General features: G+C 43.5%; 3 protein-coding genes across 3 annotated transcripts in view; 2 read left to right on the plus strand and 1 right to left on the minus strand.

Annotated features, from left to right (window-relative positions):
- Positions 1-2471, plus strand: part of marchf4b (membrane associated ring-CH-type finger 4b) — a 49715-nt gene extending 47244 nt beyond the window's left edge. Inside the window, exon 4 of the mRNA XM_063214735.1 lies at positions 1604-2471. Within this exon, the coding sequence (XP_063070805.1) occupies positions 1604-2256 (653 nt within the window). The 3' untranslated portion in view covers positions 2257-2471. The remainder of the gene's footprint in view (positions 1-1603) is intronic.
- An 11132-nt stretch (positions 2472-13603) lies between these two features.
- LOC134461415 (collagen alpha-2(VI) chain-like) lies at positions 13604-50729 on the plus strand. The gene is made up of 30 exons (XM_063214341.1): positions 13604-13803; positions 17477-17622; positions 19375-19577; positions 22210-22617; positions 26066-26086; positions 27556-27621; positions 28288-28341; positions 28732-28776; positions 28877-28903; positions 29209-29235; positions 29363-29407; positions 30955-31008; positions 31398-31460; positions 32776-32838; positions 33376-33429; positions 33900-33935; positions 34223-34285; positions 34475-34537; positions 36997-37059; positions 40179-40241; positions 43316-43366; positions 43758-43856; positions 44387-44449; positions 45756-45791; positions 46012-46057; positions 46184-46336; positions 46964-47208; positions 47497-47710; positions 48615-48653; positions 49019-50729. The coding sequence occupies exons 2-30, from the start codon at positions 17493-17495 to the stop codon at positions 49627-49629; spliced, it is 3105 nt and encodes a 1034-aa protein (XP_063070411.1). The 5' UTR covers positions 13604-13803; positions 17477-17492; the 3' UTR covers positions 49630-50729.
- A 2090-nt stretch (positions 50730-52819) lies between these two features.
- The window catches only part of xrcc5 (X-ray repair complementing defective repair in Chinese hamster cells 5), a 39343-nt gene continuing 20073 nt past the window's right edge, over positions 52820-72089 (minus strand). Inside the window, exons 15-21 of the mRNA XM_063214342.1 lie at positions 70695-70782; positions 70148-70217; positions 67960-68069; positions 64185-64281; positions 63116-63183; positions 58126-58200; positions 52820-53244 (exon numbers count right to left, since the gene is read on the minus strand). Coding sequence (XP_063070412.1) covers positions 53230-53244; positions 58126-58200; positions 63116-63183; positions 64185-64281; positions 67960-68069; positions 70148-70217; positions 70695-70782 — 523 coding nt within the window. The 3' untranslated portion in view covers positions 52820-53229. The remainder of the gene's footprint in view (positions 53245-58125; positions 58201-63115; positions 63184-64184; positions 64282-67959; positions 68070-70147; positions 70218-70694; positions 70783-72089) is intronic.

Raw genomic sequence — 72089 nt, forward strand, 5'->3', positions numbered from 1 at the left:
ACATGTAGTGTGAGATATACAGCTCCAGGCCTTTTTATTAGAATACCATGAAAAAGTTGATTTATTTCCATAATTCCATCAATAATGTTAATCTGTCATGGATTGTAGATGCATGGCCCAGTTTTTTAACTATTCCAATCATTATTTTTTTTCTTTTTATATACGTTGGCCTTCCAGCTCAAAAAACCCATGAATTGGGGAATTCGCATTATTAGAATATTGTTATAAAATCACATTTTTCTTCATCAAAATTCGGGTCACATTAAATCAGTTGAAATTTGGTACTTTCTACATAACATGCAATGGTCAATACTTGGTTAGGACATTCTCTGTCTGCATAATGGCCATGATGCATTTAACATTGAAGTCAATGGCAAAAACAGTGCATGGGAGTTATGGAAGCCCAGATATCCTTGATGCTTTGCTGTCAGCTGTTCTTGTTTGTTGACCTGGTACCCCACACTTCCCTCTTCAATATACCCGAAGATTTCCATGCCACGTTTTGGTGTTAACTCACCAGTTTAATTCTAACTCAACAGAAATTAAACCCCATTCATTTTCAATGGGGTTTCATTTCTGGTTATTTAGAATTAAACTGGTGAGTTAGCGCCAAAACGTGGCATGGAAATCTACAGGGTATATTGAAGAGGGAAGTGTGGGGTACCAGGTCAACAAACAAGAACAGCTGACAGCAAAGCATCAAGGATATCTGGGCTTCCATAACTCCCATGCACTGTTTTTGCCATTGACTTCAATGTTAAACGCATCATGGCCATTATGAAGACAGAGAATGTCCTAACCAAGTATTGACCATTGCATGTTATGTAGAAAGTACCAAATTTCAACTGATTTAATGTGACCCGAATTTTGATGAAGAAAAATGTGATTTTATAACAATATTCTAATAATGCGAATTCCCCAATTCATGGGTTTTTTTAGCTGGAAGGCCAACGTATATAAAAAGAAAAAAAATAATGATTGGAATAGTTAAAAAACTGGGCCATGAATCTACAATCCATGACAATTTAACATTATTGATGGAATTATGGAAATAAATCAACTTTTTCATGGTATTCTAATAAAAAGGCCTGGAGCTGTATACTATATACTGTATGTATATATGTAAGTAGGCGCACACTAGCCTATGCGGTCGCTAGGGGCGTCTAGATTTCTAGGCTAGGCGCACACATGAATATACATAGAAACATAATTTACAATAAAACTTCTATAAAACTATAAAACTACTGACTACTATAAATGAACTATCCATAAACAAAACTAAATCCAACTGGAGGTACAACTTCATATAAAGCAACATAATTATTTGTGTGTGATGTGGAGAGTATACCAAGACAAATTCCTCCCAACAGTTCCATGTTGAATCTCTTGAATTTTACGTGTATGTCTCCCTGTTCCCTCTCCTCATCCACCCCCTCTCCACTCCTCAGCTCTGATTGTACACAAAAGGCCTTCATTATCACTACTGTGTAAAATTAGCTCAGGCCTTCTCTACTCATCACTTTTTACATGTTTTTTCTCTCCAACCCCTCCCCTTCCTCCTCTCCCCCGACCCCCTCTCCCCGCTCCCTGCTCCCTTCCTCAGCCCTGATCGTGCACGAGGGGCCCTCGGTGTTCCGGATATTCCACCGGTGGCAGGCGGTCAACCAGCAGTGGAAGGTTCTGAACTATGACAAGAGCAAGGACAGCGAGAAAATCGCAGCCGCCAACGCTGCCGCTGCCGCAGCAACCGCAGCCGCAGCAGCCGCGGAGCGCGAGTGGACGCTCTCTCTCCTGCACCAGTGCGTGGAGGCCGGCCCAGACGCCTCCCCCACCTCCTCATTGGTGGCCGCCGTCGCCATGGACGCAGTGGTCACGCCCAGAACCGCCGAGGCGGTTGCTATGGTGGCCATGATGGGGACAGAGGATAACGGTGATGATGATGATGATGACGATGATGATGATGGTGATGGGACAGGTGTGAGGGTGGGTGAAGGGGCGGTGACAGCAGCAGGGACAGGGACAGGTACAGGTGCTGGAGTGGACTCACACAATTCCCAGGTTAACCAGCAGGCCAATGGGATTGGCATAGCTGGGCCCAATAACAACAACCAGCAGCAGCAGCAACAGCAGCAGCACTATGCGTACAACTTCCTGCAGCTGTTCACCACCCACCTGAGAGCCCCCCAGGAGCCCCGGGGGCAGCCTCCCCCCAGCAGCAGCAGCCGAGAGCTGGTCATGAGGGTCACTACGGTCTGAGGCTCGGACTGAAGCCTACCTGGGGGAGGACTGGAGGGCTGGGTGTACTGAGGACTGCGGCTAGCTGAACTGAGTGGAGGATTAATGGGGCTCAGTCGAGCTCTTATGTTCATCAAAAGCAGCAATTTTCTAAAAACAAAACAAAAAAATAATGTGACTTCTTGTATGTATCTGTGTGTATGTATAGGCTCATTTGTGTGTGTGTGTGTGTGTGTGTGTGTGTGTGTGTGTGTGTGTGTGTGTGTGTGTGTGTGTGTGTGTGTCTGTGTCTCTGTGTGTGTCTGTGTGTGTCTGTGTCTGTGTGTGTCTGTGTGTGTCTGTGTGTTTGTGTGTGTGTGATGTTTTTATGCCTGCCTGTGTGTGTTTATCTGTCTGTCTGTCTACATGTCTTTAAAAGGCACTGTGCATCTGTCTTTCTGATTAAAAGCAACAATCAATGTGTTCGATTGGTTTTGAATAGCAAAAGGTGCCACTATTGATTGTCAGACATATAAAAAAAACACACCAAGGCAAGAAGGTCCCTGGACAGCCTCTCAGGCCCATGTAATGCATTTATTCATCAGTGTTGAGACCCCTGTTCTATTGCTAATGTGGAGTCATCACACACACACACACACACGCACACACACACACGCACACACACACAAGCACCAAATGCACGCACACACAAACACCCACACACGCGCGTGCACACACACACGCACGCACACACACACACACACACATACACACACGCCCTCACAAACACCAAACACACACACAGAAACACCTAACGTACACACACACACACACACACACACACACACACACACACACACACACACACACACACACACAGTGTAAGCCCTGCAGAGATGTCCCTCACCGGCTCCAGATAATGGCCTTCAGAACTTTTCAGTCTTGTCTTCAAAAAGTGGAAGACTACAGCATCAGGCACTCCCTCTACTTTTACTTGACCACTTAAAGCAACACCAAGTAGTTTTTAGTTCTGTGTCATGCACATCCCTACACAACCTTTTAGACAATATTGCAGCAGATGTATGGGTCAGAAACTAGTTGGCTTTTGCAACTTTGGTAATATGTCTTTGGTGAATCATCATTTGAGTCAGAGTAGCCACTCTACAGATCTACAGAAAGATCTGCAAACATACTGTGTGCAGTTATGAGGAAGAGCGCAGAGGGGTTTGTGAAACATGTTAGAACAGAGGTAGAATGAGGCGATGTTTGTGTGTGTTGGGGAGGTGAGGGAGTTGCTGATGGTGAGTGTGTTTACACCAATGGAGCTCGGAGCAGAGTGAGGAGGATTATGAGTTGGTGTCGTGGGGAGGTGGAAGGTGTGTAGTCCCTTACCAGACACCGTCCTGCCACTGGGTCATTGTAATAGTCACTGGAAAAACTTAACTACCATAGTACTACACCACTATAACAGTGCACTGGGCCTTTAGTAATACATTACTAGTTGGCCATTTCCATTCTGGTAACAGCTAATTTATAAAATGGGTAGTGTCGTAAGGGGTTAAGTTCTAACAGTTTGCGTAGCAAGGAGATGGAGGGGGATGAGCGTGAGGTGTTTAAGTTCTATGGACAAAGGCATAGAGAGGGGTTGAAAGGAGAGAGGGAGGGGGAGATGGTGTTTACACCCCAAGGGGCCGAGGCAGATGTTGAAGGGGATTGAAGTGGGTTCCTGGCGCTGCTGTTTACCCATCAGCCACCACAGCCAGATGCTGAGATATAGTGGAGTGGAGTTTCTGATCGTGATGTTTACACACACGGAGGCAGAGCGAGGAGATGGGAGAGAGAGGGTGTGGGATGGTGATGGCAGAGGGGGTGTGTGATGGTGATGGTAATTGAGTTTATACCTATGGGGGGCAGAGAGGCAGATGCTGGAGGGGTTGGTGGGTGGTGATGGTATGTACGTATCAACCATGAGATGAAAGCAGATTCTATTGGGTGGAATGGGGGTGCTGAAGGTATTTAGGCAGAGCCAGGAGAAAAGAAAAGAGGGTGTGGAGATGTTGGTGTGGAATGTGTGTTTCATCCATGAGGAATGGAGAAATGGATGCTGGGGTAGTTTGGACGTGCAGGTTACGTGCACTTGAGCAGGGCACCTATTCCCCACACTGCTCCAGGGACTGTAACCAATGCCCTGTAATACCTGGGCACTTTGGATAACAGCGAATGTCAGCTAAGTGTAAGGGCTTCCGCACACCGGCTCCGACAAAGTGCTGAGCACTGCTCAGCTAAAATTCGATTCCATTGTTTTCAATAGAACAGCGCACACTGGCGGCGATGTCCGTGGACATTGGCCGATGTCGGATAGCAATTAGAGACGAGTTCTATTTTGTCGGCGCCGCCCATTGACTATCAATGCAATGTTCGTGTGAAATTTGGTTTGGGGGTCCGAATTCTGTTGGAAGCAAAAGTGTGCCGCACTTTGCAGGAGCCGGTGTACGGAAGCCCTAATGTGCACGTAATAACATGGGAGTAGTGGGGGGGGTTTTACCCATGGGGGGCATATTGAGCACAGTTATAGCAAATGGATTGAGGGGAAGGGGGATGGAGTAGGGCATGTAGAGGGGAGATGGTGGAGGATGACTGATGGTATTTATACACTACATCAACCATGGGATGAAAGCAGGTATTGTACAGGGTGGAGTACCTGTAGGCTGCTGAAGGTGTTTACACCAATTATAAGCCAGGAGAAAAGAAAGAGGGGTTGGAAATGTTGATGTGGAATGTGTTTCAGCCATGAGGAATGGAGGTTGATGCTGGGGCAGTGTGTATTTACACTCGTGTAGTTTATGTAGGCAAAGTAAGGAAATTGGATGGGGGACTTGTGGGCTGGTGGTTCTACATCCATGCTGGGGAGGTTGTTGGAGGCAGACTCGTACGAAATCCTGAATTGAATGAATTGAAATTCACAGTAATGCCATAATGTGAACACTAGGTGGTGGTGTTCTATGTACTCTCAATGGGTGGTGTAGATTAAATTCAAAGAAATTCAAGGTAATGACACCACCTAGTGTTCGTATTATGGCATTACTTTGAATTTCAATTCATTCAATTCAGAATTTCGTACAAGCCTGGTTGGAGATAAAGAAAAGAAGATGAATCTGCACACTGTTGCTGCTCACCGATTTACTAACACAACATGTTGACCTTACGTAGGTGAGCAGCAACACTGTGTAGAATTTTCCTCCTTTCTTTATGCTTTTACTCTTTTTTTTTATCCGTCACCTGTTAAATGGGATCTAAGCGCATTTTTTAAACACTACTTTTTGAATGTAGGAGGTGGTATGGAGGAGGGAGATGATTGGGGATGGAGTAGATGGAGTTGGGATGGTGACACCGTGATGGTGTTCTCACCCATGGGGGACATGTTGAGCACAGTTAGCACAATTGAGGGAATGACGACTGATAGAGCAATTGTATTGAGGGGAAGGGGGGACTAATGGCGTTTTCAGCCATTATGGCATGTGGCGGGCGACGGTGGGCAGAAACAGAGGGGGAGGGGTGGCGGTGCTAATAGCGATGTTGTTTACAGCAGGCAAGGGGCATGGGCAGGGAACATGCTCATCGAGTCATGATAGAGCAGTATGACTACAGCGGAACAACAGACAACCAAAGAGCCAAAACACACACGTACACACGCGCACACACACACACATATGCACGCACGCACGCACGCACACACACACGCACACACATATGCACGCACGCACGCACGCACACACACACGCACACACAAACACACACACGAATGCTCGCGCACACACACACATGTATGCACACATACACACACGTACGCACACACACACACACACACACACACACACACACACACACACACACACACACACACACACACACACACACACACACACACACACACACACACACACACACACACACACACACACACACAAGCACTTACATCAATGGGAGAGGATAGGGGGGTAGTCATGATGGGGCACAATGACTCCTCTACTCCTCTAACACCGCATGCTACCCAAGAGCTCCCCGGCAACAGTTGATGACTCATGTTGCTCCACACTCATCCGCTTGCTAGGGCATGTGCAATCGCACGCACGTACACACGTACACACATGCACACACACACGCTCACGCCATAGACATGCACGCGCACACATAGACATACACACAAACATACAGCAATAATCAGCAGGCCCGACAAACACACACACACACACACACACACACACACACACACACACACACACACACACACACACACACACACACACACACACACACAATCAGAACATTAGCCTTTTATTCCTCTCCCATGGCAGCTGATGCTGCAGTTAGTGTAGCATCATGATTGTTATTCAGAATGATGTCCATTACAAGGGGCCACATCACACAACAGTAGCAGGATATCTCACCACCAGGCCCACTCAGCGTGTGTCCCCACACACACGGACGCACACACACACATGGACACACACATGGACACATGCACATGCTCATGTACACACACACACACACACACACACACACACACACACACACACACACACACACACACACACACACACACACACACACACACACACACACACACACATTAACACAAAAACCATCAGAACAATATCCCTACATTGCCCAGACTCAACACTAGGGCCTCCTGAAATACAGTAGGCCTACGTATATGTCTTTTTGTGAATAAATAAATCTGTCCAGAGATGCAGACTAATGTAGATACGTATATATATTTTGGATTGTTAACTTTATTATTTATTATTATGTCTAACTTGCAGTATAAGCTTTTCTTACTGTGTCAGACAGTCATCTTTAAAATTGTCTCTCGTTTTTCCCGCTCAAATATCCAAGAACGTGTGTCTGTTGGAGTGTGTGTTTATCCCCGTCAGCTCAGCTTCGTGACGAAACGTAGCCTCTGGTTATATTCAAACTCGCATAGCTGGGAGATAAACTCATCCTTGACTGTAATACCCCTTTCATAACACACTTGTCTAATGGAACAGAGTGAGTACAGTACACAGTGTATTGACCATTACTGTAATCCCTTTACTAAACAACAGCTCTCAGACGGAGATAGATAATGTACTGTTGGTTACAGTAACCCAGACGTCCATGTGACCATATGACTGTTCTCGAAATGACTCTCATGGTTTGACTTGGGGCCGAGTACTTACAATATTTTTTGCAGTGTGCAGTCAACACTTCAGGTGTTGAATTAACACCAAATGATTCTACCATATGTATTGAACTGTACAAAGACAAACCAATGTAACTCGACCACAACGATGTAGTGAATTATGCAGTGAACAAACGCTTTGGACACAAATGGCTTCAGATTAAAGGCACATTCCATACTAAAGATTCTAGAATGCCCCACTCTAGAATTTCAGGGTGTTCTATTGGTCCCAATAGAGGTTCCATCTGTTTTGGTTTATTAAAACAGGCACACACTGCACACACCATACACGCCATTTTGTCCAAGTGGGTTCAGAAAAAGCCTGGTATGAGATGGATATTTTGAATAGCAACATTGACAACTGTGACAAAATACAGCATTTATTTACTTTAAATAAATGTCTTTTTGTAATTATTTCAGTCTGAGTTTATTTATTTTTTGGATGATGTGTGCATTCTTCTGAATGTATTCAATATTTTATGGTCAATGTGTCTGACTGTCTTCTGTCTGAAAAGGAGATGCAAGAACAATGAACATGGACACATGCACACACCTGAATATCTAGGCTACCTGCCGTTCATGTGCACCTGTGTCTCTCTTGCCAAGACAAATTGCAGCAAAACTCTTTCATACCTGACCACCAGACACAGCTGCGTGCATGCGTGCATGTGTGCGTGTGTGCGTGTGTGCGTGTGTGTGCGTGTGTGTGTGTGTGTGTGTGTGTGTGTGTGTGTGTGTGTGTGCGTGTGTGTGTGTGTGTGTGTGTGCGTGTGTGTGTGTGTGTGTGTGTGTGTGTGTGTGTGTGTGTGTGTGTGTGTGTGTGTGTGTGTGTGTGTGTGTGCCCAATCAGGCTAAGCAGGTAAGTATACCCAGAGCCATGAAATTGAGTTGTGACAACTGGGGAACAGGAAGTCGTTTGGTGACATGATTCACGTTCAGTAGATTCAAATAATTCTCATAGAACTACTACTTAACAAGCATGTATTACAATTAATATATGTATTTTTACTGCACTTTCTGTTTTCGGCGGTCACTTCCTGGAACTATTTTGGAACTATGTCAATGGCGATCTCAGTGTTAAACGCTCCATGAGCCTCCATCTTTGTGTACAAATGGGACACGGAGGTCAATGGGATTGGCCTTACTCTATCTGTCATGGCTCTACGTATACCTGGCCCACCTGACTGCTTAAGAATTGGTTCAGAATCGGTTGGCCACGGCAGGGCCTGCAGGCTTCTCTCTATAGAGAGGCATAGTAGCAGGCTTTCCTATAGAGGAGCAGGTTGCTGAGAGTTCACTTCCCATAATGTGCCCCGAGTCCTCCCTTGGTATGTTCTTGTACTCTTCCATTTATTTTTTTACTGTGCCTCTCTTTCTCTTTTCTGTAGTCTTTGTCTTTCTCGCTCCCCCTTTTCCTGTCTTGCTCTCACTCTTTTGCTCTCATTCTCACTGTGTCCCATCCTCCACTTTTTCTATGGGATACTGGAAGAGATGGAGCGTAAAAGTGAGAACACTGGCCTGACTGTCCAGTCTCTGTCATCCAGCAGTGAATATAAGAGAGAGAGGGGGGGGGGGGATACAGAGAGAGAGAGAAAGAGAGAGAGAGAAAGAGAGAGAGGGAGAGAGAGAGAGAGAGAGAGAGAGAGAGAGAGAGAGAGAGAGATTGCCATCCTGCAGTACAGTGAATATAAGGGAGACTCCCAGACCCCCTGAGTCTTAGGAAAGAGAGAGAGCAGGGAGAGAGAGAGAGAGAGAGAGAGAGAGAGAGACTGTCATCCTGCAGTTCAGTGAATATAAGGGAGACTCCCAGACCCCCTGAGTCCTGTCAAGCAGCTCAACCCAGACAGCAGACGTGTGATGTATGTAGGCTGGGCAGCAGCAGGAAAACACTCAGCAGCCTTATTTTGACTATACTCCTCCATGCTGTATGGATCTACTGTAACCTGCCTTCACGGCTCGCCAGGAGGGGGGGTGTTCAGATGATTTCAACCTTGGCCTGCTCAAATCCCTCAGTGGCCCTGACTTCAGGATCGTTATTAAAGAACATGTGCCGCATGGTGACAGCTGACACTTTCTGTGTTTGTTAAAATGTTATGGCCCTACCAGGAGTCCGTTTCTCGATTCTTGCCTTTGCTAACCGTCTTAAGTCGGTCTTGAGTTGGTCGTAAGTTGCTCTTGAGTTGGTCTTAAGTTGGTCTTAAGTTGGTCTTCAGTCGGTCTTTAGACGCAAGACCAACTTAAGAATAACTTAAGAACAACTTAAGAACAACTTAAGACCAACTCAAGACCTTGGTTACAACGTTGGTCTTAAGAACGAACAAAATGGCTAAAGTCGTTAGCAAAGGCACTGTCGAGAAACGACCCCCAGGACTAACTGCTCTCCAGGTCCCCACCCTACTGACTGTACTCTCGTCCTCTGCTGTCTCTGCCTCTGTCTGTCTGTTTCTCTCGCTTTCCCGCTTTTCCCCCCACAGGTTAAATGGGTCTTTGTTCACACTGGCTCCGTCTTCTGGCAGATGAAGTTAGGTGTGTCTTATGCATGGAAGAGTTCATTTTTAATATATTAGTTACACATAGTTAGTTATGTAGGCAAACACATGGTTTGATTGACAGATCGATCTTTTGTAGATTATTCCATGATCTTAGTCTAATGGTTTGTAGGCTTCTTGGGTTTGGGTGCTCTTTGAGTCCAAGGTATTGTACATCCAGTGACCATAATATTTACATTGTTTTTGTGGGATCAAATGTTGGAATGAAATTAATCTCAGCTTTGACTGGGATTTATTGTATAATATTGAGCTTCTGTTAAGGGTTTTTTTTCTGACAGTACTTGGAAATCCCCTGTAACTGAGTTGAGCCAAACTTTTGCTCAGGTTTTCCTTCCATTATACAACCTACCTTTATAATCTGCATTATTTATTTTCGTTGAAGACACGCTTATTGTTATTTATAACTCTGTATGGACTGTCTCTTTCTCAAGCCAGAAGAATACTGAGGAGACTCGCTCATCAAACAAAAATCTGTTCTCTGAGACATTATTGCTTGGTGATTTCAGTACCTTACTTCCCAGTACCCCTCTGTGATTTGAACTATGGCTGAGTTTCAACTCCAACCACAAGTCATCTTACTTTCCCTCTTCTTCCACCTGGTGCCAAACGCTACGCTACTCTCAGTGGGGTGGTGACATTTATCACTGTCAAAGTTGAACACCAGGTTAGTGAGTGCATGGTTAAAGCCTGCATATCCTGATTCTCACCATGGGAGTAGGACCAAACAAAGTAGTGATAAATGAAAGTAAAAAGCCGCCAGCCAGCCAAACAACAGACAGAGATGGATGAACTTCTAGCGGAATTTCAAGTTCAGGGATATCCTGGGGATGGATTATTGTTGATAACATGGTTTTATTTCAATGGAATGGAAAACCCACACCAAAAAATGAATGGAATGGAAAACAGTAAATGAGGCGATGTGTTTATAGGTCTTTGAACATGGCAGGGTCATGATTGAAAACAGGCAAACTGCATCAATGGGTTTTATGTCAATACTTGTTAGAACAAGATGTTTACAGGCACAGTCAGTCCCATACTGTAGTGGTCTCTGCCATTCATCTCTCACACCCTCCTCCCACCTCTCTTTCTCTCATACAGCAATTATTTACGCACAGACACATGGACATTACTCTGCCCAGAAGCAGAGAGGACATCTGATTTTAAATCCTGTCTGCGCAATGTGCCAATTCCACATCCTGGGTGCACATATGTGCCAGCAGAGAGAATAGTCTCTAGCTGTGGGAATAGTCTGTTTTATATGTACAAAATACTATAAAAATGGTTTCAAGTGTCTGGGATCACATACTGCATAATTTTCAAAGATAATTCTAGATCCATAGATCATGCAATCATGACAGTAGAACAAAAACAAATCACATGAATATAAATAAATACATTAAAAAATTGTCTGTCAGCCTTTTATTTATTTTTTCTTTCCTTTTTCATCCAGTTGTTTTGTTGCTTTCTTGCTTTTTCCGTTTTGTTTTGTTTTGTTTTGTTTTGTTTTAAGACTAGTCTGGGTGGAACACAATAAATGACTGCCAAGACCTACTGTTGGGAAAGTGGAAAAATGACAGTCATTTCAGGTTAGGAGTCTTCAGTGCTGACATCAAAAAAGGTAGCTGAACCAGCAGTGGACAGCCACGCCAGAGGGGATGAGTCATCCACCGTTCTCTCTCTCTCTCTCTCTCTCTCTCTCTCTCTCTCTCTCTCTCTCTCTCTCTCTCTCTCTCTCTCCCTCAACGAAACTACACTCGGCTGCCACAGGGGTATGACAAATAGGAGCAGAATCCCACTGTTCAAAGGAGACATCCATTTACACATACCTTTGTGTTTTTAAATCATCCCGACCCTATCTGATTGCTTTTCAGTTTTTTTTTTTTTTTTACTGTGGCCTAACAAATGACAAACCACACAATCATCACACAATACTGTAGAAGAAATGAACAGGAATATGCCTCTGAATGTGCACCAAAGCCAATAACAAACCACTACGGCGTGCGTGTGTGTGCGTGCGTGCGTGCGTGCATGCGTGCGAGCGTGTGTGTATGCATGCTGGCATGCAGGCGTGTTTGTGTTTATGTGTACACGCGCATGTATGAATGTATGAGCTGTGTTTGAATTTCTGCTTTCATGTCTCTGCCTCTTTACTTTTATTTTGGCCAAAACAGACTCCCACGACACAAAGGCTCTGGAGCATTAAACCATTCCTTCCTATCAATGTCTTTTATCAGCACTAGCCAATGAAGGGGGCCATTTGTCCCGGGCCCAGGGTGAGAATTGGGTCCTCATTACATTGTATGCACTAGGTGGGGGGGTCTTTCAGATAATTTTGTCATGGGCCCAGCCGAAGCTGCCGGCGACCCTGATGTCTTGCTTTATTTAGGCTACCGCAAGAGTCAAGCATTAATGCTTTGCCTTATTTACCCAAAGAGTCTAAGACAGTAATTTACAAACACACTCACATAGTTCTCTAGCTGCTGCTGTTTCAAGTAGACCCAACCACAAGGAGGGGGAACGTCTATATACATGTAAAGGTTATTTACACGGCTTACAAAAATGTAAGCATTCAAGCCTTTTTATAACAACATGTTTTGATTGTGAATAACATGTACCAATACAACATACCATAGACATGGATTCAGATCAGACTAAGACCATCTAAGAGTTAGATTCACAGGACTATGTCACCTTCACTAAGCATGAATACAATTGATTATTACCATATAGACCTACACACTAGCAAATAATACTACAACAAAGCAATATTAATAGTACAACTAACACGCACGCACGCACACACACACACACACACACACAGACACACTGACACACACACACACACACACACACACACACACACACACACACACACACACACACACACACACACACACACACACAAAGTGAAAGGCGTGCAAGCCGCCAGGTAATGTATTGTATTGTATTTCCTGGCTGTCGTGGGAGAGATAGAATGTGTTGAGTGCAATTCATTTTATGATTTTATGTGACAGTACAAAAAAACACAGTATGGCCTAGGTTCACACGACTCTAGTGTCCAATTAACACAGAAAAACTGTTAGGAGAGGAAAAAAACAGATGTTCTTGATCTTGATTTTCATTCGCCAAAATCCACGCCGCATCATATGCACCCTGGTCTGCTATCTGAATTACGCGTATTTACACGAGGCAACAGAGCGGGCCATGCGAGGTCCAAACTCGGCAGAAGAATGCTGAGCGGGTCCCCTTGGAGAAAACCCAGATGTCAACAAAGCCAGCGCGCAAAGTAAACCGCCAGTAAGCGTTTGTTGAACACGGGCCAGCTGTCAAGACAAGTCGAGATGAAATCAACATTGTCTGACGGACAATGAAAATAAACCAGTGACGCCATCGGAAGGTGACTAATTAGGCGGCATCATCAACTCGTTTACCTGAGCAAAATATGCCAATACGATAGGCTATGAGAAGAATTTACATGAAAATGTATGGGAAATATATACAAGCATGGGAAGTATTTGGACTAAAGCGGAATTAGACACTCATACACAGAGGCACAGACACACAGTCTACATGCACACACACACGCTCTCTTCCTCCATGACCCATTCACTCCCCCACGCACTGCTTACAACCTATAAACCACTGCCGGATGACGGAAAATCCTTCTTGATATCCAGCAGCGCCAATGGAGGCATGAACGCGGGATTACAGCCGTTCGTCGTGTCTACAATTGGATGCAAGAATGACGAGGTTGTAGAGGACTTTCCGTAGAATTCATCAACTGGCAAGATTTTTAAGAACGTAGCCTGCGTATTTTGGGTAAGGAAACGTTCCAACTTCTGACTGTGCGGGAAAACTAATTAGGCAAGGTACGACGGATTTAGTGAACCTATCCATTAAAATGGCAAAAATAGACAGAAAATGAAGAGATACAAATTTTTCACGTGTTTTGATCTTTAGTGAAACTTTTGGAATGAGTCAAAAAGTCTCGATTAGTGAAATAGAAAAGTTGTTATTTGCTGGTATATGGGCTAAAGACAATATCCTTGTCCAGTATAGCAGTGCATTGTTGTAGTGCATTATTTCTGTATAGTGAAACAAATATGGTTTTGGGTCTCGCGTGGAAAATTGTGCTTTTTCAGTTACTATACGCTACTTGAAATTCGAGTTTCTAGACAAAAACCGCGCTGCATTCTCTGGAATGAAAATATGTTATTAGCCTACTTCTTGCATCGTCTATTCCGAAAATGCCTTCATTATAAAGCCATCGAGTGTCTATGGTTTAATTTCTGACACAGATGGAGCTGGTAAATGAAACACGTTTCGACTGTGAACTTGTATGCTGTAGTGCATGTTCTCTCTAGCTCGTAAAAGTGTCTACGGTGTGTTTATGCCAAAGATTTTGCGCACAATATGTGCGGACTGGTATAGGTGACTGTTTTACTGTTTCAGGATGAAATAGCCTCCTTGGAGGGATGGCGTAATGACATAGCAGAAAAAGTGTGTGTGTGTGTGTGTGTGTGTGTGTGTGTGTGTGTGTGTGTGTGCGTGCGTGTGCGGTGTGCGCGCGCGCCCGTGCATGATAGATAGATAGATAGATAGATAGATAGATAGATAGATAGATAGATAGATAGATAGATAGATAGATAGATAGCTTGTGTGTGTGTGTGTGTGTGTGTGTGTGTGTGTGTGTGTGTGTGTGTGTGTGTGTGAGAGAGAGAGAGAGAGAGAGAGAGAGAGAGAGAGAGAGAGAGAGAGAGAGAGAGAGAGAGAGGGAGAGAGAGAGAGAGAGAGAGCTTGTGCAGAAGGCGATGACTACAACACATGCTTCCCGGTCTAACATCTACCCCATGCAATGGATGGACGTAGGGGAATTTTTGTACTCCGAGTAGGCCCACTCATGGTTCCAATTCTTATTCTAAGTGCATGGGACAATAAATCACCTAGTGTCATCCCAGGCCCATGTGTATATTCTTCAGTGTTATTTTAACAACTAATTTTTAACAACTAGAAGAGTGTTCACTTCGACTCTCATAGGTGTTGAATCGATTAACACGGCAACATTTACAGAGTATGTTTATACCGTACGTCATGGAAGATGTCATACCCCATTCCTCCCAGCTCCTGTCCTTCATCTAGCCTCCTCCACCAGCTCCTCTTGTTAGTGTTTCAGCTGCAGCAGACATAAATACTATGGATTGCTTGAGTGCAGAGGCGATTTTTAGGGTCATTTGATGCCCCAAGAGAAAATCTGAAGGAATGAATGTTCGAAACATATCACCACCCCTATACTGTAGTTTAAATTGTGTTGCTCACCATCGTGTTCTCAGCCTTTTTTTTAACAAACGCCCACTTGACCTCATCATAAGCCTCCCAACGCCCCCTTGGCATCATCATAAGCCTGCCAATGACCCCCTTGGTATTGAAAAATGAAATGGATTAATGCCCTCTCAATGGGAACTAAGCCCTGCCCCCACTTAGCTGTATCCTGTCAACGCCCCCCCTAGGGCTCCCCAATGCCCCCTAGGGGTGCTGTACCACCCCGTTAAGGAACACTAATCTAGTGACTGGGGGTCCCAAGCGGCTGACTACTTATCCTGGTGACAAGATGTGCCTCTGCTTTAGTGCAACACTGCAGATCAACCAAACTTGCCCAGGACCCCTGTTTCCTCTTTGACATTGAATGAGGGGTTTCTAAGGTTACTCCTCATGTCTTTCAGAATGGGGTAAATATTCATAGATGTGACAGATTTTTATTTTGCTTAATATCCTGGAGCACTGAATATTGTTTTTTGAATGGCTGTTATAGTTTATTGTTCGTGTGCCAAGTGTTTCTCCTTTCCAGGAAGTGCCCTCGGGCAGAGCAGTAATTGAAAAACAGAATGTAGCTCAAACATCATCTTGACAGAGGATGACCTTCAGAGTCAAGGCAGGTTCAGGTAGCAGTTGGCTTATAACTCAGTGCAGTGGAATAAATATATTGTATCTTTCAGACGGATAGTCTACTTTGCTTTACAGGAACGGTCAACAAATATGGGCGGCATCTGACTGAAACACGTTTCGACTGTGAACTGTGTAGGCCTAGCGCATGTTCTCTCTAGCGCATGTGTCCATGGAGTGATTATGGCAAAGATATTGCACACAATATGAACAGACTGGTAAGTGACTGAAAGATATTGCTCACAATATGTGCGGACTGGTACAGTAGGTGACTGTTTTATTATTTCAGGGTGAAATGACTGGTCCTTGGAGGGATGCTGTTATGTCAGAAAGTGGTGGCACTGCTGTGGGTGTGTGTGTGTACTGTATGGACTAACATCTTGTTGAAAGAGACCTTGAGGGTCAAGGTTCAAGTTTCAGCTTACTAACATCCTGTTGAAAGATACCTTGAGGGTCAAGGTTCAAGCTTAAGCTTCTGGATAGCAGTAGGCCTGGTATAACTCAGTGCAGTGGAACAAAATAGGCTACGTATGGCACCTCTGTCTGTCCGGCAGATAACCCACTTCCCTTTACAGGGTTGGTCAAAAAATGTGGGAGGAATCTCAATCATCTGTTAATGTGTACAGGACGAAAAAATGATCAGGATCATCTTCTGAGATACTGTTTGCCACTTTTGAAATCTTTCTAACCTACAAACACAAAGTACCATAACGTAGGTTGTTAGCTTGCTAGCTCTCCATCTGTTTTTTTTTGTGCTGTAGCATTCAGGACGGTGGATACGCACAGGAGCGTAGCAGCAATTTTTGGGCCGGCCCTATGTACAATCAGCTCCAATGTCAGAGTCTTGAAAAGTCAAGCATGGGAGATTCTGTAAGATTTTTGTCCTTATCCTAGCTTAAACGCTGCCAGAGTCATGATAGTTTTGACAGTTATTTACAGTGATGGGCAACCTGGATTCATTAATTACAATCCAGTGGCACATATTCCAAATTACCTTTTTGTTTTTTACTTGCCCAATTCAACTACCGTACCGTAGGTGATCATTCAACCATCTGATCACCTGGTTTAATTGGAAAGGTAAAACCAAGTCATTACCAAATGTTTTTGTAAAGTCCTAAAAATGCACTTAGAGGGTTTTGCATCTGAACCTCCCTTTCCAAATCCTCATGCTACCCGTGCAGCCAGGGATGCCAGGAGTGTGAAGTGGCTAAAGGTGTTTAACATGACCTCCTGCTCCTGTAGTGGTTACATTACACTCATCCATGCCTTTTCCCCAAAGCGACTTACAGTAATTTACAAGGTATTGCTACAGTCCCTGGATCAATGTGGGGTTACGGTATGTGCATTGCTCAAGGGCACATCAGCCATGGATAGGGTTAAAGGGAGCGGTATGGGTGGGATTCGAACCTGCAACCCTGTGACCTTAAGGCCATCTCCCTAACCATTTGGCCACGGCTGCCTTCTCTCAAGCTCAAGTTTCAGTTTTATTAAAATAGAAAAGAAAACATCATGAAAAATAAAACAAAATAAAATAACTATGTTGTTCCTGCAGTGCCTCAGCAGTCAGGATGGCTGTGCGCCAGGTGGTGCTGCTGGTGTCGGTGCTGTTCTGGGTCGGTTCCCATGGCGACACTGATGGATCATGGGATGAGATGGGAGGATGGGACGTGGACCTCACAGATGACAAGTGCTGTAAAAGTGAGTATGAAGTTCATTGTTAGCTCTTTTTCTCTGTATTACTGTGTGTGTGTGTGTGTGTGTGTGTGTGTGTGTGTGTGTGTGTGTGTGTGTGTGTGTGTGTGTGTGTGTGTGTGTGTGTGTGTGTGCGTGTACTAGACCAATGTACCTTCGTGAGGCTGCTGCTATTGGAGCACACCCACAAGCTGGGGCCCTCGCTCCATGTAGGGTCCAAATCGTGGACCACACATATTTTGACCCCTTTTGCTGAGGTAGTTTTGTTGCTACTGATAAAAGTAAAAGTGTAAAAACATTTTCTCACTGCGAGGTTAGGGTTTGGGATTGTTTTGGTTTGGGCACAGTTTAGCATTCTTTAGCTTTTGTTGGGCTTAATGTGAATGGAAGGGCCCCACAAAGATATTACCGCAGAGATACACCAGCGGCGATGCGATTCAAGCGACAGAGTGTAGCAGCAAGCGATACGAGAGACTGAGGAGACTAGAGTATGTCCGTACAGGCAGAAGGCAAAGCATTCAAGCATTCCCATTGGCTGTGGTCACTGACCTCTATACAGTCATTGGCTGTTGCAGCTTGTCGCCGAACCGCGTCATAAAAAGTTGAAAAGATTTCAACTTCAAATTGTCGCGCTCGTCGCGCAAATCGCTCTAGTCTCCAGAATCGCTTTTGTCTCTCGACTCAATACAAAGTCAATTACTTCCGTCGCTCGACTCGCTCAGATCGCCGCTGGTGTATCTCTGCGGTTAAGGTTGGGCTCTGTGTGTGTGTGTGTGTGTGTGTGTGTGTGTGTGTGTGTGTGTGTGTGTGTGTGTGTGTGTGTGTGTGTGTGTGTGTGTGTGTGTGTGTGTGTGTGTGTGTGTGCGCGAGCGTATATGCGTGTGCGTGTCGTGTGTGTTCGTCTATGTGTGTTATAATGTCAGACCTGGGCCTGACCCCTAACTGTCCGTGTTACCTAGTAAGTTTGAAGATCTCAGGGGTGCTGCTAAAGTTGATGGGCCTCTCTCCACCTCAGCAATGTGAAGGCTGGGGCGCCTGAACCTCCCTGACCCCCCTAGGGGGGTATTCAAACAACCTGGCTCAGTAGTAAACCAGGTTAAGTTAAACCTGATGCTGTGATAAATTATCTAATAGAAGAAAGAACCTGTATCTCATTTAGTTTCAACTAAATGACACCTGTGGTCTATATATGAGAGGGTTTACTTCTTCCTGTTGGTCAACTTAGACAGGTTTATCACTTTAGATGTTTTCCGTGATGGACGCACGGAAGTACTTCTTTTATATTCCCACAGTACTATGTTAAGTCTGTCATTAGAAAATAGATACCGAATGCTAATCCTACAACATCTTTGAAATTTAAAAAATCCTGAGAAAACACAAGACTGTGGAACCATAGAGCTGTGGGGAGTATAGAGAATGCAATTACGTGAGTCTATCACGGACAACACTTCCGTGACCAGGGGCACACTGAATTTTGGCAAAATCCGTGAAACTGACACAGATTTTGTGTCCGTGTCCATTCCACGGAATTCTGAGAGATCATGCTGTACGAGGTGTGCCCTCAACTCATCTGCATACAACATACCAAATAAAATCTCGGACTATTTACAGCTCTAATCCCTGTAGGATTTACACATACAGCACAAAGTTTTAGGAATCTACTCTTAAAACTTAGTTTTAAAAATATCCAATGAATGAATGAATGAACTTGCTGTATTAACTGACAAAACAAACTGTGTATGTTGTCTACACTGACAGAGGAGATCCTGTGTCCCATCAACGTGTACTTCGTGCTGGACACCTCTGAGTCGGTGGCTCTGCTGGAGAAGCCTCCAGGCGTAGTGGTGCGCAGCCTGAAGGACTTCACCAAGTACTTCGCCGTGCGCCTGAAGGACGAGACCTTCAACGGTGTCAAGATCAGCTGGAGCATGGGCGGCCTACACTTCTCTCAGGAAAACAAGGTCTGTTACAGTATACTGTCAATACAGTATTATTTGTGTGTGTGTGTGTGTGTGTGTGTGTGTGTGTGTGTGTGTGTGTGTGTGTGTGTGTGTGTGTGTGTGTGTGTGTGTGTGTGTGTGTGTGTGTGTGTGTGTGTGTGTGTGTGTGGAGGACAAAGTCTGTAGAAATGCACAGTAGAAATGCCTATCTTCGGTTGTTTGCTTTCAAAATGTATGCTGCACAAATTTGATGTTTTCACCAATGTTTACTATGTAATGTTAGATTTTCATGTCAGTGAAGGAGAATGGTTTGTATCTCTCTCCCCCCTGGGGGTCTTTGCATATCAATGGCAACATGTTCTGAGGCACAGGTAGTGGTGACTCCACTGTGTCTCTGCTTTTTGTCTTTCTCGTTTCACAAAATGCCCCTGTCTCCACTTTTGAGTGCAATTTGCTCCTTCCATTTCCTGTCTCTCTTTCCACTGTCTTTTGACACTGCTGTGATAATTTAGTAGGAGTTTGTTTCACTTCTTCCAAGACATTTGCAAAGTATGATGCTGGTGCGGGTGGCAGAGATACTGAGGTGGGTCTGTTTTGTATCAACAAGTGTTGATTCTCCGGGCATGTCTCCGATTGTGTCTGTGCGAATTTCAAAGCTGCGCTGGCTAATGACATATTATGGAGGCAACTCCTTTTGTACTCTAATTGTTCCTTCTCCCTTTTCCAGTTATCTCTGAAAGAGAACCTGGACTGCTTCCTGTTTTTTTTCATGTTCCTCCAACTGAATTTGGGCATACTGTACTGCTTTGATGAGATGTGGCAACAGGTCACGCTTTTCAGTATCTCTTGGCACATACTTTTGTCTCCTCAACTCCTCCCAAATTTTGTCATACTTTTCTCCAGTTCCTTTCCTTTCCTTTTCAATCGATGCAGCCATAAGCTGTTGTTTTTATGGCTTCCCATTGGACCCTTCACAGTGGATGTTAGCACTGGAGGTAATCCTCTGAAGTCCCCTTTCCTCCAAGGTCCATTATGTTTATGTCTTAACTCCTCCTTTACTGCTAAACTCCTTGAGCTTAGTTAGTTCAAATAATTCTTTCAATGATTAACATACAAAGGAGACTTGCTATTCAATTCACATAGAAATAGGCAACATTCACACTGTAACTACCAAATTCCACTCTTAACTAAACATCTGATTAAATCTCTCATGGTCAACCTACACCGATTCCCACAATGCAGTTGTAACAATCATAGCAACACATTCAACGAGGCCCATCACTTCAAGCACCATTTTCCCCAGCTATAAACACTCCAATACATAACCAGCAATGCAATATTCCCAAACAAATGCTACCACAATACTTCCCCAGCAACGTAACTCAGAGCAATGTAATCTCAACACAGTCCAGTATCCACACAACAATCAGCCAATAATATATGTGCCATCCATTATATCAACAAAATATGGGCCCCTCTGCCCAGCCATAATGATTGTCCGTAATTTTTTGCATGACCTTTGCCTTAAGCCAGTATTCCATATTTATTTCTTGTGCACTTTAACCTTAATGCTTTAACCATTTGTTTAGACATGCCTACAGTAGGGTGACAACAATAAAACCTTGATCTGCCCAATAACAGTACTTAGATAAATCATTGGTCTGCTTACCATTTGATTACACATTGTAGCGGCTGTTAGTTGTTGTCACCCAACTGCCCCTTCGTCCATTTCTTGTCTTTTTGTCCACCAGCTCTCCTTCTTTATCACAAGTCGGGGTCACCAATTGTTAGATTATAGCCATTTTGTTCCAAACGTTGTAAAATCATTTTCCAAACTTAATATGTGTTGGCTAGAATCCAGCGTGTTCTTTTTAAAGAGTCAGAGAGCATGGTGTCCAATTCTTGATTTTAGCGGGTTTATTTATCCAAAGCATCTGGCATGAAGTTACAAATAATTAAAGCATTTTTGCATTCTGTTCTCCTGTGACCTCTTCCTAACAGCAACAATCAAGATCATTTTTCTCTTTCCCTAGTGTATCTGTCTTTTTGTAGTAGAGTGACCATCCCCCGTCTGTCTCCAAGCTGTGGGGGCTCCCATTGTGTCCAGGTAGACCTAGGCCCCTTGGCCAGACCTCCTGAGGTGTGTCTTGATCACACAGAGAAAGTGGGTTGGATGTGGCTGATAACCCTTCGCAAAATATACAGCATATGATCATGACCCTTATTAAACATTCTCAATGTCAATTTACAAAAATGTATGCCAATATATTTTCAGTAATGAACTGGCCTAACTGTGTGTAGTGACCACTGTGTGCTGTGCTGTGCAGTGCTGCATCAGTTTACCAGCTGGGCTTTAACTTTTTACTACTCTACTGCTCTCACCTACCCTAATACACTGCTAATCAACTACCCGTCTCCTTTCATCTCCTGTCCTCTTCTCTGCCACCCTGTCTACTCCTCTCCTCTCCATCCCCATCTTGTCTGCTCCTCTCCTCTCCTCTCCTCTCCTCTCCTGTCCTCTTCTCTGCCACCCTGTCTACTCCTCTCCTCTCCACTCCCATCCTGTCTACTCTTCTCCTCTCCACTCTCATCTTGTCTCCTCCTCTCCTCTCCTCTCCTCTCCCCTATCCACTCCTCTACTCTACTCTACTAGGTCTTCAGCAGCATCACAAACAGGGACGAGTTCCTGCGCTCGATCGACCGGCCGAGAGCCATCGAGTACTTTGGCAAGGGCACGTATGTGGACTGTGCCCTTGGCAACATGACGGAGCAGCTGGAGCGCCACCAGTTCCCCCTGAAGACAGTCAAGTTCGCCGTGGTGGTAACCGACGGCTATGAGACGGGCAGGCCCTGCAACGGGATCAAGGCCGCGGCCGAGAGGGCCAGGGACCATGGCAGCCAAATCTTCTCGGTCGCCGTGTCAGACAACAAGTTCGAGGGCGGGTTGAGGGAAATCGCCAGTTCGCCGGTGGAGCTGTTTCGGGATGAGTATGTAGCTGTGGATACGCCACGGAGCACCAACATTCACATGCCGACCATCGAGAGGATTATCAAGACAATGGTAAGCTTGTATGGCTGGGTTAATTACTCAAAAAAATGTATCGAACCATCATCAATCACAATCCTGGTACTATTATTTCCTGTACACTTTCTGCTCATATTCTATGCATTCAACTGTGTGCATGCATGTCCTCCTTCTTAGAGGTGCACTATTACAGTAAATAGTCAGCAATATTTTGTGATTCTGCCTATTGCAGTCAATTACAGTTTTTCTCGATTGCTTACACACAATTTTCGTAATCAGTTCTCGAATTCTCAAAACTCTACACACAAATCTCCAAACCTCACACACAACGGGCAAAACTCTTCACTACCTCTGAAAAATGCACTTCTTGTCTCAAAACAATGTACTCTCTTCTAAAAAGGTCATTTTTTCTCAAATGACACACACAAGCAGTCATTTTAATACACTCTTATGTGAACCATTGAACAGTAATATGCACAAGGTAAAACTCTATACTCAACTTGACACACAGTAGAAACTTATTTTCTTCAGTGTTCTACTTACTTACAGTAAGAGGGTATTTTTCTGTAGTAAAATACTGAAATATTATGTTTAGACTTGGAGTACACAGATGTGTGTATTTTACATATTTTTCTGACATTTGAAAAATTGCACTTACAGTTTGTTCTGATTGCTAAAGCTCAATTTTCGCAACTTTGGCTGCTTTTGCAAAACTCTACACACAACTACAAGAACTTCACACCTATCTAGCAAAACACTGTAGATGCGTTGCAAACTCAAACTAAGGTTGAAAAACGCTATAAACTTTTGAAAAATTTGCATTTTTGTGTCAAATCATTCACACAAACTATCTTATAATAAACACACACACACTGAAACTACACACATGCAGTATAAATGATACACACATTTAGCTTGTGTTGTTCTTTGCACAATGTCAATCAATTGTAGATCACACTTTTGTCATGAGTACTTGTGATATAAAAACACAGGGGATGAGACTTCAATCATGGATGTTTATTTACGTTCCCCAAAGCAATCTAAAAAGATGTTTTTGACATGTAATTCAAATACACAAGAAAACACAATGTAAGTCTAACAAAAGAAATTACTGAACATCCATATGCCTTGCTGGATCCGACAATAAAATTTCATTGACATCACAGGCTATGTCTTCAAGTGCAAGACAGCGGAGAAAGTATCACCTTGTATCCAGTCCTGACATGCCGTCTGGTCAATATCAGTATGGACTCCTACAGTATATTCAAAACTAATTGTTGATTACCTGCACGTATCAACATAGTTGTTTTATGTTCTGAACCTTGTAGACCTGCTTCATGTGAATTTTGTTTCTTTCAACTAGCCGTGATATTGCAGAGATGCTCACATTATTTATATTTGCAAAGGTTCTGCCATGTTCTATTAGGCCTACTGAATTTCCTGCAGCCTTATTGTTAGCCATCACCATATTCAGAATGTGGGTCTCCTGCTCAGGTGTGAACACACAGTTGTTCTCTGCCGCCTGCTCTCAGAATTCTAGTAATTCTGTAAAGTAGCAATCCCATCACTTGTACATTACTGTATTGCACACATTACAGTCAGTATATACTATATTGTCTTTCATATACACTGTCTCTGTACATATTTGCTATACTGGGCTGTTGAGTATGAAATGACTCTACATACCGGTTCTCAGCGTGAAATGTTCTGCTTATGCTCTCTACAGTGTAGCAGCTCAGATTGGGTTGAACCCTTTCACCAGCTTTCCTTTAGCTCATGCCATGGTTGATGACATGGTCAACGAATGTGCCATCTGTGATTATGTGCCTTTGTCTCCTTTCTCTCCTTTCCTCACCCTCCTCTGATCCTCAATCTTCTGGTGTTTCTTTCTCCTTCCATTATTTTCTACACAGAAAGCTTACCTGTGACTTATTTATATAGCATGCCGGTGGCCAGGTGAAGAGATTATCTAAAGGTGTCTCCCCCTGTCACATATTGTCTAAGTATTGGTACTGTAGTGTTCAACATATCCACGAATGTGTATATTTTTCTAGGAGTGTGCTCATAATTTGCAAATTGTGAGTTGTGTTTTCAGTTATGCAAAGTGTGTTTTATAACATTACAAACTGAGTGCTAATCAGTTTTTGTGCTATTAGTTTGGCTGATTTGGTTATAGGTTTGTGCATCTGTGTGAGGACTTCAGCAAAAGCAGACAAAGGTTACAAAAAATGTGCTTTAGCGAACAGAAAAAACTGTATTTATCGTAAAATATTGGGTAACCACATGAAAGTGATCTCCTGTTACGTCCTGTATAACATATTTTGGAGTTCAAAAACTAAACAAATGTGTTTTCTCACTGCATCCACTCATGTTTTCATCAATATCACATTCAATGTGTGTCCTTATGGGGAGATGATTTCAGATTGTAAACCGTTATGTAGAGAGTCTGCCCATGTGATGAGGAAGTGAACATAGTATGGCGGTTGATTTTAGTATTTTGAATGACAGTGTGTTCAATGCAACAACCAGGGATTTCCTTCATGAAAATTGTTTGTAATCCAGATTATTGTGTGTAGTGGTTTGAAAAAAGTGCGTTTTGAAACTGAAATATGAGTATAAATTAGGAATTGTGTTTAGTGTTCAGTGACATTGGTTAGGGGAGTTGGGAAATGGATGAGATGTTCCGAGAATTGTTTGTGAAGTACCAGAAATTGTGTGGAAGCAATCGAGAAAAACTGTAAGTAGATAAAAAGAAAACAGCCATGGGTCAATTAGGAAAAAATACTGGGAAGGAAAGGCTATAGTGAATACATGAATTGTGTCATGGTTAATCATACAATCCCAAGCTTTGGCAAGTCCAGCTGCAGTATGCTATTTCCTGTCCTTTACGTAACACTAAGCCCCAGTTGTCCCTCGTTGTCAACAAAATTGTGCCAATGTTTTATGACATACCCTCTGTAGACACTCCCACTGCGAATGCCATGAGCCAATCAAATGCCATGTCAACACTGCATGTCGCTGCCCTGTCTTTATACCGAATCATGACAAGACAGTTTAATCTAATCTAAAATTGAATGAGGGTTTGGATGGAATGGCATAATGTCATACTGTATTTCACTATTCAATTAGAATTTCCAAGAATTGAAGTCGGGCCACACATTTTCAGCCATCACTAATGCGCTAATGACACTTCAAATCAGGAGTCAACAAATAGTTTTTTAACATGTTCCTCTGACCTAAAACTCAACCACATTGGATGTTCCGTGTATAAGACAAGCAAGAGATTCAGAAGAAAAACATGTATTGAACTGCAGTATCAACATTGCAATGTACTGTATATGGCTACAGTTTGGGGACATATCTGGACCACATGTAGACTGCGTCTGGGCCACATGTGGGCCACCAATTGAATAGGCCTGCTGCTGTATGTCATATTGCCTGTGGGGAACACTGTATTGACTCTGCTCTCTTTGTCTCTTCACAGAAATTCCGTGCCTTCCAGGAGGTGAGTGATGAGGGGAAGTACAGTGTGTTTGAACTGGCCATCTGGCTACACAGTAAAATAAATGCAGTGATATGTAAACATAGATATTTTCCCATTTTATTTTAATGTTAAATTAAACTGAATGATCATCCTAAGGGCCATAGAAACATACATACTGTACACACATGGATAGATGCGCATGCACGCACACTCACACGCACGCACACACACACACACACACAGACACAGACACACAGACACACAGACACACAGACACACACACACACACACACACACACACACACACACACACACACACACACACACACACACACACACACAAACACACACACACACAGGAAAAGGAGCATACATCAGCAACTAGGCCTACTGTAGTGTTCTTTCATGGCAACCATGTTTGGGCCACCTTTCCGCTTCATGAGGACATTAAGGATTAAACAGTTTATGTTTACGATCGCTAATGTTTAACTTTTTTGCTATCCTAGGGATATTAGAGAGCAATCGGTCTGTGTTTATCTCTGCAGTGTTTAAACTGCAGAGACGTTAGTGCGCACACGGCAGCTGTGAACTAGGTGGTCGGAAGGTCAGAGGTTTCGAATCTGGTATCAGTGTGAGGAATGGGTGTCCATTGTGGGTAACACTTTATTTTAGTGTTACATCTAGGTATTAGCACTAATGCATACAATGTTAATGCCTGCATAAGTAACTTGTAACTTACTTGTAAGGCATGTACTAAGCAAAAGCTAAGGCTTACTAGGTCCTTACTAAGGTTAAATTGGTAATTATTATTGTGCATGAACAAGACATTTGCGAATACATGCCTTACAAATGCTTGATTTTGCTTAGTACATGCCTTACAAGTTACTTATACAGTCACATTGTAGCCTCTGTATTAGTGCTAATAGATGTAACACTAAAATGAAGTGTTACCCCATTGGGGTAGTGTTGATTCAACACTTGAAGGGCAGTACTAACTAGAAGAGTGACACTCTCTTATTGTTGAATTAACAACTACAAAATGTGTCGTGGGTGGTGTCCATTCATCATGGCTGAGTGCCCTTGAGCAAGACATCTTAAAGCCACATTCCTCCAACAAGTACTTCACTGTACGTCACTTATGTGAAAGCATCTGGTGTGTAGCTTAATGTAATCAAATCTCTGTTTGCTAGTCTCGTGTTTGTGCTTTATGGAGACACAACTGAGTAAGCAGTCTGTGTTTATGTCTACTAGATTTTACCTTGATGACTGATTTTCCAACACTATGTTACTGACTAGTCCTCCTATCCTGTGTATACAGTATGTTTAGCAAGATGACTGATCACAATGCTATCAATCCGTCCATCCATCCATCATGTTGTGTCATTGCTGTGTTTCAGTTGCTGACAACTCGCATGCTGTGTAACTTATGTTTAAGTAGATGACTGGTCGCTATGCTACTAATCTAACATGGTATGTTGTTATCATTTCAGTGTTTCAAGCCCCAGTGTGTGGAACTGGAGGGCCCTCCAGGGCCAAAAGGACACAGAGGGCCAAAAGTGAGTTAACGTGGGTCAGAACATTATCAACACATGGGTCAGCCCCATACAGCATTATGAACATTTTAACCAGGGGTGTCATATCGGGAGGGTAAAGTGTGACTGAGTCACTAGGGCCCCATGTGTACAGTACAGAGGGCCCCACACAGTGTCTTGTGTTTTTTGTAGATATAGCCTATGGCTGGGGGGGGTTGGGGGGGGCATTTTAGCAGATTGTACAAAGGGCCCACAATTTGTTGCTACACCCTTGATTTCTAACCCTTCCATGCAGAACCTGTCATTGTCACCAAACTGGTAATGGCCATGCAAGACTATTGGTAATGTCATAGCAATGTTGTTATGATGATGTAGTTAAACTTTCTCAGAAAATAGTGAATAGGATCGTCAGCGATCCTATTGGCATGAAAGGTTTCAATACGTTACTTGAAAGCCTCAGTGGAGATGATCCTAGATCACTAGGAGATTACTAGATTACTTTTACTTCCACTTTTATTTGTTCAGGACAGTTTAACGATAGTGTATTTACTTAAACTTGTCCTGATGTTCTTATTTTATTTTATTTTATTTAGTGAATGCCTCAAAGGATATATGGTACATTAAGTACGGATTGTGTGTTCATCCGTGAGACACTTGACAATGTCCTAATGTTTGCTTCTTATTTTTCAGGGACAAAAGGGAACCATTGGAGCAGCTGGAACAAAAGGTCTTAAGGGAGCAGTGGTAAGACTAGACTTTTATTATGAAAATTAAATTAGATATTATACTATGTTCACACACAGAGACACACAGGCACACACAGAGATACACAGACAGACAGACAGACAGACAGACAGACAGACACACAGACACACAGACAGACAGACAGACACACATGGATAGATGCGCATGCGCGCACACTCACACGCACGCACACACACACACACACACACACACACACACACACACACACACACACACACACACACACACACACACACACACACACACACACTACTGCTGCTACTGTATGTCAACTACTATTGCTTCTACTAGTATGTCTGCTATGACAGTACAGTGAATGGCTATCTGTGATGTACATCATCTGACGTCATCATGTGTTGCTTGTTGCAGGGTGACCCAGGATTAGAGGGCCCCATTGGCCCACCAGGTCCAAAGGTAGGGCTTATCTCATTTGTCTTTTTCATTTGCTATAAGTATAAACATATAGTTATGTGTTGTAATGAATAACTTGCTAACTTTTTTAACTTCTATTTAGGGAGAAACAGGAGCAAAAGGAATGAAGGTGAGTAGAGTGGTCCAAGCCTCTGTTATGATACACCAGAGCCTCCAGAGGTATACATTACGTCTGTTTCAGATGATTCTATATATAATTATATATATATTCATATTTCTTTGGATATACTTGGATTAACAACAGTTGTCATATTTCAATAATACATAAAATTAATATTGAGAGGTTTTGCAGAAGCGAGGTTTTCTGAGAAGTGTTGAAAGGCCAACCAAGTTAAATATTTAATTTTTAAATCATGCTGTTAAACCTCTTTCTTCCTTCCTTTCTTTCTTTCTTTCTGTCTGTCTGTCTTATAGGGTGACATTGGAGACCAAGGACAAAAGGTATGACATGCAACAAAACGTGACGTACACTTCGAGAGTCTTGCGTACTGTAGATGGATGTTTGTTTTCAGCCTGTTGCTCCGGTGTCCTCTGACGTCTGGCGTGTGTCTCCCCCTCATATGACTAGGGTGCAGGAGGACATCACGGGAGGAACGGAACAGATGGCCAGAAGGCAAGTTGGAGACGGTGCAGCTCCCGGAGGAGTTGGTGGTCTTTTTTGTTTGTTTGCCTTTTTACTAAACCATAAGAAAATGCATTGGCCCTGACGCCGGTTGTTGCAAAACGCAACATTATTGATTTGTCAATATTTTCAAGACGCATGGGAGATGCCATGCACAATATTTTGTTCAAATACACAAGAGGTGCGTGTTCTCGATTTTTTAAAGATCATGTGACAAAAAAAAGTTTGATTCATCGACAAAAATGTCAAATGAAATCAGCCATGCTCGCCTCTGCAGACGTGGGTTGTTTAGCCATTTCACACAGGTAAAAAAAGGCTGCGGTTCGCGAGATACGCTGTTACAGCGAACGTGATGTTCAGTTGAAAGGTAATAAAGAGATTTTAATCGAGGAAAGGAAATATGATTGAAGACCCTTTAGATAGAGAGCAGGAGTGTGATTTGCCGCGGCCGCATGAAGAGGTAGGCGAGTCGCTTCCAAATAGACAGTCAGCTAGATTTCGCCCCCGACGTTACCAAAAGTTCACTCCGACACTCGGGGCAATTGGCGAAGGTGCCAATAGCCTATCTGAGGAAACACGTCCTTTAGATGTAGGCCTATTTCAGAATATTTTCACTGAGGAACTTTCGGATATGGTGATAGCCTATTGGTGAGGCAGACAACGGTAGACATGCGGATTATAGACGCGCGGCCACACATCCAGCTCAAAGTGGAGCCCCGTCTCAAAATAGGATGAAATTGCTCATCGGTCTCTGCATAACGTTTGGAGGAATAAAACGGCCATAGGCTACTCGCCGGTGGGAGAGCAAGTGGCTGTATTAGACAAATGTCCCCCGATTTATGGCAGAAATGACTGCCTAATAATTATAATAATAATGATTATTATGATTTAGTTATAGTCGGCTATTGTAACAGTAGCAATAGCGTAGCCTAATAGCCTATAATAAATTGCAGCATCAAGCATGATCCTGAAAGCACATGAAACTTTTTTCAATCATTTGATTATGAGATATGATTTTTTTAAGGAATATGTGTTAGTGTTAATGCTGAATGAGCATAATTCCATGAAAGAAGAGGATTTTACCTTTTAAAAGCAATTTGTCCCATGTCCCTATGTGTTCCAGAGGCTGAGATATTGAATTTTTCATAGGAGTTTCCAACCATTTTTTCTTATCTCAAAAAACCCTCAGGCATTGGGGACCTTTTCTAAAAACTGGCTCAGGCGCCAATGGGTTAACAAGTTTCCTGTATGTCTCAATGACTCAAAAATTACAGTATATGTAAATTCCCTACTTAGGCCCCAACCAAGTAAGAGACGTTCCTTCTCCTGGAGGAATAAGCAGTAGGCTAAATTAAGTGATGTTTTTGTACCCATTAATCTCTACTGTACAAAACGATTTATAAATCCACAGCTCAGCCAAAGTCATTATTCATAGCACAAAAGCATTACCGTGCTTCATAACATATTGTTATATTTTACCTGAGTGTGAATGGAAAAGAAAATTGAATGTATACTGATGTGAGTGTGTGTCATTTCAGGGCAAGATTGGCCGTATCGGCGCCCCAGGCTGCAAAGGAGACCCAGGAGACAAGGTGGGTCAATACAATAACACCCTAGCTCCAAAAATCATTCGTATCAGTGCTCAGAACTCGGAAACAGATACTTTTCAGCTCACCCATCACAAGTTGTTATAGCAGCATCAGTGACATTTAGCCCCATTCGTTGGTTTTCCATCCAATGGGATTACGAGTGACACATTAAACCTGTGTTGAGTTTAATATGTAGTAGTTTTATCATACACAAGGACGTTCATTTGATCAACTGATCAACCCAACACATCAAAGTGGTGTTTTATATTGATTAGCAACATTATAGGCCTATTACCTGAAATTATTACTTAAGACACAGATTCACCATGTGTTCACCATCAGACACAATTGCTAACATTACATGTCACTTGCCTGTGTGTCCTGTGTGGCAGGGATCAGATGGCTTTATGGGAGAGGCAGGTGACCCTGGACAAAGAGGACCTAAAGGAGCAAAGGTACAGTATTTGTAGACAGTTACTATTTCCGCAAAAACTATTTCTCATCGTTACATATTTCACCACTGCTTATCCTTGATGTTAGACAATGGGCATTTCTCACGTGTCAGGTCACATTTATCAAGCCAAGTGCAAAGGTCATACAAGGAAATTGAAATTACGTTTCTCTCTCTACCATGAAGGACATATACATTCACAGGACTGAAATTTACAGACTGACATCAAAGTGCAAGACAGGACAAGTAACACTGATGTACCAATAACAATTTCTACATGATCTTGAAGGAATTGCGTCTAATTTGGCTGGCACGCAAAACAAAAATTGAAAGTCCGTCCAGATTACGACGCATTCCCTTTGATGTCACACATGCGCAGTGGTCATGCTGCTGTCTGGAGCACACAGATGGCCAAACTCGCTGGTCGAGCTTCAAGATAACCTGCAGATTTGAACTGACTATCGCGTGTGTGCACTACGCCTTTGCAAGTTAACGCGTAGCTCCTCAATGCCCTGAGACAGGTTAGGTTTAGGGATGGTTTTGGTCTGGGCACAATTCCGCAACAACTTCACCATTCCCTTTCACTGGTTTTGGCAAAAGTAAAGCAGCAGAAACATTGCATCACTGACAGGTTAGGTTTAGGGATGGTTTGTCAACGTTGTTATTGCATGAAGTTTGGTGATGTTTGCTCAGTGTTTACTGACATTAATCGGACAAGCCTGTGCCCTTGCTACCCGACTTGTGACATCACGCTGACTTATTCCCTGTTTTACATCCATTACAGAGCTGCTGATTTAGCTGCTTCTACAGCGGAGAGATCATGACAATATCTCCTCTCACACAGAACTGCATATACAGTATACTAAAATCAGCTTAACCAAAGTGCAAGTGGAGTTGGAATAACCATGTTTTCTTGTTTTTTAATACATAACTTTACATTTCTTTATTAATATTCTATCGGCACTACAAGTGAAAGTTAGTGGTCATGCTACGGTATGTGTGTGATCATGTTCTGTGTGAAAGTTATTTTAATGGTGATTTAGTAGACACAATGTCACTCATGCCATTTTAACATCTGCTGCCGTCCAACATCAAGGACCACAATGGAGATAAGCCCCCGGGCTTTATTGTGTAATCCTGAATCTCTGTTTTTCTTTTAGTTAAGTATGTGGTGTGGTTCACTGGAAACTAAATCATGTATAGCTTTTATTCAAGAACTGAGATTGTCAAATAAAGTCAATCAATCAATCAATCAATCAATCAATCAATCAATCAATCAATCAATCAAAGTGAGGGATGTCGCTGTGTGTTTTTTGCAGGGGGATGGTGGACGCCCAGGCAAACACGGACCACCCGGCCCGCCAGGAGGCATTGGATCTAAAGTACTCTTTACTTCCTTTAAATTGAATTTGTTTTATTTCACTTAGTGTCTTTATAAGAACAGCATGCATAAATCAATATACAGTAAATGTAAATGTAGCAGTGCTAGCTAGCCAGCAGGTCTATTTTCACCTAGCAGCCATTATGGACATTCAGTATGTTTTGCTTACATAATTGATCACAGTAGCGGTTACAAAAAGTCTGATCAAATGTCAGATATCATACAATACATACGTCACATCAGCAAAACAATTTACAAAACTCGTAGTTGTAAATGTGACTGTAGTTATGGTAACCAGATAGTGCTTAAATCATGTCTTGGTTTGTGGTAACTAGTTGGTGCTTAAATCATGTCTTGGTTTGTGGTAACCAGTTGGTGCTTAATTTATAATTAATTTCCCACTGGAATCAATAAATGATACTCTACTTTACTCTAAATCATGTCTTGGTTTGTGGTAACCAGTCGGTGCTTAAATCATGACTTGGTTTGTGGTAACCAGTTGGTGCTTAAATCATGACTTGGTTTGTAATGTCTCCAGGGGGAAGTTGGATTGCCAGGAAAAGATGGCCGACCTGGAGAAAAGGGACCGCCGGTGGGTAAACATTCTCTCCAGAGAGTTTGTGTGTGTGTGCGTGCATGTGTGCGCGCATGTGTTTTTTGTTTGTGTGTTTATGTACAGTATACTGTATCTATGGGCCAGTCCCTTTATTCTAACAGGACAGTGAAGACGTGACAGGAAAGCAGTGGGGAGAGAGAGATAGGGTAGGGTTGGGAAATGACCCAGGCTGAACTCCAAACCGAGTCCCCATGGAAATAGTACAGATGCTCTACGCAGCATGCCACAGCACCACCAAAGAGTTTGTGTTTTTATAAAATAAAATATTGTAAGCAGTTACACTTCCTTTTAAATATGTCCCGTCACTTACATATTAAATCTTTTGACTAACATGGATAAGAAACTGGACAAATAGGCATATTCAAAGGCATTTGGCCATAAGGACTTGTCTCCCTATTTCACTGTGTTGTAGACCCTTTCTGACTGAGAACATGCTGTTTTTCTAGGGAGGACCAGGTGGAAAAGGACCCAAAGGAGAAGCGGTAAGCACAACATTTACACCTTACTGCACTACAAAACACCAAGCACAGTCACCGCATCATAAACATTGATTTTTTTGTACCGTACTTGTTATAACACTGAAAAATCTTGTGGGTATACATTGTAGCAATGCTAGAAACAAGCTGTACACTACAGTAGTTAAATAGTAAGCAGCTGTTTTTGAAGCCTTCTTCCAAAATAAAGATTAGTCGTCATCTGTTTGACTGACATGACCTGGATAAATGAGACACTTCACAGGCGTACCCACAATATGCTCTTTCATCTGCAGGGAAGACATGGCTTTACAGGACCGAAAGGCAAAGAAGGCCCGACTGGACCCAGGGGCGAAAAGGTCTGATCCCTCACATTTGGCTCCTAGACTCTTACACAACTGTAAGATGTCTACATCCCACATGGGACTTCTGCCACAGTTTGTCAAATTGAGAGAGTTGCATGAATTGAAATGTTGGCTAGGTTACTAGTTACTGTATCTTCACAGTGCAAGTGCTAGGAACCAAAAGGTCTGTGTCTGTATTTCCAGGGGGATCCAGGGCCAGAGGGGCCGAGAGGAAGTACTGGAGGAAACGGAGCTAAAGGAGCCAAGGTAAGAGCGTGTATTATTGTCATTGTACATCGGAATATGGATGAAAACCTACATAATTATAGATAATAGAAGAACAGACATATACCAGTTCTTAACATCAATGTTCAGGTACACTGAAGACAGAACCTTTATATAGGCCTATTCATACTCTGTATGTGCTATAGCCTATTGCTAACCTCTGAGATCTATTTAGATTTGCTTGCCTACCAAACCAAACCCATAATCTGTTTCATACTGCATATCCATATTCGTCTTGTCCCTACCAGAGTCATGGAAGTAAGAGTTAGGCTAATTCCACTGACCCCTGTCCCATTTCCACACAAAGATGGCGGCTCATGAAGCCTTTGACACACAGATCGCCAATGACATACAGTAGTTCCAAATTAGTTCCAGGAAGTGAGTGTTGAGCAGAGAAATTCCAGGAAAGGTAGATGCAATTCATTTCAATTATTTTTTGAGTCACCTCTGCGTGTGTAGTGATTCTGAGTTAGTCTCTCGCGAAAAAAGAGCCGCTAACTAGAATTATTTTAATCATGCGTGAATCATGTCACCAACCGACTTCCTGTACCCCGGTTGTCACAACTCTGAATTCCATGGCTCTGGTCTATTTAGATTAGCCTGGTTCCTACCAGACCTGTGTGTGTGTGTGTGTAGCTCTGGAGCCCCCTACGTCGAGTAAGAGCCAGGCAATATTTAGATTTGCATGTCTACCAAATCAAACCCATAATCTGTTTCATACTGCATGTCCCTATTTAGCTTGTACCAGTCATACCTCTACCCCACCTCTATCTACCTGATTGGTCAGCTGCCCATTCTACTCTTCTCTGTTTGGACATGAAAACATATCCTTATAGGCCTGAATATGATTCATATTAATTACATTATTCTTTGGGTGGCCACTTCTGTGCTGTTTCCCATCAAAAATATATTACGGTACACACTTTAAAAAAATAAAATAAGGTAGGTACTTTCAGGAAGAAGTGTTCATGTCTCACAGATGATCACGTCCTCTGATATGGGCTTTGACCTTTTGCAACTCATTCACTCCAATAATAGTTATTTTACACTGTAAAAGAAGCTGGAGGGTGGGAGTTTGCAACAGAAAAAAGCAGTATCCAATTCCTACAGCTATGGTAAACTGTAGCCCCTTACAAGCCTTTCCATCAGTGGAACGCTGTAATCAGTGTTGCCAGATTGGGCGGTTGAGCGGATTGGGCTACTTGGGATGGCCATCTGCGGGTAAAAACAGAAAAAATTGGCCATTTGGCGGGTTTTTTCTGCAGTTTTGTGCCCATACAAATGAATGCAATTTGTTGAATTTGGGCGGAATTTAGCGCATTTTGGCAACCTTTTGGGCGGGATTTGATCAGACACATCTGGCAACACTGGCTGTAATAGTCACTGAAAAGCCTTACTACCATAGTACTACACCACTATGACAGTACACAGAACCTTTGGAAAATACTTGGTCATCATTGCCATTCTGGTAACAACGGGTCGTATCTTACTGGCTGAAAGTTTATCTGGACTTTGTTTTATCAAGCAAGCTGCTTGTCATGATGTGGCCAAATCTGCAAGTACAAACTGCAATTGAATCCTCATGCATCCCCCACCCTATCGGTCGGAGCAATTTGAGGTCAGGCTTAGTTTAACATAGCTTTGCACTGATGTGTATCCTTCTCTAGAGTACAGTATGTGTGTTACTCATCTCTTTGTAGGAATGGCTTCTGCAACACATCAGATTGCTGTAGTTGACTCCAAATGTCTTGGAACTTTACTGCGTGTTATTATCAGATACCTAAACATCGCTAAGTGGTTAGTGTGTTTAACAATGAAAGAGGAAAGACGGTCAGTCACAAATACATAAAAATACATAACTGCTTTTCTGCACAGCTGTGGATTTTAGTCCTTTATCTGTTTGTTTTAAAGTAAAAACAAGCTCTTAATCAGCAAATCGCGATGAGCACTCACAACAGATTGCTCAACTATTCTGTGATGTCACCGATGGTAGAAGGAAAGGTTTTTGCACCAGGAATAACCACACATGGTTCCTTCTTTCACAGTTTCTGTGTTCAACACCCCTGCCATTTTCATACACCACTGCTAAAATGTCCTATTTGTTTCATGAAATGAATATGCATGGTTGTGGAGCATTTGAGTTGGGTACTTTCTGTCATTTCTGTGTCGATGATTCTCTCAGAACAGATTGTTTACAAATGTGACTTATCGCGTTGGTTAAGCAAATATATTGGTTGATTTAACTAAGACATTGGTAACTTCTAAAGTCTAATAAACAAACAAATACATTGGTTATCTAACAACTAGTATCACTTGTCAACAACATTTACTAATTTAACTAAGCTTTGATAGTTGTTTTAAAACTGCCAATTTGATGTCTCTTGATGCATTTCAATGTGCATGTGTATTTCAATGCAGGCTCTTTTCTAATCTCCCATCAGGGCCACCATGGATTACCAGGACCCAGAGGACCTCCAGGAGCCAACGGAGCTCCCGGCACCCAGGTGAGCCAAAAATTTAATGCATCATGGGAGGTCCATACATGGGTTCTAAATTTTGTTTATAACCTGACTGCGCGAACCTAGCTGTGCACAACTCAACCTCCGATTGGAAACCGCTGTCGGTCAAAAAATTAGCTCACTTGGTTGGCTGCCAGTGTCTTGCCCATCCTCATAACATTGTCTTGATAAACACTGAGAACCCATGTATATGATTCTTGCAGTACCAATTCATAGTAGCCATATTTGTGATGTGTCTGTCTGTCTGAATATGCAGTCAGAAATGCGGTCAAGGTTGAATGATGGTTGCGACGGTTATGAATTGTGTCAAACTTCACCAAATGTGGTGACGGTATCACCAAAATCTGACCTTGTCATGTGGCCCGAAAACCCACGGGAGCAGAGTGTTTACAGACAGACAATGCAATTCCAGCAGTTACGTCAACTCATTCTAAGCATGGCAAGAGACTAGATACCGCCTCCGCAGGGCTGGTCCAAGGACGGCCAGACTGGGCAATTATTCGGAATGGGGTGAAGCCCAGGGATGCATCAGTGTAGGATCGCCAATGCTTTTCCATGGAGATCCACCTTTGAACTGGTTGGTCAAAAGTTCCCTGATACATTACAGTACAGTAGATGCATTGTCCCATGCCCCTTAATTGGATTTTTAACAGCTACTGTATACTGGGATGGATTATGATTCCATGGGCCCCTGGGCCAGACAACAAGAAAGGACCCCCCTCCATGGGTGTTACCAGTTTACAAAACAATACAGGGTTTTTGACCAGGTGTGAGAAGGTGTCTATGGAGGTTTGGGGGTTGTCCCCAAGAGAATTTGAGAATACAATAAATACGGTTAATGCAATATAAGAAGAAAAATGTAGAGCAGTGATTTTCAATCTATGGGCCGGGGCCCACTGGTGGTATACCAAGTGGGCCTTGAAATAATATTCTAAAAATTTTGGTGTGTGTTGCTGCTGATTTATTTGAGTTTTATTCGTAATCGGGTCAGAGGTGGGCCCCGAACATTTGTGACAATTTCGAGTGGGCCCCAAGTTGGAAAAGGTTGGGAACCCCTGATGTAGAGGATAGATAGAGCTTCGGGGCCCCCTTGACTCTTGGGTCCCTGGGCCTGGGCCCTGTAGGCCCGAGTAGTGACCTGTCCCTGACTGTATAGCTTCTACAATGTAGAACAAACTGGTGCAAGCTGATCGTCTCGTGATTACAAGTAGAGGATTTGTGTCTGCCACATTCTTTATGTAAACAGTTGCTGTGACCGTGAGTTCACACTCACATGATGTAGACAAACGTTGAGATTTCAAAGTTGAATCGTGAATGTGGCATGCTGTCTTGTCATGTACCAGTGTTCGAGTGACTGGGATGTAGTATGTTGGCAAGGGTTAGTCCACACACATATGGTTGCACAGTACATTAACATTTACAGTAGACAGTGTAACATTTCGCAGATGCTTTCATACAAAGTGACTTTCAACAGGAGGAAATGAACAGATGAGGTGGATTCAGATCGATTCAGATAACGAGTTGGCTTGTCTAGTAGAGTAGATACTTTCATCCCAAAGGAAATGGATGAAATGAGGAAATTAAGGGAATTAGGTAAATGGTTTAACGCCCATGAGAAACCCAGGTGTGAGTCTGACCTGCAACTATTTCCTGATTTCAACACACCTCTTCCACATCTCTCTTTACAGCTGGTCTATTGCCAATTGCCACGTCGATTGCCAAAAATAAAAGCTAAACAGTTCAGAGCACTGCACATGCAGCTCACTAGCTTTCCCCAAAATGACATTCACATAAAAGCACAGAGAAACCCTCCTCTTCCTCCCCGCTTGAAATTGCTGCTTCTGAGAAATCGCTGCCTACTTACAATGCCTGTGCTGTGTATGAATGAACAGTAGAATGTTGGAGAATGTTCCCGAGTTCCAACAAAGAACCCTGGCGGATAGGGGAGTAGGAGGGCTGTTCTCCGCATGGGTCATAATTACAGGCTTAGCGTTAAATCGATCCAGAAACAGTTTTGGAGGATATTTACTGTAGACCGGTCTGAGCCGAGCGCAACAGCTGATGGGAAATGCCAAGAGGATCCCACGCTGTAAGGAGGGCCAAGGAGACGAGACAAAGTAGGCAAGGCTATTATCGCCACACACAGTACTCCCCATTATCTATCGTCTAGTTTCTGCTGCAATTTAAACAAAGCTTTTAGCCTTTGGAAAAGATTTAAGATGGATGAAAATTGCCACACCAACTTCTGTAGATAAGTTTGAGTAGGCTAATATATCTACTTTCAAACTGATATCCAATCAAAATCTCTCACCATGTCACTCACCATATCAACCAGCATTGTGTCGATATGAACAACAAGTCGAGCTGAGCTACCAAGTTATAACGTACTACAGCTGTGCCCCATGGGGTTAGAGTTAGGCTTTGGGTTTAGCCTGCGTATTTTATTTTCAGCCTCTACTGTAGGTGGACTGTAGTTCATCTCTATGAAGACCGGCCAATAATGGTCTTGCTAAAGTGAACCTCAGTCTCTTAACCAGCTTGTTTTGCTCTGGTTCTATGACTGTAAGAATCTGCAGTCTGCTGATGCATGCACTTATGACTGTGATGATGTTGGTGTTTCTGAGGGAGATGGAGATAAACATTGTTCCAATTACACCTCCAGAAGGAGCCCCTCAGCCAACCGACTGCTGTAATTTCTCAGCCTTGACTCATTGTTTTTACAAGGGATACGTGTCTCCACTCTCACAACAATAGTATATCAAAGTCAGCTGGAGAGTCTCCAGCTGACTAGCTGACTTTGATATACTATTGTGATTTCTTTTTTCACAGTCTTCATTGGAACTGGAACTGAGACATGCATTCCATTCTATTCCGAATTCCAGAACAGCAGTCTGTGCAGTTCATGTTGTTGTGTTAAAAATGAAGTGATAATGGACAATGGACACCTTTTTATTATTCTTTGTCTCTTTTGTTTTATTGATTTTGATGATGTTGCTGCTGGCAGTTATGATCAATATAAGCACTAAACGTCTTAGGTGATAGACACAACTGTTGAATGACATTTAAATGTGTTCCTCTCTCTCTCTCTCTCTCTCTCTCTCTAGGGGCCTCCTGGGGGTATTGGAGATCAGGGTGTCAGTGGAACTGTTGGCCCCCCAGGACCACGGGTAAGCACACACACACACACACACACACACACACACACACACACACACACACACACACACACACACACACACACACACACACACACACACACACACACACACACACACACACACACATGCAGGCACGCACACACGCATGCACGCACAGTAGCACACACGCACACCCAGACATTCCTGATGTTTACAGCATCAACTACGGTGTGAAATGTTTCGCAGCTGTCTGTAGAATCAACTCTTGTTTGTCACGCTTTTTGCCTATTTATAGATTAATTCATTCATATAATTCATTAATTTCTGCCCATTTCATATATTTCATTCAAACTGGTAATAGATGCTCCGAGGACACGAACAAAATGGGTGGCAAGCTGGCAACCCTTACCCTCCACGAAGATTTTTAAAGGGGGCACCAGCACACAGTGAGAGGTTGTCTATAAGATTTTAACTGTCACACCATACTGAATTTAAACAGCCCATAACAACAAAGACCTTGCTGTCTGACAACTGCAAAATGAAGACTACTTAAGTAGCCGGAATGCAATAAACGCGTCTCGCTCCGTCTGTCTCTATTTTTAAGTGGCCATTGCTGCAACAACAGAGCTTAGTGTGTTTGACAGTTCTTCATCCGTTTCAGAAACACAACGATTAGGTAAAACCACCTGTCTGCCAAAGCAGAGGTGGTAAATTGGAGGAAAATACGGCTGCAGCTGAGCACAATACTTGAGTTAATTGAAATACACCTGTGTTTTTTTTTGACAATGTCTGAAAACTCTACTCCCCTCCCACCCCCTCACTCTCCACAACTCCCACCACAGAAGCTTTCATCCATATAAAAATATACACATTATCTTTTCATATCATACCAGTTATCTATCAAACATATCATTACTATTGTACAAAAGCAAACTCCAAACTGAACAATTCGCAACCAAAAAAAGGAACGTGTCTCTTTTCTGCCTGCACTACATCTCAGCACAATCTTTGAGCAAAACACAAAAAATGCATTTTTCATCCCGTATTACAATTATCTGAAAAGAAGAAGGAGGAAAAAAGAAGTGTGTCTGGGCTGTCTAGAAAGTATGCATATCATTTCAGCCCTCGCCACTAAAGAGCAGCGCTTTATGTGTCTCACTGACACAGAGCTGCCTCAGAAGAAAGTGACAGGAAGCATGAAATTTCCATTTCCTGTCATATTAACAGTAAAAACAATAGTACATTTTATTTGTTAAATGGCGCCTGTCATGCCACTGAAGCTCAAAATAAAAAAACAAAATAAGAATGGATAAGTAAATCAAATTGAAGAAGTGAAACATTCGGGGGAAAAACTGTCCATAGGCTAATTTGAAAAGATGAGTAATCATGTTTATCATAGTTCCACAGGCTTTTCCCCCCCTCCAAGACTGATGATTCATCGTCAGTTTTTCGTTCCCATTTCTTCGGATAGTTTGTTATGACTGGAGGTGCTATTACTCACAGCGTTGGCTTTCCCTCATAACATTTAGAAATGCGCCAGAGAATCTCCGTTTCCAGCCCATCTTAGCAGTTATATGCCTTATATCATCATCATTGTGAGGGCCAACAAGCCTTGTCAATGCTTTCTATTTTGCTAAGTCATTCGTTAAATTACATTACAGTACACTGAGCTGACGCTTGTGTCCAGAGTGACATAGCGCTGTCATGCAGATGGAATTATCACTATACAATGAAAAACCCTTACTGCATCATAACACTGCTATGATATTACATTGCCTGAAGTAACAGATTAATACATGGTTGTTACTGTTTTCTTGACAATAAGATTATAAAAGAGGCTGTGCATGAAAGGGGTATTACCATCATCTGTGAGGGGGCCATCCAGTCTTACTTTCTTTTTTACCAAGTCATTCATTAAATTACATTACACTACACTGAGCTGGCAGTGGATTATGTGGTGTCGCAGTCCCCCTGGAGGTATGTGGGGGTTGGATGCATGGCTTTAGGGTAGTTTAGATATGGATGAGGGTCCAGGAAAGTGCAGGATGGAGAGTCCCATATTTTCCCCTTGCTGGAACTGTATAGGAAACAAAGAAAGTTGGCGTCTGCGCCTTAAAGGAGTATGCCACTATTCTGGGGCTTAATACAGTTAAAATCGTTGGCTGGGGTTTATAAAGGTGGTAAAGTGTCTTATTTTTCATGTAAGCCGTTGTCTTGCTTTAAGACAAGTTAAAAGAAGGAATATGTCGCTAAGCTAGTGAAAGTCAATGGATCCGTGTAGCATGCTACAATGCTACACGGATACATTGACTTTCACTAGCTTAGCGACATATTACCTCTTTTAACTTGTCTTAAAGCAAGACAACGCTTGAAACTCTTTCAACTCAATGAAAAATAACAAACTTTGCCACCTTTATAAACCCCAGCCAACAATTTTAACTGTATTAAGCCCCAAAATAGTGGCATACTCCTTTAACTTAGGATCGCTTGTTGCTTGGTGCGACTGCTCACCAAAAATAGTGATACTGGGACAGTCAAAAAGATGAGGCGCATGCAAGCCTTGTGTGCGCCTCAGCTTTTTGACTGTCCTGGAACTGTATAGGAGTCATCTCCAAGGCCCTCAATTGAATTAGCATGTAAGAATAACAAAGTAATTTTAAGTTAATAAGTAAGGTACTAATAAGGTTATTATTACATTATAGGTGCGTTCGTAAACGGCACACAATACAGCACACAACAATCAGAGTTCTGACTTTTTGACTTAGCATTCGTTTATGAAGTAAAAAATGCAGTTTTTTCCAAACCATTGTGCTGTATTCCCTTTACACACTACTGTATATCATTACATCAGGGGTGTCAAACTCATTTTAGTTCAGTTCAGACTTGACCTAGTCTGAGATGAAAATCACAGACATTTCCTTGAGAAGGAGGGATATTCCTACTTATAGATCACAATCATTAGAATTACTATCATTTAAGTAGAAAACTTGGGGACAAGATTTGTTTTCCTGTATTTTACCGGGGACAGACCATCAAAATAGAGAACTGTCCTCGTCAAAAAGGCACACGTTAAACTCTGAAGCCTCTCTGTTTTCCTCTCACAGGGTGACCGCGGAAGAAACGGCTTCAACTACCCCGGCCCAAGAGGACCTACGGTGAGAACACTTTTCACTTCTTAATGGTTTTCACTACCCTGATGAGTTTTTCAGAGCATCACAAAAAAAGCCAAAATGGTTTCTGCAAATCCCCCTTTGCTGACCTTGTCACAGCCTACGCACTTTTAACGTTCCTGCTCCAAGGCTCCTAGGCATAGTGCATCTGTTGGATTGCTCCAAAAGATATCTCGCTGTACTTGTATAGAGAAGACTTATCTCTCTACTTGACTCTGAATCTACGTATTTGTGTCATAGGGATTGCCAGCATATTTTGCATGTCAAATTGCCAAATAAATTGCTGTCATTTTTTCCCTTTCAATAACCACACATAAATGGTTAAAACCTAAAAAGAGACGATTTTGTTTGTTGTTGTTGTGGTTGTTGTTGCCAGGGCGACCCGGGTGAGAAGGGGAAGTCGGGGCCTCGGGGAGGCAGGGGAGACTGCGGGACCAAGGGGGACCCTGGCCTCAAAGGGGAGACGGGAGACAAGGTGGGACACCTGCACCTTTTATAGTGTCTCACACTTCTAATTGTACAACTTGTGATGTTTTTTTCTGCACACCTCACCTGGCAGGCACATTGTAGATGTGATGTTATCTGAATGTGACTTCATGGAGATCGTAATGTAACTTCATGTATCTTGAATGAGGTAGTCTGTGTCTGGTATTTAATGGCTCTGCCTCTTTTGTGCTCTCCATGCTAGTATGTAGTGATAATATACCATATCGAATATGTTTTATATACACTAAAGGAATAATCTAATCTAGATTATAACTAATCTAAGGAGTACTGTGCGTTTTATATACTTAATTTTACTGTACCTGTGCCTGGTTTTTGAGGCCTCTTGTCTTGTCCTCTCCATGCCCAATTGGCCCAATTGTCCTTAAACAAACAAAGAGTAGCCTATATAAAATGACGCATTTGGTATTTATTAAAACCTTAATCTTAATCTTACAGGCGTAACATTTCTGTACCTGGTTTTCAATGGTTCTGCCCCTTGTCTTCTCCTCTCCATGGCAGGGTGAACCAGGGCCCCATGGCCACCCAGGCTCCAGAGGACCTCCAGGGGACCCCGGATCTCCTGTAAGTACCAAACCAGACCATCACATACAGTAGAACACAGCCAGGTCATTGGGTAAGCGGTTAGGGATTGAGGTTTCTAAGCCCAAGGGTTGCTTGTTCGATTCCCAACCCGCCAGGTTGGTGGTGCAAGTAATTTTCAAGTGGCATGATGCGTATGACGATACCATTAAGGCACCGTAGATAGACAACTGCAGAGTATGTGTTTCCCGATCCTCCCCTGTCTCTCTGTCCCATTCGCTTCCTGTCACCATCTTCGAATGTCCTGTCAAATAAAGGCATAAATGCCCCTAAAAAAATATTTTAAAAATAAATAAATAAATAAATACCCCGATCTATTGGCAGCAGTGTTGGGGGTAACATATTTCAAAAGTAATTCATTACTGTAACAAATTACTTTTTGCTGTAAGTAATGTTAAAATGCTAGTAACTTAAGTTACAATACGTTTTACTCAGGGCTTGACATTAACTTTTTCGTGTGCCAGCCACTGTGGCTAGTGGTTTTCCCGAGTCACTACCCATCCAGCTATTCCACTAGCCACAATTTTTTTTTTTTTTAAATCATGACGCTGTACATCTAACCTCAGGAAATGAGGTGCTTAAAGCAAGAAGATGAGTGCATGGGTTTCCACATGGAAATAAAACAAACAAATAGAAACTGACTAACTGACCTTTTTCTTGAACTTAAAATAAAACAATTGATACACAAAGGGCAAATTGCAGAATATAGGCTATTCTGATATGTCATAACAGAGAATAAGCTACCTGCCAAATTGGCTAGTGACACTGAAATTGTTACCAGCCACAGCAAAGTTTTACCAGCATTTGGCCGGTTGGCAGGTGCCAGTGTCAAGCCCTGGTTTTACTGTAAGATTGATTTTAATGGTGTTCAGTGTGGTGGGTCAGAAAGAAGCTATTGCTGTATCTGAGTAGTAACTTGCCCAACACTGATTGTCAGCCAGCTGGAGTGTGTCTGCCTGTCACATTGCAAGAAGGTTGGCAAGTTTATGTTGCCTACTGTACTGTCATCTCTGAATCTCAGCTTTGCCTCGGCCCAGAACTCAAGGTTCGTCCTTGCGCTGGCAAAATCACAGCTGCAACATTGTTCGTTCTGAATTACTCCCAGACACTCCATCTGATCGTGATATATTTATTTGTTATTTCTTGCTGAGCTTTGCCTCAAGAAATGGTAATTTTTTACTCATGTAAATGAATGAAGAGTAGAAAAGAACTTATTGTTAGTTGCATACTTCAGGGATTGTTAAGTGATTCACAGTTGCACCCTTTGCTCTCGTTTTTTTTTGTCTAGGGGTACACAGGACCTGAAGGGGACCCTGGACTGAATGTGAGTTCTCTCTCTCTCTCTCTCTCTCTCTCTCTCTCTCTCTCTCTCTCTCTCTCTCTCTCTCTCTCTCTCTCTCTCTCTCTCTCTCTCTCTCCCTTCCCTTTCTTCTCACAGTCTCTCTGTCTCATTCTCTGTCTCTGTATGTGTTTTCATAGTATGATGTTGACCTATACTGTGAAATTAAACACCTAACATCTTTTTTCGGTGTTCACTCACACAGGAATGTGACGTGATGAGCTATATTAGAGAGACGTGTGGCTGCTGTGGTAAGTGCCAATACCTCAGACAGCACGTTGCCAGATGGTGTCTGTGTCATATATTCCATAATTGTTCAAAGATAATTAGACAAATTACACACCAAGTGGTATCCACCCCTTCTCTTTCCCCTCCAGACTGCGAGAAGCATTGTGGTGCTCTGGACATCGTCTTTGTGATCGACAGTTCGGAGAGCGTTGGCCTGACGAACTTCACCCTGGAGAAACACTTTGTGATCAACACCATGAACAAGCTGGGATCCATGGCAACAGACCCACAATCACCCACAGGTACAGCAGCTGGCTCACAGAATCAGAATCTGGAATTGGAATTACAAAGAAGCTGTTCCGGAATTATGTATTGTTCTTTTCCCTCATTAACGCATAGAAGGACACGTATTGAATGGAGCCAAAACTATAATGCATATTGCAGATGTGTATTATTCTTCATGCAGCTGTCTGTCACTACAGATAGAGATGGCTCAATCATCTTCTCTCAGTCCAGATGAGTTCTCCACACACAATCTGACTTGTCCATCTGAATACTGCATAACAACTGAATTATCCTCTGCACTTCTTGAATTGTTTTATGCTTAATTATTTGGTTATATTTCTTTGCAGGAACTAGATGAATACTCTTCCACACTTTCTGATTATGTACAATTGATCATGTAAATGTATACAATATGTTTCCTTATTATTCATCATTTCTGTTTTCATGTTTGCAGGAACTTGAGTCTTCCATACACCACCTGATTATTTTAATTGTTCTCTACACTGTACAGTAAAAAGTGCAGTGTTAACACTTAGCATCCTCTGGAGTGTATTTCGTCCCTGTGTACACTTAAAGTGTTGAAATAGCCCTGTAGTTTTTACTGCGTAGACTTTATAAAGTGATGTATTGACTTATCTTTGCAGGAACTCGCGTGGGAGTGGTGCAGTACAGCCACAACGGCACCTTTGAGGCCATCCAGCTGAATGACCCCAACATCAACTCGCTGTCGGCCCTGAAGAAGGCCATCAAGGACCTCAAGTGGATCGCCGGCGGCACCTGGACCCCCTCCGCCATTCAGTACGCCTTCCAGAAGGTCGTCCAGGCCGGGAGACGTGCCGCCTCCAAGGTCACCGCCGTGGTCATCACTGATGGCCGATACGACCCCAAGGTGTGTTGCTGACTTGTACCAAGTATAACATGGCAAATCTAAAACCTAAAAACCTATTCATACTTGCATACTCTACTTTTAAAGACAAGCGTGTCCAAAATTTGGGAAAATATGAAAAGCCTTAAATATAACATGGCACATCTATTTAAAAACCTATGCATACTTGCATACTCTACTTCTAAGGACAAGCCAGAACTTGCCCAAAATTAAGATTTTTTTTAAAAAAAGTCTTTAATATATCATGGCAAATCTACTTAAAAACTTGTACCTGCATTCTCTACCTTTAAGGACAAGCCGGAGCTGCTGCGCTCGCTGTGTGACGGGGGCGTGGACGTGATGGCGGTGGGGATCGGGGACATGTTCCAGCAGCCTCCAGACACCACGGACCCCACGCTGCTGACCATCACCTGCGGAAACGGACAGAACATCAGGAACATGACCAAGTTCACCAACCTGGTGGCCGAAACCTTCATCCAGGACGTGGAGTCAGTTCTTTGTCCAGGTACCCACCTGTCACAATGGTGATTTCTTATTCGTCCTCATGCTGTGTAAATGGGAGCAAAATATGTCAACGGCTAAAAAATATCAAATTTTAAAAATGTCCACAAATGTTTAACCTTAGAACAGGGGTGGGGAACCTATGTCTTAAGGGCTGTTTGTAAGCCTTGAGGCCATATTATCCGGCCCCCGATGTTATGCCGCTTCACATGAAATATGATATAATTTGTAATGAGAATGCAAGTACCGGTAAGTGGGGTGGGGTCTGTTTTACAGGTGGCTGCCTTCAATATAGGCCTAAAGTGCAGGGGGAAATCCTTAGCCTAGCGAGCCAGACCCGTACAGCAAAAAGCTCAATTTGAAAAAATTCAATTTGCGGTCGCTAGGGGCGTCTAGATTTCTAGGCTAGGAAATCCTAGTTTGTGGTCATAGTACGGCCCTCTGAGGACTTTTAAGGGCCTTCGGAAGAATTTGACGTGGCCCCTAGAATGAAAAAGGTTTTCCACCCCTGCCTTAGAGGATTACTGCTTTATTGGACCACAACAACAACCAAATACTGCATGTTTCATTATTTGGCCATCGTCAATGTATTGTTCTTAACACACCATTCCTGACATGTTGCCCTCAAAGTTGGCTATAACAGCTATTCAATTGAACTCAATTCAGTTTCTTTGTCCCCAGAATGGGTCATTTCTGTGGAGTAAGACTCACTATGCCCCAAGCCAAACATACAACACAGATCACACAAGCATAAGCAAAACAGCCGCTTCTGCCAAGGTTAAGAGAAATAATAGCATAAGTAATGCTTATGTTATTATTATTGCACTTTTTATCGTTTTTGCCCGTTACTACAATTATTTTTAATGACCATGGGGTGTGGTATGTGAACTGTTTCTTCTGTTTTCCAGATCCAATAATTGTCTGTCCGGATCTGCCATGTCAAAAAGGTTTGTTTCCACATGTCTTTAATTCCACATCTCTGTCCCATTATTCTTTCGCGTTGTGTGTCTAAATATTCAGTGCAGAATGTCCAAGTTCAGTTCACGATACAGTTTTGCCTATGCACTGCTTGCTGTGAGTCCTTTCGATGGCTGACGGCATCAAAATTAACAGAACATTTATGAAGAACTTGTTATTGCATGTTCTCTATTTGGGATTCAGATAATGTGTGGCATGATCCCTCTGAAGTGACATTGGCCTCATGTGCAGAGTAGAGTAGAGGCGCTTTACACATACATGCACAAAGAAATGGAGGTGTTTTATTTTGTTCAGAATCCAAGCATCGTGACCTCTCTCTGTCTCCCCTCCTCAGAGGTGGCAGTGTCTCCTTGCGTGGACCGCCCCACGGATTTGGTCTTCATGGTGGACGGTTCGGAGCGTCTCGGCGTGGAGAACTTCGAGCGTGTACGACGCTTCATCGAGGGCGTGGCGCAGCGCCTCCCGATGGCCACTAGCGTGAACGACACCCTGCGTGCGCGCCTAGCCGTGATGCAGTACGGCGGTGCCCAGCAGCACCAGGTGACCGCCGGCCTGACGCATGACCTTCAAGAGCTTTCCCGTCGCCTGGAGGACATGCGCTACTTGGACGCCTCTTCCGACGTCACGTCCGCCATCACGCACGCCGTCAGCTCCGTGCTCTACGCCCGCGACCCCCGGCCGCGGCGGCAGACGCGCCGCGAGGCCGAGATCCAGTTTGTCTTCGTGACAGACGGCGTGACAGCGTCCGAGGGGCTGCGGGAGGTGTTGGGGGTCATGCGCAAGGAGCAGGTGGTGCCCGCCGTGGTCGCCATTGGCAACGAGGTGGACAAGGAGGTCGTCATGGAGCTGGCATTCAAGGATGGCAACGCGGTGTTCCGCGGGCCAGACTACAGCCACCTGTCAAGGCAGGACTTCTTGGACCGGTTCATCCGGTGGGTGTGTTAATGGGAGGAAGGGGGCGGGGCTTTAATTCGCTGTTTACACGTACATGGATATTTTTGTAAATGCAGTTTGGGCCTCTTGATGCAATTAAACAGAATTTTAGAAATTTCCTCATAAACCTTTGAAAATATACGTTTTAGGGAGATAAAACGCACCCGTCATAATGGTGCTTTTATTCTTATCCTCATGGCGTGTCTATACGTAAAAGCATAAAAAATATCTGGGTTTACAAATATCCGTCCGTATACGTGTAATCAGCACCTAAAGGGGGAGGAGTATATATGCTGATTTTATAGACCAGAGAACAAGTGTCACTCACTCAACACAATTCAGTATTAAAATAATTATTATGCCTGTTAGTTTGTCATGGTGCTTTTTAGAATACATAAATCGAGTTTTAAAATGGTACAATTGTTGTCTGCTCTAAATAGCATCTTCAGAGCACTAGGTATGGTGTCTAATGTGCAGCCTTGTTCGAATGGGTTTAGGGAAGATGCAATTTTGAAAGTAATATTTTTTTAAAGATAACTTTCATTGTCAGTAAATAAGTACTGTTTAGAGCGACTATACTAGCAAATATTTTATTTCTTCTTGAGTGATACTTGTTGCCTGTACTATATGTTGGCCTTTACAGCAATAGTTTCCACTACCACTGGTGCTTTATTTTTTTTGAACAAAGATTGTTTTTTTTAATCATGTGACTGCTTCCTATTATTCATTCCCTTAGTACTGTATGGTAATACTGAGATTAATGCATCGTTTGTTGGTTGTTGTTTTAACACGTTATCATGTACAAGGCAATTTTGAGCAATTACATGCATTGATGACCCCAATTTCAAGCCACTTCTGTCAGGATAATAATTTAATATAAAATTCATAAAATATGATTCCCTATGATTTATTGATGTTACCAGAAAGCATATAATTAAGTCCTCAAAGTTGAAAGTTATATCTTTCAATTACTACAATTACATGCACTCAAGTATCATAACTATGATCAGTCCTACACAGTCTTACTTCCAACTTGTCATATGTTAAAACTTTGACCAGGCCTCAGTATATGATGCCAAAGGTTTCCCTCTTTGCGTCACATCATGGCACAAAAGGTACAGTATATCACGAAAGTGAATACACCCCTCATAGTTTTGCAGATGTTTGAGTATATCTTTTCATAGGAAAGCATTACAGAAATGTAACTTTGACACAATGATTAGTGACCTTTTAACAACATATTTAACCGCTTAAATTTCTTGTTCACTCAGAAAAAAAACAAAATACAGCCATTAATGTTTGAACATGTACTCACAAAAGTGAGTACACCCCAGATTAAAATCCGGTAGAGAAGGGGCTATGTTGGCTCGAATCGTCTCGAAATGAAACGAAATGAAAAGGGATGACAAGGGAGGTCATCAGTGTGCGTTTCAACCTTTCTTTGCATTGAACTTTTAAATTTTGAGTCTGCATCTGGCTTAAATAGATTGGTGTGAGATTTGAATGCAATCCTATGGAGAACATCATGATCTGCTTCAGTAGTCACAGTGCATGTTGACATGTATGTTTCTTTTAGGTGTATTTCAGATTGCCAATGTTGACAGCATTCATGCATCCCCAAACCATGTCAGTCCCACTACCATGCTTGGCTTATGAGAGGATACACCTTTTTTGTACAATTCACTTGTTTACCACCACACATGCTTGACACCATCTAAAGCAAATTTGTTTATCTTGGTCTCAAGAGAGATGAACAGACCAAGGATATGGATCACTGGAACCATGTTGTGTGATCTGAAGAGACCAAGATAAACAAATTTGCTTTAGATGGTGTCAAGCATGTGTGGTGGTAAACAAGTGAGCTTTACAAAAAAGGTGTATCCTCTCATAAGCCAAGCATGGTAGTGGGACTGACATGGTTTAGGGATGCATGAATGCTGTCAACATTGACAATCTGAAATACACCTAAAAGAAACATGCATGTCAACATGCACTGTGACTACTGAAGCAGATCATGATATTCTCCATAGGATTGCATTCAAATCTCACACCAATCTATTTAAGCCAGATGCAGACTCAAAATTTAAAAGTTCAATGCAAAGAAAGGTTGAAACGCACACTGATGACCTCCCTTGTCATCCCTTTTCATTTCGAGACGATTCGAGCCAACATAGCCCCTTCTCTACCGGATTTTAATCTGGGGTGTACTCACTTTTGTGAGTACATGTTCAAACATTAATGGCTGTATTTAGTTTTTTTCTGAGTGAACAAGAAATTTAAGCGGTTAAATATGTTGTTAAAAGGTCACTAATCATTGTGTCAAAGTTACATTTCTGTAATGCTTTCCTATGAAAAGATATACTCAAAAATCCGCAAAACTGTGAGGGGTGTATTCACTTTCGTGATATACTGTATCTCCTTTGCAACCCTTGGTGAGGAAAAAAAGCAACCACTGTGGCAAGCATACATGCATTTCAGCGATTGTTAAATTTTAGGAAAAGATTTAGGCCTAGGCAACCTGACCTGTTGTGTAATCAGGCAATGCAAAAGGGGAGCATTTGGGGCTTGGGGCATACTGTAAGACAGTAGGCCTATAGCTTTGGCATCATATATTGATACATTGAGTGTGAGACTGGGTTGTAGTGACATACTGTAGAGACCCCCATTTTACAAGGCTATTATTAGCAAAAAAGTTAGTTTTCAAGATTTCAAGAAAGGTCACGTTTTGGCTACTTCTCCACTGCAGCCTTCGTCAGAGGGACCTTCTTCTGACGAAGGCTACAGTGGCAAAGTAGCCGAAACTTGTCAGGTACAAAAAAAAGAACGAAAAAAAAAACAGAACAAAAAAAACTTTACCTCATTTTATTGACGCCTTGAGGGCAGAAGCTTATGTTTCACTGCTCACTGCTCAGTGTTTAATAATCAATCACATTAGTGGTGCCACAACCACCTCTACACAATTCAAGGGGAGAAAAATATACGTCTGTGTCTCCTACTATGAAAGAGCTATTATTTGGTCTGGTTACCAAAGAGACATGCTGTACCATCTCTGCAGGGTGCCTTTGAGTTCAATAAACAAATGTATTTCTCCCCTAGTTGTCAGTTAAATGAAAATCAAATGCTCCCAGTTCAGTGGAGAACATCAGTGCACACTTGCACACTCACGCACACGCACACACACAAATGATTTTTAACTCTAATATCAGTGTCATCAGTTGGTTTTTATTAACAGCTAGCACTGTCTCCACATAATTATGATCTGACAAACCCACATAAAAAGATCACGAGAAATCTTGTCAGTTCTACAGTTATGAGAAAATCCAGATGTAAATCAAACAGTAACTGTCCACACTTGGCCCCTTTTAACATACACCAGCAACTTGAAACTTGCATCAAAAGTACAGTATTGGATGTGCAATTCATTCCTTCATGAAGGCACGGCTGGAAGTGCTGAGCAAAGATTCTACAACTAGAGTGTAGTGCTCTGGAATTTAGAATTCTAGAGTTTGGCCGATCGTAGCGTTCTAGAATCTCTGGACGGAGAATCCAATCCTGTTGTTGTGTAGAGTAGACAAAATGGAGTTTTTGGTCGTCACGCCAATGTCTGTGTCCTCACATCATGTCCAGCTGTTAAGGACACATACAAAAAAAAAAGCATGGCATTAGGAGGAGTTGTCAGGTCATTTGTTTTTATACAGGCACCTGGCTGGGCTCCCAGGATGCTGATGATAACTAACACCTTCCATTTTCCTGTTGAAAAATATCACAGAGGAGTAATGAGTGTCCTTTGGGGGAGCGCTGCTGTCGTGTTGATATGAGCTACCTGTCGGGCCGAGTTACCAAGCCATTACAACACCCTACAGTAGGTGTTAGGGTTTGGGCTACTGTAGTATGTTGACATCCTATATTGGTACTGTGTAGCTCATCATGATGAAGCAGTGCATTTGGACAGAACAGCGGTCCAAAGGCAAAAGTGTGCTTTGCCCCCTGATGCCTGCAGCTGTAGGGGGGTGTATGCAGTCTGTGTTTAGTGAGGACCCTGACATTGGGAGTATGGATGGAGACCCGCAGCGGTAATTAGAGAGAGGGTCAGAACCCCCTGCTGGGGAGCGGCGGATTGTGTGTGTGTGTGTGTGTGTGTGTGTGTGTGTGTGTGTGTGTGTGTGTGTGTGTGTGTGTGTGTGTGTGTGTGTGTGTGTGTGTACACATCTGAACCACTTGCCGGATAAGATTGGGAGGCTGAGGCAGTCAGTCATGCCACGTTGAAAAAAATAAAAATCATGCTACATATTTGTTCCTGCCTATTCGCCAAAGCTTAATACAACTACTCTTCAGTGTTTTAGATTAGTTACTCAATGCAAGGTCACCTGTGTTAAGAGCATAGGCAGAGGAAATATACAGCATGGGAGGGTTTTAACCTTCTCGAGCAAGCCGGTTAGTCTTAGTCATTCTGTTTTGGGGTGGGGGTGCTGAAAAGCAGCGTTTCGCTATGGTCCACAGAGCGAGCAGCCCGCGGTGTGGTCAGGAAAGCGAGCCCCGCTGGGTTGTCTTTGGATTGGCGAGGTGAGAGGGGAACAGAGCCCAGAATTACAGGCCACAGTGGAGCCTGGATGGCGCAGTAGGAACTGTGTCAAGTCTGGTACTGGAAAAGCTTCAATGACAGTGACTGCAAAACGTACAGAGACCACACATTGAAGCATTGGATTCTAATTGTTTGTTTTTATGGTTCAGTAGTATGACAGTTGCTACTGACAATATTAGGGACCACACATTGATGTAGTGAACATAATCGTTAGATTTGTTAGATTGGCATATTGTTCCATTTTTATAGCTCAGAAGCGACACGATTTCGGTTTTATTGTTCACATTACACGAGTTAAGACAGGAACAATAAAAGCTTAGGCGACCGTGGCTGTACTGACCAGTGGATACATCTGTGTAACTGGCACATTTCCTCATTGTTTATTTTTATGGTTCGGTAGCGTGACAAGTTGCTACCGATACCATTATACAAGTGAGTCCAGAGCAGAAAATTGTACAACTTCCTAAACGCAGTGCTTTGGTCGACCGTGTCAATTCAATGCGTCCTTGGAAGACTTTTGGCATTTGGACGAAACAAAGCATTAGAGGGGCAAAACATCTGGAACATTTTTTAAAAATGGAGCCAAAAACTTCTGCCCGTCAGGGTACACCAGAGCTTTTCGCATGTCTGAGTTAAAAATAACACAGATGTTGTTGCCTATATAACTCTACATGGAATACTGTAAGTGCACTTGTACAAATAGGCTTAAGAAGTGTCTATGAACACTTAGCGCAACTTAATTTGTTGCCTAGTCCACACATTGACCATTGCTCTGCCATGTCAATTCAATAGCCTTGGTCTCATTGCAGGGCCAGCCCCGGGCTGGCCCGGACAAAAGGGGGCTGACGGTGATCTCATCAAAAGGGGGCTAGGTGCTAAAGATGGCCGCCGGGCCAGGTTGTGGGGCTAAGGGCCGATTTCCCTGGCCCGTCGAATTCGATGGGCCAGCAAGCACCGCCGAGGCTCGGAGGCGGGGTCAACCTCTGTGTAAAAATGTGGCTGCATGGGGGACTTATCGCTAAATTCTGGGCAAATTATGGTTAAGCATTAGTTTGGGGTGTTTGGCTTTCTTATGGCATAATTTCATAGGATGCAACCTTGGCACTTCTGTTTGTGTTTTTAAAGTTATTTAGTCAACATAACTTTTTTGTTGTTATCGGATCATGGGCACCACTACACTTAAACTTGGGATGTCATAGCTAAGTCATGTCGGCTTTTTTCTGCTTTTAGCCGCCAACTCTTGTGCCATTATCGTGATTTGGCATGCTTTCCACTGGACACCAATAAAAAGTGTCTCACAAATACTCACACATGACATTTATGTCGGCTTATTTAGCTTTTGCGCTATTATCGCCGAAGGTCTGGTAGGCTATATCGCACGTTTCAGACTGATCGCCAAACACAGTTTGAAATTTACACAAGGGCTTTAATGTCAAATGGATGGAAATAACATGAATGAATAGACAGGTGGCACGCCGCAATGAGGGGGTGTGTCGCTATGTCCGGGGCTATGATATAATTTTCTATAGCAACTGATGAAGGTGCTATGTCTCAGGGATTTGGTCTCCTTTCACATGGTAACTTATTCAATTACCTGCACATTCATGTCTCGCTATGTCCGGGGCTCATGCTTCTGTGCGCGATTGGGGGGATTAACTGGGCATGTTCGCACGTCTCCTTCTGTTCACTCTCAGTTGTCGAGCTGCTCGTATTTTCATGCGTCTTTGTCTTCTTAACATGCGCTGCGTCCCATACAGCTTCTGAATCGACAACTTTGCCATGTAATAAAACTGTTCTTGAAAGGCAAGCCATTTTCTTTGCAGTTCTTGTCGTCTTTGTCCGTAGGCTACGAGCCAAACGGCGACCTGCTCCAGCAGAGTTTGCTCCATTTTATTCTCCTCCTTTGTCGTTCTGTTGTTGTCCTTCTGTGATTTGGGGCGAAAGTGGGCTGTGCCCGACTGACGTTTCACAAACAAGGCGTGTACCTGAATGTGCCTGGGGTCGGCTATGAGTCCGATCAGGCAAAAAATGGCCCGGGCCGGCAGCTCCGAGCCGGCCACTCTCCTGAGCCCCGGGCGGCCCCGGGCCGCTGAAGCGCGGCTAATGAGACCAAGGCTATTGTGTCCTTGGAAGACTTCTGGCATCTTGTACGATCAAAGCATCTGGAACGTTAACAACTAGAACATTTTTAAAACATGGAGCCAAATAAATATGCCTGTCCGGGTATCCCTGAGCTTTTTGCATGAACACATTAAAAATGACACAGATGTTGTTGCCTTTTCTGATTGCATAACAACTCAAAAGTACATGGGTTTTACACGCAATAATGTAATGTGGCGCCTTTGTTCAAATGGGTTGAGGAAAGTGTCTGTGAACAATTTTAGCACAACTTAATTTGTTTCCTAGTCGACAAATTGACCATTGGATGGTATTTGGTAAAACTGGCAGGCTCTCTTATCGTTTGTGTTTTATAGTTCAGTAGAGTGACAGTGGCTACCGATAATATCATACAAGAGAGTCTGGCGCAGAAAATTGTTCAACTTTTTAAACTCAGCTCTGTCAACTCAGCAACTGTCAATTGGATGTGTCCTCAGAAAACGTCTGGCATGTTGACCAATCACAGCATTTGAGTGGCAAAACATCTGGAACATCAACAACTGAAACATTTGTTTGTATTTGCTGCGAGAACAAGAGAGCATTCAACTTTCAATCGTTTGTTTGAATCTGGGAATTATTACAGGAAGGGTATTATGCTACAGTGTGCCAGGGCTACTTTGCTTCTCTTCTCTTCCTTGAAAGTGCCTTTGCCGTTAAGCCTCAAGTCAATCAGCTTACAGTAACTCTAAAGCACGTTTTCGACCCCCAGGTTGTAAGGATAACAGTTTCTTTCTTGTTGTTTCTTGCTTGTTTTGAACTTGTTTCTCCTTCCGCAACTGTCGTACAGTAGTGCACTTTTAATAACTCATGGAGCGGAGCAACGCAATCTTAAGAACTTAAACCGACGATTTCACAAATTAACCAACATACTTGGGATGAAAGTGTTCTACTCTTCTCAAACTCTTCTGAAAAATGAAAAGAAGTAAATGTTTTTTACTCTCTGACCACCCTTCCCTAAATGATTTTCCAAGGCTGAATGAAGGGTTTCTACAGTACACAAGGCCCTACTCTACTCTACACTACACTCATCTTTTCTGACTGGCAGGCAGGCAGGCAGGCCAGGATACCGCCAAGCATTTCCTCTAAGCTAAGACGTTCCAGCTCCTGGAGAAATGAAGAAATGATCCACATGCATTAAGGACATGGCTCAATGGGAATGCCCAGGCCATCTGTGTCCACAAACGGCAGATTACCCTTCACAAATTTCACATTTCTCCGTTTTCTTTCTGATATTGTGTTACGACGGCAAGGAAAGACTTTTTAACGCTGGCTTTTTGAAAGTCTATTTATAATCTGATGAATAAAACTAATGAGTGTGATGGGAAGATGAAAGAAGAACAGAAGCAGAAGTAGTAGTAGTAGTGGTAGCAGTAGTACGGTTATACTGTAGTAGCTGCAGTAATAGTAGCAGTAAGCAACAGTAGCAGAAGTAGTATATAGGTGTAGTAGTAGTACAGTAGTAGTATACAGTTAGATCTGGTCAATAATTTTGCAATACGTATCTGACTGGACAAGACGCATTCTTCGGCGCGAAGCGTAACCGTTGTGGTAGGAATACAGTTGGAATATAGGAATATAGTTGTTGTTAAAACGTAATTGTGGCCCATGGTGCAAATTTCTTCTTAATAGTAGCAAAAGTAGTAATAAGTAGCAGTAGTAGTAGTAGTAGTTTGCAACTAGTAGTAATAGTAGCAAAAGGTGTAATAGCAGCAGTAGTAGTAGATCCTATATTAATCCTGAAGGAAATGAATGAAGTACTGTGTACTGACCAGATCGTCCACATCTCCTGTGTCCTCCGCTGGTGGAGCTTCAACCTCCTCCATCTTCTCCTCCATGTACAGGAACTGAAGAGAGAGAAATGGTTGTTATTATTAGCATCGCTCACTGTGTGTGTGTGTGTGTTTGTGTGTGTGTGTGTGTGTGTGTGTGTGTGTGTGTGTGTGTGTGTGTGTGTGTGTGTGTGTGTGTGTGTGTGTGTGTGTGTGTGTGTGTGTGTGGTCGGCCTCTGTCTATCGGCATGCTTTGATGTGTATGATTTGCAGTGTGCATAAAAAATAAATCTCTGAGGAAGGGCCTGGTATTTTCATCACCATGTTATTTTACCTGGACCAAAATCCAATTATTTATTGGTGTGTATGTGCACCGTTTCCCCAACTACCACGGCTTCGTGGGAAAAGAGCAGTGAGTCTGTGTGTGTGTGTGTGTGTGTGTGTGTGTGTGTGTGTGTGTGTGTGTGTGTGTGTGTGTGTGTGTGTGTGTGTGTGTGTGTGTGTGTGTGAGACAGTACACCTTTTCCCAGGACCATAAGCGATTCATGGGATCAGAGCCATGACACGGTGTGTGTGTGTGTGCGCGCATGTATTTGTGTTTTGAAGCAGTACACTCCATGGGATCAGAGCCGTGACAGTGTGTGTGTGTGTGTGTGTGAGTGTGTGTGTGTGTGTGTGTGTGTGTTTTTGAAGGAATACACCGTTTTCCCAGGATGTGAAGTGTTCAGTGGGTCCAGACTGGTGACTTGTACTGTCCGTGCCCAGTCAGTTGAGCACATTGGGCAAGTCTTGGGGATGTGTGTGCGTGTGTGTAGGCCCGTGATGGGCCAAAGTGTGTGTGTGTATGTGCGTGCGTGTGTACAGGCCGGTGATGGGCCATTGTGTGTGTGTGTGTGTGTGTGTGTGTGTGTGTGTGTGTGTGTGTGTGTGTGTGTGTGTGTGTGTGTTCAGGCCGGTGATGGGCCATTGCGTGTGTGTGTGTGTGTGTGTGTGTGTGTGTGTGTGTGTGTGTGTGTGTGTGTGTGTGTGTGTGTGTGTGTGTGTGTGTGTGTGTGTGTGTGTGCACAACAGTCCGGTGTAGGACTGGGTACCGAAATTCGGTTCCTTAATGGAATTGAATGAAAGGCTAAGGTTCTACTTGGCATCGAAACGTGCCTTGGCTGTCGGTTCCACATTTCGGTTCCTAGATGTCCATCACGTCAGTTATCATTTCGCATTTATAATCCCAGAACGTTAACGCAGTCAGAACGGCAGCCGCTTCTGGCAAAAAATCTGGTAACATTAATTGTGATCATTCTGGCTTGCAGAGACTGCTGGCAGGCTACAACCCCCTTTTAAACAGGTCGTCAAATCATCTATGGATACTAACGCTGTTACGAGAGAAACTACCATCAGCCCATCTTTAATTTGTGTAGGTTTACCGAGAAGAGTAGCCTATTTCTAGCGTTTGTAGACGGCAAAGAATTCAAACTTTGTCTTCGACACAGCCACTGCGAGCCAAGAAACAGCCAGAGGTGTGCAAACGAAGCATTCCATCATTCTCACGCAGATGGTTACATCGGCGTATGAGGAAAGTAAAAGTCGGCAACACTGTTCACTCCACCATGACCCATCAAACAGTGATTGGGACCTTTTCCCTTTAGTGGTGGGTGCGCGCATTCTCTGACTTTTTGGATTACACCGTGAATCATTGCAAAGTTTAAATTTCATGTCAATAAAATGTAAACTCATATCAGAAGCATCAGGTGAGCTCAGTCACTTTTGGCCGCGAGAGACTTTCTTTGTGCCACGGAAGGCAGTAACGTGTATTGTTGAAACTGAAGAATTGATTTCTTCTATGTGGATATTTTTTTTCCGTTTGGTATCCTATAATTACGGACCATGCAAAGAACTCGAAACAGAGCGCGCCCAGTGCTTCACTGCGTGCGTAACAAGCTATAGCCAAGTCGCCTCCGCCCGTTCCCCAAATCCGCCCGCCTACTTATAAGTGATGATAGTTAATTATGTATCCACTGTTTAAGTCAGGAATGGATATCGACATGATACGGAGTTCGTATGCATACAATTTGAAACGGTGATGACATTTAAAACTGAGTCAAACGGCCATAAACAGGATTGTAATGAAGGGTGTCGTAATGGCAGCATGAAGGTGGAACTTTAATTTCACGACGACATTCTGGCTAAAAACTTGCCCTGGCTGCTTCCCTGTTTCGCTTTAGGACTACACGCTGCAAAGTGTGAACGAAATAAGCAAAACAGCATGAAGGAATAACAGTAGGCTAACGGAAATACCGACGTGACCTGAAATCAAGCGGGCGGAATTGGGAGCCTTTCGCCGGCGAATTGTGCTGAAACTAGATTTTGGACATGCTGGACGTTATCTCCAAATTACGATAGAAAGGGCCACCAATGTTAGCTAATATTGCTCATTACCTCATCTACACAGTTGCCGCTATCCAAAAATATACGATAACATAATCAAATAGTATTTGAAATAGTGACATTATCACGTTCACAGTGAAGTGGGCGGAATTTGGCGACCTTACTTGTTTTAAAAGTGTTTGCAAGAACAGCATACCTGTTAGCTACAAAAACTGCGAAATTGCCTGATTTTAAGACAAAACTTGGAAAAGTTTCAACAGGCCAAATCCTGACAGTCAACGGGACGGCAGTGACAGGTCAGACAGTACACCATGCTTTTCCATTTAACAGTCCCTGCGCGAGGCCAAAATCCCCTCACACAGGGCATGTTTTAAAAGGAGCGTGTGCAGCGTAAAAAATGAAATATGAGTTTCTCCTTGTTGTTTTGCCGCTCAAGTTGTCTGGGGCTGATGCAAAACTTCATGCTGGTTCAGTTTGTAATCAGGTAAATTCGCACGATTGTCTGCGCGATTGCCATGAACATCGACTGTATGACTATGACCTGATGCTCCGATGCAAAGATGCACAACCACGAAATGGATAGGGTTGGATTTAGATTGTAGTTCTCAATTTAAAATAAATTCCCGGGAACTTCAACTGGATAATGAGGTAGGCTCGGTGGTCGTTTGAGATTTTTAAACATTTCGTTCAGTGTTTATAAATTAGGAACCGAAAATGGCACCGTCAGGAACCGGCATTGAAACGTAGGTTCTGGAACCGGAACCGAAACCGAAAAATTCTGATCGGTACTCAGCCCTAGTCCGGTGATGAGTCAGTTATAAATGTGCTGTGGCAGATCCTAAGGCTTCCAGAGAAGTAGCTCTTGGCTGGGGTGGCAGACTCTGCCAGATGTTTGGGTTGGACACACACACAGGGACCCACTCACAAGGCCTGCGAGTGTGTGTTGGAATTCATATGTGTGTGTGTGTGTGTGTTCCATCTGTCAGTTTGTGTGTGTGTGCGCGTTGTTGTGTGTCCCATTTTGTCTTGAGTATTTGCCTATTTTTGTTGTGCGTGGGTGTGTTTGAGTCCAGTTTGTCTGGAGCCTTGTGTATACGCATCTGTCTATTCGTCTGAGCATTTGTGTGGTGAGAGTATTTTAGTGTGTCAACATCTATCTATGAGTGTGTATGCACATTTTTTGTTGTGTGTTTATATTTATGTGTGTTTATGTCTGTGTGTCTTTTCCTGTGTGCATATGTGTGCACATGTATGCCTGCGTGTGTCTACGTAAGAGGGTGTGTGTGTTTGTGTGTGTGTGTGTCAACATCTGACTGTACATGTGTTTTGTTTGTGGGTCTGTCCCTGTGTGCATGTGTGTCTGCGCGTACTGGTGTGTCTGCATCAGGGTGTGTGTGTGTGTGTGTCTGCTTGTGTGTGTGTTTTGTTTGTGTGTCTGTCCCTGTGTGCCTGTGTGCCTGTCCCTGTGTGTGTGTGTGTGTGTGTGTGTGTGTGTGTGTGTGTGTGTGTGTGTGTGTGTGTGTGTGTGTGTGTGTGTGTGTGTGTGTGTGTGTGTCGACATCTGCCTGTGTGTGTTTTTTGTTTGTGTGTCTGTCCCTGTGTGCATGTGTGTCCTGGTGTGTGTGTGTGTGTGTGTGTGTGTGTGTGTGTGTGTGTGTGTGTGTGTGTGTGTGTGTGTGTGTGTGTGTGTGTGTGTGTGTGTGTGTGTCAACATCTGCCTGTGTGTGTGTTTTGTTTGTGTGTCTGTCCCTGTGTGCATGTGTGTCCTGGTGTGTGTGGGTGTGTGTGTCAACATCTGCTTGTGTGTGTGTTTTGTTTGTGTGTGTGTGTGTGTGTGTGTGTGTGTGTGTGTCCTGGTGTGTGTGGGTGTGTGTGTCAACATCTGCTTGTGTGTGTGTTTTGTTTGTGTGTCTGTGCCTATGTGCATGTGTGTGTGTGTGTCTCCTGATGTGTCTGTATGAGTCAGCAAAGCAATGCTGCACACGAGTAACACTAGAAGCAGAAAAGGGAGAAAAAAAGGGAGAAGAAAAAAGAAAGAGGGAGCAGACCGAGAGGAGAGGAAACCACAAAGATGAAGAGGGAAGATGAAGAGAGAGAAGGAAGAAGAACAAATAACACAAGAAGCAGCAGAGGCAGGAGAAGTTGAAGAGAGAGATAGACAGAAAGAGGGAGAGAGAAGGCAGGGGAAGGGAGGAAAGAGGGGAAGACGGCGTAGAAAGATGAACAAGGAAAGGGAGAAAGAGAGAGGGAACGAGAAGAAGAAAACAGAGTAAGAAAGTGAGAGAGGGAGAAGAAGACAGAGAGGGAAAAGTGGAGGAAGGGAGAAGGAGGAGGGAATAGGAGGCGCGAGAGAGAGAGAGAGAGAGAGAGAGAGAGAGAGAGAGAGAGAGAGAGAGAGAGAGAGAGAGAGAGAGGGAGGGAGAAAAGGAAAGGAAAGGAAAGGAAAGGGAGAAGGACAGAGGGAAAAAGAAGGAAAAGGAAATAGAGGACTAAGGCAAGGAATGAGAAGAGAGAGAGAAAGAGGGAGTAGGAGAAAAGGGAGAAGAAAGAGAGAGAGAAGGAAACCATAGTTATGTAATAGCCAGAGGGAATGGAGACTTTGCCAAACCTTGCTGGCCTCCTGTTGGGACACCGTACTGCTCTCCACCTCCTCTCTACTGATCAGAGACAGCCCATCTGTAGAGAGAACATTATTATTATTATTATTATTATTATTATTATTATTATTATTATTAGTGGTAGTAGTAGTATTATCATCATCACCATTATTATTATTGGTATTATTAAAATATAGCCCATGTGTGTGTCTGGAACTCGTGCATACACACAAACACGCACCCAAGTAGGAACACACCTTAAACATCAGCTAAAATCCAGGCTCTAATAACAGTTACAGCTAGTCGTGGAGCTCAGGAAGCTGCACAGAACTACAGGTCGGGCAAGAGCCAGGCAAAGTTACAGCCACATTCCAACAATTATATGTCTATATCAAGTGCTCACACATCAGCTACGTCCACAACGCATCTGGCGTAGAACTCCCAGTTACATTTGCTACATCAGTTGGATACAGTGAAGAAAAGTGTGGAACAACTATTTAACATATTCTTACACCATCAATTATGTAGGGCTTCTGTAAGACCCAGTATAGTATTTGGAGTAAGTACATCATATATGTAGATACTTTTAAAAAGGAATAGCAAAATTAAGTCAGTGTATTAAAACGTTTTCATCAGTAACATGAGAAAGGTAGGAACTAACTCTGAAACACTGTACTCTTACACTGAGCATTATAGCCTTGTTCCCTAAAACATGTGTCCATTTTATTTCAAAGCAAGACTTTTTCCTTCAGCATGTGCATTCAGAGAGAGACAGAGTTGGAGCTTCCTGTTGGCAGGGGCCCCTCGTCTGTCTGTACTCTGTGCAGTATAAACGCTCAACCACATCAGTATGTGGAGACACTTCTGATGATATTATCAGACGACACACACAATCACACACGCACGCATGCGCCTGAGCGTGCGCACACACACACAGAACACTCTCACTCTCTCGCTCTCTCTCTTGCTCTCTCAGACACACAGACACACACTCACACACACACACCATCCCCAACCACAGGATGACACACAGAGGAGCAGTGTCCCCATCTCCATCTCCGAGCGCACAGCAATTCCCACCTGAGGAGACCAGATCCCAGAATTCCTGGAGGCCCCTGTCTGGAATACTCCTCTTCAGCGACTGCATGTAGCTGTTGAAGAGCTCAGCGTTCGCCGCCTGCCAAGATACACACGCACACACAAAACACACACACACGCACACACACACAGAAAAAAGTCAGTGACATACACGCACACACACGCAGACTTAATATAGTAACACAAAAAAAACCACACACACACACACACACACACACAAAAGAGTCAGTGACAAACACGCACACTTAGTATAGTAACACAAACACACACAAACACACACACACACACACACACACACACACACACACACACACACACACACACACACACACACACACACACACACACACACACACGAGTCAGTGACAAACACGCACACTTAGTATAGTAACACAAACACACACAAACATGCACGTACACACACGCAGAAAGAGTCAGTGACACACACGCACAGTCAGTATAGTAACACAAAGGAAACACACACACGTGCATGATTCAGTTACTCCTTCCCTTTTTTGGCTTCTCCTGCTACCATTTCTTTTTTCTTCCACCCAAGTCTTTGCGTTCAAACCCTTTTGAGTTCAAACCTGAAAATCCCCCGCTCCCCGATCCTCCCACCACTAAAAACCGCCATCTAACTGTGCTCACGAGAACGTAGAACATTTCTTTCATTCTCTTTTTTTTCTGAACTAAAACACACAAACTCCGACGGGAGCCTCTGACTCCCGTTTCCATTTGGCCGTCGTCTCCCCCATTGCTGTTCCACTTGGTTTTGATCTACAGCTACCGTCTGTAGTCAGATGTAGTCAGAGCCGCTGACAGTTTAGCACGGGCCCCCAGAAAACAAAGCCATCTGAAGGGCCCCCTCATACCAATAATGTAGTGTATTGAGGACCCAAATCTGAAACCCCCCCCGCCCAGGCCTGGGATAACTGACACCTTTGCCCCCCCCCTATCGGTTTCCCTGTAGTAGCTAACAATTACTGCTGGCAAAGACCCCCTTGTTGATACTGTTACTGTTACAGTTGTAAGTCAGAACAAAGCCCCCCCCCCCTTATTGCCAATGGAGTGGCAATGCAAGCATTCCTTTCCTCCCTCTTTTGATGCCACGATACTTGCCATTCAATGAGCATTAAAAAAATCAAAAAATCTGTGCCTACATGTGTTCCTGATGCCAATTTCTACAGAGTTTTTGATATGCAGTACTGTCTCCAGTAGAAGCTAACAATTACTGCTGGCAAAACCCCTTTGTTGATACTGTTACTGTACAAAAGGGGCCCCTTTCATTGGCAATGGGGGTAGCACCAGGGAGTCCAGCAGGGGGAGACAAAGGGGTCAATTGTCCGGGGCCCAGGGGGAGAGAGAGAGGGCCCAGAACTGGGTCCTTTATTACATTGTATGTATTGGACGTGCAGACAGGGGTCTTCTAGGTGACTTTGTCCCAGGCTCGGCCAAAGCTGTCAGCGGCCCTGGTTAGCAGTCAAGCGTTCCATTTCCCCCTCCTTTGTCAGCAGTAGTGCTAAAATTAGGCCCCTGGATGGCTTCAGGCGAAGCAGGTTTATTAACACTTCAAGAGGCACAGACAGACACGCGGAGGAAGGGAAGTACAGTACAGGATGGAAAACACTCCCCGAGTCTGGAATTCATTTGTTGGGTGCTTATTTTCAGTTGCATGGAAGTATTGGTAAGGGGAGAGGGTGGGTGGTAGCTTTCTGATTTTAAGGCCCTAGGAGACAAATCTAATGGGGTACTGGGATAATAAACGTAACCAACATAAAACCTAGATCTATTGGGTGCTTAGTTTGAGTTGCATGGGGGCGCAAGAAAGGTGTGTGTGGGTGTGTGTGTGTGTGTGTGTGTGTGTGTGTGTGTGTGTGTGGGTGTGTGTGTGTGTGTGTGTGTGTTCTTGTGTTTTGAGGGGGGGTGGTTAAGGACCCAAATACCCCCCAAAGAGGCAAATATAATATAAAACAGCAGGGTTACTGTCAAATAAATGTAACTAACATAAAACTTCAAAAGATAGTAAATGCTGTGAAAAAAAGTAGCAGTATGCCCCTCACAATTACAGAGGAAAAAATCATATTGTGCCGCACTGGGAGATTGCAAGTCAGCACACATCTACTTCTTCACTGAAACACATGGGCAAGGAGCTCATCTCACATAACTCTAGGTCAGTTGGTGTGGTCCACATATAAAGGACAGCAATTCAAGACTTCTGTTAAAAAAAACCTCCCCTCCCACTCCGTATGACTACTATCCTAACTTAGCAGTGTGTGTGCGTGTGCGTCAGGGCTTAACACTAACACACGCCAGGTAGCCAAATGCGGGTGAAATTCAGCGTTGGCTAGTAGATACCGAAGGTTCACTAGCCATTCTGGCGGGTCCGTTACTATTCTGAATGATGAGGCACCGCATTTTGTAGTTTTTTTTCTTCGGACCGTCTTTGCTACAAAAGCAATACAATGCGATTTCGCGAGCCTACAATACCCATGAAGCACCTGTGTCACGTGTCACCTGTGTCTCACGCAAGCCAGGAATCTGATAGGGCTAGTCTTGCGAAGAGGAGTGACAGCGAGGCGAGCTACCGGGACATCAGCGTGCGTTGTGCGTTGTGGAAATGTTACTGGAAACCTTCACGTGAAAATAAAGTAGCGAAGTTCATCTCAACTGACCTGTTTTGCGATCTGTCATTAGTGCAATACTTAGTAGTAGTGGACATTAAAATGACCAAAGCGAGAGGAAAACACGTCAGTCTGTCTTACTCTTGTGAAAGTCTCAAGACTGATTAGCGCAGTGATAAGACAAGGACACATGCGGTATTAATAATGTTTGGTTTAAATTATTTTCTGATTTGCCTGTAGGCCTATGTCTTCATACCTTAATATTCCTCCATGTTTCTTGTGATGTTGTTCCCGACTGTCAAACCGTTCTTAAAAAAACGCGCAGTAGTAGCCTTCCAGACTGCACAAAAGCATCCCGTTGCATGTCCCTTCGCAAGTGCCTTGCGCCCGTTGCAACTCACTATTAAACGGAATGAAAGGAAGTCGTAGCCCCTTCTGTAGTTACCGCATCTGTGTGTGCTTTCTAGTGTAGGCCTATACTTTTATAAGCAAATATTCCAGAAGAGGTGTTATTCCAATCCACATCCATGACCGAGGACAGGCGAACTTGGCAATGACTTAACGCTATCTACTTTGCGCATCAATTTGGACGGCGACCTCCACAGATAGGCCTATATGATATGAAGAAGTCCCTCCAGATTAAAGACGAAAATATTTTGCTCTCGTGTAGCTTACATTTGTGCCCTTCCACAACACTGTGCTTGGTGTTTCTGCATGATAAATAGGCCTATACTATAGGCTATGCCATTCCTCAGATCAGTAAATCTGTTCTTTGCATACCATGCATGCATGGACCAGTTAATAGGCCTAACAATTCTAATTATTAGGCCCTATAGCATATTATATTATATTATATTATATTATATTATATTATATTATATTATATTATATTAGCCTACATTACATTAGGGCCTACAGCCTATTATATAATTAATTAAAGCTGCTATGATGGTTAAGAAAATTATGGCTAGTGAAAAGGCCCAATGGCTAGTGAGTCAGGAAAACCACTAGCCAACATGGCTGGTAAGCGAAAAAGTTAGTGTCAAGCACTGGTGTGCATGTGTGTGTGTGTGTGTGTGTGTGTGTGTGTGTGTGTGTGTGTGTGTGTGTGTGTGTGTGTGTGCGTGCGCTCCCACCTTAACGGACTGCTCTCTGAAGGCCTGGATGCAGGTGATGGCCTTTATGAAGTAGGGGATGCTCTTGTTGCCCAGCAACTGCTCTATCCTCAGGGTCAACTGCTGACACACTGGAGACAGGGCACATGGAGGAGGAGGAACAGAGGGGAGAGAGGAGGAGTGGAGGAGGAGGAGGAGGAGGAGGAGGAGGAGGAGGAAGAAGAAGAACAGAGGGGAGAGAGGAGAAGTGGAGGACGAGGAGGAGGAGGAGTAAGAACAGAGGGGAGAGAGGAGGTGTGGAGGAGGAGGAGGAAGAACAGAGGGGAGAGAGGAGGAGGAGTGTAGGAGGAGGAGGAAGAACAGAGGGGAGAGGGGAGGAGTGAAGGAGTAAGACAAAAGGGAATAGGGGAGGAGTGTAGGAGAAGAAGGAGAAACAGAGGGGAGAGAGGAGGAGTGGAGGTGGAGGAGGAGGTGGAGGAGGAGGAGGAAGAGGAAGAGAGGGGAGAGAGGAGGAGCAGGAAGAAGAAAAGGAGGAGGAAGACAGGTGAGAGGAGAAGTGGAGGTGAAAGGTGACAAGACAGGAGATGAACGAGAAGAGAGGAGGAGTGGAGGAGTAGGAAGACAGGGGAAAGGATGAGTGGAGGAGAGAGGGGACAAGACAGAGGAGAACGGCAGAGTAGAGAAGATGGAGTGCAGAAGAGGAGGAGAGAGGGGTCAAGATAGCAGAGAAGAACCAGAAGAGAGGAGGTGTGGAGGAGGTGAAGGAGTGCAGAAGAGGAGGAACCCGAAGACCAGGGAAAGAGGAGGAGTGGAGGAGAAAGCAGACAAGATGAAGGAGAAGAAGAGATGGAAGAGGAGGAGTGGAGAAGAAGGGGGAAGGAAGGAAGAGACAAAGGGGGATGAGGAGGAGAAGAAGGTGGATGAGAGGGGGGACAAGAAGAAGAAGAAGAAGAAGAAGAAGAGGAGGATGTGGAGAAGGAAGAGGAGGAGGAGGAGGAGGAGTGGAGAAGATGGCGGGGCGGAAAGAAGAGAAGAAGAGGAGGGATGAAAATGTGGAGAAAGATGTAGAGGAGAGGAAGAGTGGAGAAGAGGGGGAGCAAGACGAAAGAGGAGCAGGGAGGAGGTGGTGGAGGAGAGGAGAAGAGAGAAGAGGGTCACCAAGGCTGAAATAGACCAGACAAGCCAGGCACGAAGCAACTTAGAAGCAGAGAGTTTACATGCAGGCAAGTATGTATAGACTAACTTATAGCGAGGAGCAGGAGACCACCCATGCCTGGGACACGTGGCCATAGCTAGGGGTGGGAGATATGGTGATATTAAATTGGGAATCATGAAATCTTACAAGATCGTCTTGAATCTTCCAAAGTGGAGAAATCGTATAGATCGTCATTTCATTGAGTTTACTACCAGTATCAGAGTGATGTCTACCGGTACTTACTTTGTGTTGTTGTCTTCACTTTTATTCTTTACATTATTGTATTCAAATGTGCAATTTATGAGAGTGTCATCAGTGTGCTTACATTTAATTAATTGCTAATTACAAATTGCAAGTACCGGTATATAAAATGCCAGTTTTTTTTTTTTTGATGCTTCTCTATTTTCGATGGAAGATCGTGATTTAAAAATCGTGGCATGACAGTTTTTGTCATATTGCCCACCCCTAGCCATAGCCCGGGGTTAGGGAACCTAGTCTCGAGGGCCGTTTACAGCTCTTGACACAGTCTTGGCCCCTGATCCAATTTTAATGTCAAGCAGTTTCACATGAAATATGACATGTTTTGTAAAGAAATGTTATAAATTATATTTACAGTACAATGACATATTTTCAGGGGACCTACTGAAGGTGGTGTCTGTTGTAAAGGTGGCTGCCTTCAATATAGGCCTAAGGTGCAGGGGGTATCCTGGTTTGTGTTCATAGTACAGCTCTCGAGGGACTTTATATCATTTTAAGTGACACCTCGAATGAAAAAGGTTTCCCACTCCTGCCATAGCCCAAGGCGACTTCACATAGGCCCAAACCGATGTCACTCAAGGAAACCGCCCAACCAGAAGACTCAACATGTTTGATTGACAGTTTTACTAATGAAAAAATAACCAATGTATTTTGGGAGCAAGCCCACCAATTTTTCCCTTCTTTTCTGAGCCCACCCATTTTATGCTTGTTGGGTACATTCCAGTCATGAAAACTGTTAGCAATGCAAACACTTACCCTCGCCGAAGGAGAGGGTCTTCTGCCGAATGAGCGCTCGGAAGTCTTTGACCGGGTCAACGCTCCCCACCTGACAAAAGTAACAGTAGCAGACATTCAAGTATGGATCTATATCTTTGTGACAAACAGCTGTTCCTTGCTACTGCACACATCTGTGCACCTAGGGCCGCTGATTGCTTTAGCTGAACCCACGACAACGTCATCTGAAAGGGCCCCGAAACTCAATACACACAATGTAATGATCCAATTCTGGGGCCCCCTCTCGCCCTGGGCCTAGAACAAGTGACCTGTATGTCCACGCCTGTCAGCAGCCCTGTGTGCACCTATGTATGCAGCCATATGGTTTATGGTGCACACGTGTGTGTGTGTGTGTGTGTGTTTGTGTGTATGTGTGTGTGTGTGTGTGTGTGTATGTCTGTGTGTGTGTGTGTGTGTGTGTGTGTGTGTGTGTGTGTGTGTGTGTGTGTGTGTGTGTGTGTGTGTGTGTGTGTGTGTGTGTGTGTGTGTGTGTGTGCACTGGGTCGTAAATCTGGGGTCTTTTCCTTACAGAAGTGACAGTGCCTGCGGATACGTCGGCCAAGTTGTATTCCTCATCCTCGTCCACTTTGGCCTTCTTCGCATCTGGTTCCTCTTTACTGGAAAAACAATTGCACAAATAGAAAACAACATTTTTGCTTTGCTTTTTTAAAACACTTAATTAAGAACACCAAGAATACATTCTTTCCTATCTGGCCAGCTGAAGATGATCATATTGGTGTGTGTGTGTGTGTCTGCGTGTGTGCGCGCGCGAGTGTGTGTCTATTTGACCTCAAAGTGAGTTAGATGAATGTACAACACAAGCTGAGACCAACACACTTCCTTGCCTAATGGGCCATCAAAGCTCCACACATGTGTTTTACCATTTGACCCCGTAGTCGCCTAGTCGCTTTTTGTGCGTTTGTGCCATTACTTTCCTTCTCTTTCTGATTATGATGCACAACATGTGTATTGACCCAAGTCACCTTTGCAGTGAGTTAGCTTCTGGGTGTTTGTGTTAGCATTTGCAACACAAGTGGAGATCAACTACAGCCTCACATGTGTCCTTTACCATTACCGATAACATAAGCTGAAACCAACACCCTTTCAATACTACTGGGCCATCAAAGCTCCATATGTGTGTATTACCATTTGACCTAGGACGTGTGTAAAGTGAATATAGAACACAAGCTGAGGCCAACACACTTTCTTTCCTAGCGGCCCATCAAAGCATCAAAGCCATTGGACATTCAAGTGAGTTACGTTTGTGAGCTGAAAGATATAGCACAACGTGAGCCAACCCCCTTCCATCTCCACTGGGCCAACATAAAGCTCCACATGTGTGTTTTACCATTTGACCTCGGAGAGACTAAGGTGAAGACACAACACAAAGGGCCTCATTCAAACACAGCCAGCAGTCGACCTCAGCTCCCTCTCCCTCTCCCTCTCTCTCTCTCCTAGTCCCCAATCTCCCCAGCTCCTATTCTCTCTGTTTCCTAGTCCAGCCCCGCACCAAATCTCTCCACTCCCCATGTATTGCTGCTGGTTGCAGTCTGAAGAGAGTAGCCAGGTGCAGGCTCCCTCAGCTCTCTCCCTGGGGCTCCCACGATTCCCACCGCTCGCAACTCATTAGGAGCTTTCCATGGCCAGCAATTTTTTCCCAAAAGTTCTTTTCACCTCCACTCCACTTTTTCTCCCTAATAGACAGACAAACAGACAGACAGACAGACTAATGACATTCTAAAAAAAGACCTTCCCAGTGAGCCATGACGTTGCATGATTTTGTTTCTTTCAAATTCTTTCCCCCACTTTTTTCTAATGACAGACAGACCGACCAACAGACCAACAAACCGACCGACCGACCGACAGAGGCAGGCAGGCATGCAGGCAGGCAGGCAGGCAGAGAGACAGACAAATCTCAAAAAAG

The sequence above is a fragment of the Engraulis encrasicolus genome, chromosome 13, assembly GCF_034702125.1.
Source record: "Engraulis encrasicolus isolate BLACKSEA-1 chromosome 13, IST_EnEncr_1.0, whole genome shotgun sequence".
In the NCBI taxonomy this organism is placed as follows: domain Eukaryota; kingdom Metazoa; phylum Chordata; class Actinopteri; order Clupeiformes; family Engraulidae; genus Engraulis; species Engraulis encrasicolus.

Excerpts from the sequence above, each read along its gene's own strand:
- LOC134461415 (XM_063214341.1), top strand. The coding sequence starts at position 17,493 with ATGGCTGTGCGCCAGGTGGTGCTGCTGGTGTCGGTGCTGTTCTGGGTC. Across the intron at positions 17,623-19,374 it reads AGATGACAAGTGCTGTAAAA|AGGAGATCCTGTGTCCCATC; the intron begins GTGAGTATGAAG and ends CTACACTGACAG. Across the intron at positions 28,342-28,731 it reads AAGGTCTTAAGGGAGCAGTG|GGTGACCCAGGATTAGAGGG; the intron begins GTAAGACTAGAC and ends TGCTTGTTGCAG.